The sequence below is a fragment of the Crinia signifera genome, chromosome 4, assembly GCF_055691185.1.
Source record: "Crinia signifera chromosome 4, ASM5569118v1, whole genome shotgun sequence".
Lineage (NCBI taxonomy): Eukaryota > Metazoa > Chordata > Amphibia > Anura > Myobatrachidae > Crinia > Crinia signifera.
The window spans coordinates 55,553,835-55,617,535 of NC_139220.1; the positions used below are offsets into that span (position 1 = coordinate 55,553,835).

The following is a 63,701-nucleotide window of genomic DNA, read 5'->3' on the forward strand; positions in this document are numbered from 1 at the left end:
GGGGGCCGGGCAGCTGCCATGGATATGTGGCAGAATCCGGGAGGATTTCCCAGCTTTCTGGGGGGCCAGGAGGGGGACCCGATTTCTTGGACCCTCCTGGCCAATCCAGGAGGGTAGGCAACCCTGGATAACATGCTCTCTGCCAGGGGGGATAACATGCTCTCTGCCAGGGGGGATAACATGCTCTCTGCCAGGGGGGTTAGCATGCTCACTGCCATGGTAGGTTAAACTGCTCACTGCCAGGGGGGATTAAACTGCTCACTGTTGGGGGGTTAACCTGACCTCTGGCTCCTGGTCCTGGCAGCCCCAGCAGAGGACGGGGTCCAGCAGCAGCATCACAGTATTTCATGCTACCAAAAGCTAGTGCATCTTCTAAGGACACCCTAGGATTTGCAGAGGAAATATCAATCCTGCAATTTGTTTCGCCTCCCCACATGCTGCTGGTTGATGTTAAAGTACTAAATTATTCCTTATCAAATCCCCATCATCCGGCTCCTGCCGACGTCCCCCCTTCTGAATGTGTGCGCTGAATTTGATCATTTTCGCCATCAGGGGCAGCGAGCTCCTGACGAGTTGAATACGGTGAGAGGGAAGGCTGGCGGTGGATAGGGAGGACAGCACAAGCATGGCGTACCTGAGGCGGACGCTGAGCTGCGCTTGCTGTGCACTTGAATACTGCACAATGTATAGGATAAAACTCTGATTCTCAGATCAGAACTGCTGTTAGATGATTGTGGATCGGTGCCATTACAAGCTGTGACCTGTGACCTTGGACCTTTTGGAATAATACTATTTCTTTTTATTCTGGGAGTACATCTTTATTAAGTGTAAAAACACACCTTGCACTTGGACCTTCCTTATTGTAGCAACAACTAAACCAGACTTAACAGCGGCTGGACCATGCCCCTAAATTTTAGAGGGAATTCAAAAGTTGGGAGGTGTGCATTTACAGATTGTGTATAAACGGGTTCGGTATGATTTACCTACAATCAAAATCCCAACAGCAATTGACCGACGGTCAAAATACCTACAAGGTGAAAATACCTACATTTAAAATATAGAAATGCTTTTCATAGTTTTTGGGTCTGTATGTTGACATAGGTCGACATGAACCCCGTGCTTTGGGCACTGTGCCTCGACACACTATTATATTCACCCTCCATGTCCACTGGGATGGTAAAGTATGTACAAGTCGGTATTTTGACCATCGGTCAATGGTTGTCGGTATTTTGACAGTCTGGATTTTTATTGTAGGTAAATTGACAGCATCCCATATAAACAATATCATACTATGGTGCTTTTTTCTTTGTTTTGGGTATGCCCATTGAGAAATAGTGTGGAAAGTTACAGGAGTATACATAAATATTCCACAAATTTAAAGCATCCATGGATTATTTTTAGTGAAACCTTTTGTTCTCCAAGCAGAGCCCCAGAATACACTAGGGTCGCCTACCTGACCCTCTCTTTCAGGTAGCAAATGATCTGTTCCTGGACCTGGCACGGATGGTGTAGTGGTTAGCATGACTGCCTCATAGCGCTGAGGTCATGGGTTCAATTCCCACCATGGCTCTAACTGTGCAGAGTTTGTATATTCTCCCCGTGTTTGCGTGGGTTTACTCCGGGTACTCCGGTTTCCTCCCACAATCCAAAAATATACTGGTAGGTCAATTGGCTTCCAACAAAAAATAACCCTAGAATGTCTCTGTGTGTGTGTACATGTGGTAGGGAATATAGATTGTAAGCTCCACTGGGGCAGGGACTGATGTGAATGAGCAACTATACTCTGTAAAGTGCTGCGGAATATGTATGCGCTATATAATAAACTGTGGTACTTGTTTCCTAGCACGGCGCCACCGATTTTAATTGTATGAAATCGGGACGCAAAAATCGGGTAGATTGCATGTGATGCGATCGACCCGATTTTATATTGGCCCCAATGTTAAATGCCCTCCAGAACCCATTTTTCATTGTATGCCCCCCCCATTGTTAACGCCATGCCACGATCAATGTCAACCCGAAGCGTGACGAGCGCAGCCAGCCCGCGAGGGGCGGCGGTACGCGTCCTCCGACCTTTTCATACCTCCACTATCCACGTCGGCGTGGAGTTGATTTTATATAGTGAGGGGACGCACATTACTTCAGACGTATTACGCGTCCCCTCGCTGGGCACGCTGCGCTCGCCACGCTTCGGGCTCGGTGGCTCGCTACACTATATAAAATGAACTCCACGCCGACGTGGATAGTGGGGGTATGAAAAGGTCGGAGGACGCGTACCGCCACCGCTCGCCACGCTTTGGGCTGACGTGGATCGTGGGGTGGCGGTAACAATGGGGGGGGGGGGGGGCATTTGACATACAAATTACCCATCTGGATTGCTATAAAATAAAAAAGCGGGTATGGGGGTCCATTTATTTATTTATTTAGAGTTTCTTATATAGCGCAGCAGATTCCGTTGCGCTTTACAATAGTAGACAGTGATAAAACAAACTGGGTAACAACAGACAGGATATTGGAGGTAGCAGGGCCATGCTGCAAGCTTACAATCTATAGGGATATGGGAGGGAAACACAAGGACATGCACTAGTAATAGCATAGCAGTCCCACCAAGTTACAGGTCCAGAAGGGAAGCTATATAATGCATAAGTGCCTCAGAGGGTTATGCGTGTAGAACTTAAATATGATAGGCTTGCCTGAAGAGGTGTGTTTTCAGGGAACGCTTGCAAGTTTGGAGGCTAGTGGAGAGTCATTTGGAGAGACATTGGTTCCTATGTAAAATCGGGTCCATCACATTGGTAGCATTGCATGTCATTATAATGGCATGTGATGGACCCGATTTTAAACGGTCATTTAACATCACATACAATGTTAAATCGGGTCGGTCGCATCGCATACCCGATTTTTACATTGTCGGGAAAGCTCTTAAAAAGCCCGAAATCGGGTCGGTCAGGTCCCATCGCATACCTTAAGTTAAGGTATGCGATGGGACCCGACGGGCGCCTTGCTAGGAAACAAGTACCGAAACTGTTAATAAATAAATAATGTATGATTGCCACTACCTGTGGGGAACTAGGTAATTGATAAGAAAGGTGTTTTACCACAATCCTACATTACCAGGGTAGTCCAGGAACAGAGCATTTTCTCCCTGAAGGAGATGGTTAGATAGGCAACCCTAGAATACACACGTTAGCCCAGACATAGCCCAATTACACACATTACGCCAGGCATTCAGAGTACATAACCTAGCTGCCAAATGCAGTAAAGTCATTTTGCTGCAGTCTTAAGTACTAGAGATGAGTAAAAAATTATTTTCTATTTCTCTCCAAGAGGAACGCTGCCCCCTGCATTGCGTCAGGCGCTACAGTTCTAACACTATTAGGAGTATGGGCCTTATTTAGTTCACTCTTTCTGACAAAATCCTTCTTAGATGGACAAAACCATGTGCACTGCAGGTGGGACAGATGTTACTTGTGAAGAATTACATTTCGGTGGGGGTTTACTTCAAAGTGAGATCTATATTGCAGTGTAAAAATAAAGCAGCCAGTATTTGTCCTGCACAGAAACAAAATAACTCACACTAATTCTCTCTGCACGAGTTGAATACGGTGAGAGGGAAGGCTGGCGGTGAGGCGGACGCTGAGCTGCGCTTGCTGTGCACTTGAATACTGCACAATGTATAGGATAAAACTCTGATTCTCAGATCAGAACTGCTGTTAGATGATTGTGGATCGGTGCCATTACAAGCTGTGACCTGTGATTTTGGACCTTTTGGAATAATACTACAGGTTGAGTATCCCGTATCCGAGTATCCGTTATCCGAATTATTCTGAAAACCATACATTCCAGAAAGTGAAAAAAAAATATTTTTTTTGCTAAAAACTCACTGGGGACATTTGTAACAGCACTACTGGTGACATGATATGTAACTGACACTATATATGTACAAGAAAATGAATGCTTGGCATTCAAATTCAATATCTGATATAGTACACAAATTTTGTTTCATGTTTTGAAACCTTGTTTTTTGAACAAATAAAATATATTTGTGTGTATTTTATGTGGTAATAAAATATATTTGTGTGTATTTTAAGTGTTTATACAGCAAACATGCAAGATACTTCAAAATACATAATTGAAATATTAAAATATTCAGAAATACGGAATAATCCGTTATCCAAAATTCTCCTGGTCCCGAGCATTTTGGATACGGGATACTCAACCTGTATTTATTTTTATTCTGGGAGTACATCTTTATTACTTCTAAAAACACACCTTGCACTTGGACATTCCTTATTGTAGCAACAACTAAACCAGACTTAACAGCTGCTGGACCATGCCCCTAAATTTTAGAGGGAATTCAAAAGTTGGGAGGTGTGCATTTACAGATTGTGTATAAACGGGTTCGGTATGATTTACCTACAATCAAAATCCCAACAGCAATTGACCGACGGCCATAATACTGACAAGGTGAAAATAGACACGTTTTTCATATTTTTTCGGGTCTGTATGTTGACATAGGTTGACATGTACCACCAAGTCGGTATTTTGACCGTCGGTCAATGGTTGTCGGTATTTTGACAGTCTGGATTTTGATTGTAGGTAAATTGACCGCATCCCATATAAACAATATCATGCTATGGTGCTTTTTTCTTTGTTTTGGGTATGCCCATTGAGAAATAGTGTGTAAATTTACAGGAGTATACATAAATATTCCACAAATTTAAAGCATCCATGGATTATTTTTAGTGAAACCTTTTTGTTCTCCAAGCAGAGCCCCAGAATACACCAGGGTCGCCTACCTGACCCTCTCTTTCAGGTAGAAAATGATCTGTTCCTGGACTTCCCTGGCATGGATGGTGTAGTGTTTAGCATGACTGCCTCACAGCGTTGAGGTCATGGATTTAATTCCCACCATTGTTCTAACTGTGTGGAGTTTGTATATTCTCCCCGTGTTTGTTTGAATTTACTCCGGGTACTCTGGTTTCCTCCCACAATCCAAAAATATACTGGTAGGTCAATTGGCTTCCAACAAAAAATAACCCTAGAATGTCTATGTGTGTGTGTGTGTGTGTACATGTAGGGAATATAGATTGTAAGCTCCACTGGGGCCGGGACTGATGTGAATGAGCAACTATACTCTGTAAAGTGCTGCGAAATATGTATGCGCTATATAAGAAACTGTGGTACTTGTTTCCTAGCACGGCGCCACCAATTTTAATTGTATGAAATTGGGTCGCAAAAATCGTGTCCATCGCATCGCATGCGATCGACCGGATTTTACATTGGCCCCAATGTTAAATGCCCTCCAGACCCCATTTTTCATTGTATGCCCCCCATTGTTAACGCCATGCCACGATCAACGTCAACCCGAAGCGTGACGAGCGTGCGAGGGGTGGCGGTACGCGTCCTCCGACCTTTTCATACCCCCACTATCCACGTCGGCATGAAGTTGATTTTATATAGTGTGGTGAGCGCAGCGAGCCCGAAGCGTGGCATGGGGGGGGGGGGGGGGGGGCATTTGACATACAAATTACCCATCTGGATGGCTATACAATCAATTCCTATGTAAAATCGGGTCCATCGCATTGGTTGCATCGCATGCCATTATAATGGCATGCAATGGACCCGATTTTAAACGGTCATTTAACATCACATACAATGTTAAATCGGGTTTGTCGCATCGCATTCCATTATAATGGCATGCGATGGACACGATTTTTACATTGTCGGGAAAGCTCTTAAAAAGCCCAAAATCGGGGAGAAAATGCTCTGTTCCTGGACTTCCCTGGTAATGTAGGATTGCCACTACCTGTGGGGAGCTAGGTAATTGATAAGAAAGGTGTTTCACCCCAGGTGCTGGCAATCCTACATTACCAGCGAAGTCCAGGAATAGAGCATTTTCTCCCTGAAGGAGATGGTCAGATAGGCAACCCTAGAATACACACGTTAGCCCAGACATAGCCCAATTACACACATTACGCCAGGCATTCAGAGTACATAATGCTGCTAGCTGCCAAATGCAGTAAAGTCATTTTGCGGCAGTCTTAAGTACTAGAGATGAGTAAAAAATTATTTTCCATTTCTAATGCTTTTTTTTCTATCCAAGAGGAACGCTGCCCCCTGGATTGCGTTCACTCTTTCTGACAAAATCCTTCTTAGATGGACAAAACCATGTGCACTGCAGGGGGGCAGATGTTACTTGTGCAGAGAGAATTAGATTTCGGTGGGGGTTTACTTCAAAGTGAGATCTATATTGCAGTGTAAAAATAAAGCAGCCAGTATTTGTCCTGCACAGAAACAACATAACTCACACTAATTCTCTCTGCACACTTTATATCTGCCCCCCCCCCTCCTCCAGTGCACATGGTTTTGTCCATCTAAGAAGGATTTTGTCAGAAAGAGTGAACTAGAATAAGGCCCTATGTGTATAAGAAGAAGAAGAACGAGCGGGAGTATGTATAGGCGCGTGTGCACTGCGAAACACGCCGCGCGAGCGGCAGTAATGGGGTATGGGTAAAACCCGGAATCGGATAAGACACCGGAATGCCGGACTGGACATCAAACTCTGCTTTCCGGAGCATGTAGTATCCGGTCCGGGGGTGTCCTGTCCGGGGGTGCTCCATCTGATGAGGCTGCTCTCGCACCTGTCACCTGGGAGAGGAGAGGGGGGAGAATACAGCCTCACCGCATGGTCCGGGGGTGTAATAAAAACTGGAACGGTCCAGACCACACGGGGAGGCTGTAATCTCCCCTTCCCCATGTCCCTGGTGTGAGCAATCACAGGCATCCCCCCGGACAAGACACCCCCCGCATGGGACACCCCTCGGACCAGACACTATAAGCTCCGGAATGCAGAGTTTGATGTCTGGTCCGGCGTTCCGGTGTCTTATCCGGGTCCGGTTTTTACTTAGTCCCGCAGTAATGTCACATGGAGGAGCCTGAGGATTCCTTCCCTGAACACACTTTTATATTCCCCCGGCCTCCACCTGGATGTGGACCTGGTGCATCATGGGAAAGGTCCTCTAAGCGAAGAGGACCTAGCTGCTACCCTACTCCACACTCATCTTGCCTATCACTACGTCACTTCCCGTCCCCGATAACCTTCACAAGGCCCCGTAATGGACCCCATTCAGTAGCCTTGTGCTTCGCCTGCTCCCACGGTAGAAGTGCCGGTCTCCCATACACCGCACCCAGGTTATTACGCCGCTCCCCAACACCGTGTCGTGTGCTTGACAATAACCCGACCCCCCCCACAGTCACCGCAGCTTGCCGCAAGTCTCCTTCTCCATCCCCGGCGAACTGACAGGCGTGTTAAGGGCGGGGAGTGTGTGACAGAGAGAGACGTCCTCCCGGCTGATGCCGTGAACTTTCACTAGTCACTCCCACGTGGTTTGGACACTTCTAGAAGCTGCAGCACTGCACCCGGTCTTCTTCAGTTCGCTCCGTGCCTGCTGCCATCCCCGCACTGTGCTAACTGATCCCCGTATCTCCGCCTAGCACAATGCTGAGCGCCGGTAAAATCGTCAGTCACCTGCTGTCATGTGTGCCCCGGAGCGCAGGCCGCCAGGTAGGTCCAGCCGTGTCCTTCACAATGTGTGTGACACTTTGCCGCACACACAGCATAACACATCATAGGTCACGCCGCAGGTCTCATTACTGACATGCGTTACGAAGAAGTAACTGGTTTGGGTACAGGGTTAGTATTCTGACATGTGAAACACCGTTTAATGGTGTAATAACCACAGTTTGGTATATATGTGTGTACTACTGTATGTAGTAACCAGTGATTAGCAGCTCCGGTTCCTAAGTGCCCCCCCCCCATCAGTTTTTTGGACGCAGGCTGGATAATTACTGACCCAAAACTCGTGTGCTTTATAGAAATCCAGAAAATCTGGCCTGTTGTGGGTGAGGGGGAACAGTCGTGCTACTTGAGGATTGAATTTGGGAACCTCCAGTATGAAGCTGATGGCCTGGGTGCAGGGAAAATGATTGGCTGCATGGTTCTGTGATTGCTCTAGACTGCAAGGTTACATAAAACGTCACAGGATTGCACCATCCTGGCATTGTGCATGTGTATTATACAACTCAGCTCACTCTTCTGTAACAAGCTTTTACTACTTAGAGCTAATGCTAAACACATAAAAGCTAAATCATGCTTTTTATTCACAATGATTTTACTTACACTGTAGAGTCTTGAAGGTTATTTAATGTTTATCACTCACACACACATATTTTGCAGTGATTTACAGGCAATATTTGAACACCATCAGTCCCAGTGGAGCCTACAATCTATTTTCCCTACCACTTGTACGTGCATGCACACACATTCATTTTATTTATATAATTTTTTTTTCTTATTTTCTATTATTCCTAATTTAACCCTTTACAAAGGTTGCTCAGGAGTAATCTGTGACCTCCTTAATTTGTAGCCATATTCTTTCTAATGCGGTTCATGCTGGTTCCTTCATCAGTAATTATTTTTTTTGTGTGTGTGTCCAGGGTATGTTTAGACTAAAGATGGGTACGCACTATATGATTTGAATGGATATGCATGATAATATCATGCTCTCTGTAACCAGTATATTGTTATCTATTATCACACTCCTGCGGATCACTAACATTATGTCCAATCTAACGATATAGTCAGTTACTACGTGTTCGTCAGGGGTCCCAATGAATGCGCTCAACAATATAGTTTTAGTGTTTACCCGTGGGTTGTTCTTTTTCATGGCACTGCTGATATAGTTAACTATTTAACCTTTTAAGAGCAAAGTCTTGAATACTATACAAAGCAATATATACCTACTTGTTTTCATAATGTCCCCTTAAACATACCGCGCATCAGTGGGCACTGACAGTTACCCCCACGACTCGCTCATTTGGGCATGTGCACTATCTCGCTACTCTAGCAAGCTCTCCTGTGCAGACCATAGCCAGCAGTGGGGACAGCGCTGTCCCTGCTGTGGGGATATGGCATCGCCACCCTTTAGCTGTTAGTTGATGGCTGCAGGAGGCTGAACGGTCAGTGCTGCTGACGGTTCATACATTTGCCCTGCATATCGGTGTGCTATGTTTATAGACCTCTGCGCCGATATGGACAGGTATGCAGAGCGCCCCTGTCACTTACTGCTCACTTCCCCTTCATTATGTCCCCCATAACGACACTTCATACATCTGCCCTACTGTACATTATGTTAAGAATATAAAGTAGAACAAATAACTGCTTGCCTATGTTTAATAATTTTATCGTTTTAGGGTTTCGTTGGTTTCAGTGAAGATCTAAATGCAGTTTATAAACGAAACTATGCGTAAGTACTCATTTCAATATCATTATTGTGCCTATTTTATTTCTCTTGATCTGTAGATTAGTTTTTCACAGAAGGTTTACTCATGGTGTGTTCCATGCAGGCGTTATGCTTTAAAACCGGGACGCATAACATAACATAGCTGATATTGCACAAGCTTTTTCCCTCCAATTTCACATCTGAATGCTTTCATGGACAGAGCCTTGAGGAATTGCTGTTTATGTTGTACACATGTGCTGTGGGGGAGAAGGGGTATCAGCGCACATCATGTTCACTGGTAACTCTTCTCCCCATGTATGAATGGCCTGGCGCATATCTAAAAGATAGCGATTAAGGGACAGCGCTGTCCCTGCTGGCGGCTCCAGGCTGTGCAGGAGATCTCGCATGAGTAGCCAGAAGAGCCAGCCTCGTTAATAAGGCAAACAGGAAGTGTTATAGCAGTGCTATAAGTGCAGCTATAATAAATCTACACCATGGTACTGCATTAATCATGAAATTTTGAATAACAGTGATAATGAGTCCCCAGTGATTTGCAGACAGCAATACTGATTTTTCTACCTCATTTTGAGTAATACAGATCTGTGTGTATAAAGACTATTTACTCATTTGCAGTTCCCTTTGTCTGTCAGTTTGCAGGCTGTGTTTATAAAAAAAAAATTAAAAAAAATCCAAGGTTTGATACATAAGTTTTAAATGGAGAAAAAAATCAACCTAGGTTGATTTAGGAGCGCTGGTTATGGGCTGTTTCAATATAGAAAAAAGCAGCTGCTGGGAAGGGAGTAGTCAGCTCCCTAATTGGATTTACAAGGAAAAAGAGGATGTTAGCAGCGCTGAAAATAAAAATATTATGTTCTCACAAGTGAATCAATTTAAAAAATAACAATTTAATGGCACAATATTGATAAGAAATGACAATTAATCCGGATATAGTTTAAAAACATGTAAGCAATGACTAGCTGATATTGGACTTATCAATTGTAACCTGCACTGGAACGGGCATATGTCCCTTAGATTCAGTCCTTTAGGGAAAACCACTTGGCTGGAAGGCCGCTGGAGGTGTTCAAATCCTTGGAATTAGGGCAATGTTTACCCAATGCTTGGGAAAGGCCTCGACGATAGATGCGGTTTGAGTCCAAAAAGGTGGTAAAGTTCTCCCAAAGTTTGGGGCTTGGGTCCAGAAAGTGTAGCAGGAATGTCCAACAGCAAGATGGCAAAAGTTAGGTCCAAGTACCTACGCGTTTCGCTGACCCCTTTCAGCTTTATCAAGGTCATTGATAAAGCTTTATCAATGACCTTAATAAAGCTGACGGGTCAGCGAAACACGTAGGTACTTGGACCTAACTTTTGCCATCTTGCTGTTGGACATTCCTGCTACACTTTCTGGACCCAAGCCCCAAACTTTGGGAGAACTTTACCACCTTTTTGGACTCAAACCGCATCTATCGTCGAGGCCTATCCCAAGCATTGGGTAAACATTGCCCTAATTCCAAGGATTTGAACACCTCCAGCGGCCTTCCAGCCTAGTGGTTTTCCCTAAAGGACTGAATCTAAGGGACATATGCCCGTTCCAGTGCAGGTTACAATTGATAAGTCCAATATCAGCTAGTCATTGCTTACATGTTTTTAAACTATATCCGGATTAATTGTCATTTCTTATCTATATTGTGCCATTAAATTGTTATTTTTTTTAAATTGATTCACTTGTGAGAACTTGATACATATGTTTCACTAACTGTAAACTGCGTCTTTTATTTCGTGATGGTATTAAAAGGGTGTCCTAGCTTTTCTGAGGCAGTTTTTTTACACACTTCTGTTTGGGAAGGTATTAGCTGTTATGACCAGTAGGTTAACATTGGCACACGGTCGACATCAGTTTTTCATGATTTTATAAAAAACTGTACTTTTTCATACTTGAATTATACTTGTGGGAATGGTAAAGAGTGCCATGTGGAGCGAGGCAGCTTGGCCGTACACGCTACACTAATTTGGGGCTCAGGTGTCAGTGACGCCAACATTTTTGACTTTGTGTATGTCAACCTTTTTTGATGATTATGTAGTTATAGTGTTCATTCTAGCACCCTCCATCTTTGAAAACTCATGCAGTTCCTCTTCCATGCCTGGGGTGTCGCTGTCTGCTGTGGTGTTTCTAGCACAGGTCTGGTTTGCATATCAGTGCTGATATACACACTGTTCTAGAAGCACTACAGCAGACAGCGACACCCCAGGCAGGGAAGAGGAACTGCATGGGTTTTCAAAGATGGCGGGTGCTAGAATGAACAATAGACCTTTTTATCTGCAACTGTTCGTCAAAGGGGTAATGCATAGCTATGTGTGATAAAACTGTATATTCATTTATAAATGATGAGCTCTACATTTTAATTTTTTATTTATTTTTTCCATCTCCCAGTTCTGAAGCAATTAAAGGAGCAGTAATAGGAATAGATCTGGGAACAACAAATTCCTGTGTTGCTGTTATGGAAGGAAAACAAGCAAAGGTATATAGCTTGACATATACAGACACGGTTTTATTTATTTAACTGTGTCTGTTTATTTATTTAACCGTGTCTGTTTATTTATTTATGTTTAAATCAGAATTGGTTTCAATTAGGTTGCCTTAGCATGTCACTGATTTTCAGACTTAATTCCCACTTTGGGCCATGTAGTTTACAGTTCTGCAGATAAAATATATGATCTACGGTTGGAATGCAGTTAAAATACAGTCAGTTGCGATCCTGACTTTGTGGATTGTGATCTCCAGAATCATGACACATCCTAAAGGGAAGTACCCGGGTTGTAGTTAAGCAGTGGAGGTGGTTAGGCTGCAGGGGTTAGGAAGGTTTCGGTGATGCTGCAAGGGAGAGGGGGTTAGGAGTAGTATTAAAGCACTGGGCTATGGTGTCCTAAATTACCTCGTACTGTAAGTCCTTTTCTTGTTTCTACTCATTTAGGATAACCCTTATGGCTTATTGATCCCACTGTCTGTCTTCTGACTGCCTGAAAATAGTACCCAATTCCTTGCAAAAGAAACAAGAAATAAATTTGGTTTCACGTGAAACCAGCCGTTTTAGCTAAACTGCCTGATTCTATGCTTCTCTGTTTGAGGCAGGGATATGAGTGAGGTGTTGGCAGATCACCTGGTGATGGGCATCACACGGTTTTAAAAACTAAGTTGCATTTTTTTTTTTTTTGTATTGCAAGTGATTACCCTGTACATGATTGCATATTTTATTTTGCAGGTCTTGGAAAACTCTGAAGGAGCTAGAACTACTCCTTCTGTTGTTGCATTTTCAGCAGATGGTGAACGCTTAGTTGGAATGCCTGCTAAGCGTCAGGCTGTTACTAATCCCGACAACACTCTTTATGCAACAAAACGCCTTATTGGCCGTCGATATGATGATGCCGAAGTTCAAAAAGATATGTACGTGTCACTTATAATAATTTTACCTACTGAAGTTATGGGATTTATTCTATAAAAATAATGCAGGGTGAAAAACACTGTAAAAATGGTCATATTTTTATATTCCAGAATAAGCTTTACAAATTTGTTGCTAGAAACGGGTTTTTGTTTAGTGGTACAGTGGGTTTTGACTGTATCTACATCACAACCTTCGTCTCTCCAACTGTTGTTGAACTGCACTTCCCAGCATGCCCTGCTACAGTTTTTCTATTTGGCCATACTAAAACTGTTGCAGGGCATTGTGGGATGTGTTGTTAAACAACAGCTGGAGGGACGAAGGTTCCCCACCCCTGATCTACACAAAGTAAGCTTTTCTAGGCCAAGTCTCAATGGTTTTGATTGAACTGAAAATCTAAATCTCATTCTGAAACTTCCAGGTCAAACAAGAATCGTAAACTACAAACATAGCATTTAGTATGCAGATACAGTCACATGCAGACTATAGGCATCCTTCATGTAACTTTAGTCAGCAAGGTCTGCTTGTATGTCTTTAATGTATAACGATTTGCATAAGACTAATTTTAAAGCAAAGTTGGCCAAAAAGGGGATCGGCATGTCCAAGTCACGCCGCTGCATGTCGTGCTGTTTAACTTGCAAGGAGGCTAGATGTATGTTAACACACCTTTTGTGCGTGCACATGGCATCTACTCACGTTGACAGGGAGCTTGGGGGAAGCCCAACACCCCCGTAGGTGCTGGGCAGGCCCACTTGCATTTATGATGGCGGGCCTGCCAGGCTCAAGCTGCCCTCTTTCCCCTTTCACCCTGCTGTGATCCTAGAGCAGGCATGGCCAAATTATGGCCCTCCAGCTGTTGTGAAACTACATTTCCCATCATGCCTTGCCACAGTTTTTCTATTACGGAATGCTAAAATATGGCAAGGCATGCTGGGATGTGTAGTTTCACAACAGCTGGAGGGCCACAGTTTGGCCATGCTTGTCCTCGAGGTATCACTATGCGTATACAATGCAACAACAATCACCTACATAAATCATGAATGGTGAGTTGCATTTTACAGTAGGCAAAGCGGTATCTCCCGTGTCTGTCATCTGCATACATTCCTGGTGTTCAGTATTGGGATTCAGACTTTCCAAAGCCCCCCACACACGGGCCATTTCAGCCAAAATCGCCGGGTATATGGTCGCTAAGCGGCCATATCTCCTTGCGTACTGGTCTCCGGGAGCACGCTCACGTGACCAGCCCTGCAGTGGCCACTCTTCTGCAACTGGCGGCTTCCCACGGCATCGCTGGTCGCTGATGAAACCGGGACACAACAAATTAGCTGCTTGGCGACCAATAGCTCCGTGTATACAGATTTTAGCTTGACAAGAAGTCAACGCGGAAGAGTGGTCTTGTTTTCTCATTTAGAGTTGTGGTTGTCAATACTCTGAGGCCTCCACTGGGACCTACATGTGGCTACTGCTCTAGTGGTTGTATTCTGCCCTTAGTTAAATTATTGTACCCTGATGACAGTCCTTTGAATAAATAACCTTATCCTAAATTGTGGGAATTACTTATACAAATGGTCGTATGGACTGATTAGGGTAGAGCATTGCTCCACTTCATGTAACTGCTGTTGAAAACATAAGTGTCAAGTGTTTTTTGTGTATGATTTGAAATCTTATCTCTCTTTTTTTTTTTAAATAGAAAAAATGTACCTTTTAAGATTGTGCGTGCATCAAATGGCGATGCTTGGGTGGAATCACATGGGAAGCTGTATTCTCCAAGTCAGATTGGTGCATTTGTACTTATAAAAATGAAAGAGACAGCAGGTGAGTAGGAGATGGTGGCTGTGTTTTTTGCGATGTACTCAAGTAAAAATTTGTAGCATTTATAATAATTATAATATGGATTCCCTATAGATTGTAAGCTTGCGAGCAGGGCCCTCCTACTTTTTGACTGTCTGAATACCCTGTTTGTTGTATTACTGTCTCCTTTGTAAAGCGCAACGGAATATGCTGCGCTATATAAGAAGCTGTTAATAAATAAATAATAAATTAAAATATAATGTACAAAGTAAATAGCTAGCATACAATTTGCGATCGGAAACTGAAGCAAGCACATGGAGAATAAACATACTCTGAACAGTTAGTGACCAAATCGCATGTATATCTCCCTAGTGTATGTGCATCTAAGAACCAGTTTAGTCTTTAAACGCCTTTAATATGTATTAGTGGGCACTTGTTTAAATTGTATTTATTATGTTTCTTATATATCGTATACATATTCCATAGGGCTTTACAGAGAATATATGAAAATTCACATCAGCCCCTGCCCCAGTGGAGCTTACAATCTATACTCCCTACAACTTGTATACACACATTCTAGGGTTTAATTTTTTTGTTGGGAGCCAATTAACCTACCAGTATATTTTTCCGATTGTGGGTGGAAACCCACACAAGCACGGGGAGAATATACAAACTCCGCACAGTTAGGGCCATGGTGGGAATCAAACTCATGACCTCAGCGCTAAGCTAACCATTACAACAACCATGAAAATTACTTTGCCCACTTTACAATGCCCAAGTTTATAACAAATATAGGGGGCAAGGTCATAGTAACTTATTGGAGTCCATGTAAGTTTTTTTTTTTTTAAGTGATCTAAAATGTCACTTTAGCGGGGTTGCTCACAAGTTCTCTAGTGCAGTTGAGAAGGATGATGACTATATGAGTGGCCATTTATGAAAACAAGGGTGGGGCAGAATCATTGATGCCAGATGTTTATAAGGTTGGTAGTTTAGCCATTCTATAAGCAGAAGGCAGACACCAGAGAATTAAAGTAGGCTTAAATTTGGCTGTCTGGCCTTTTTTGGCTACTCCAGTGAGTGTGTTCTATGGACTGCCCTAGACAAAAGCCAGAGTGAAGAGGGCGCTATTAAGGAGTTAAATGTAATGGCCCCAATACACTAGTGCAATTTGGCATGTTTTCACCCGATTTACGACGGATCTGGCCAACAAATCTGGTGACACGGCATGTGTAGGACATAGATGTGTGGCCCCGCATGCATCGGGTCGGAGTCAGAGGTCTGAGCAGATACTTAGTGTAGCAGTCATGTGCACACCGTGTTTTTTGTAATTAATTTTTTTTATATATATATATAATAATCAAGCTATATGTATTGTACACTATTTCACTCCCCTAGCAGCTACATGGGAGTCCTTTTTACTTGTGATAAATAGCATGCTAAAAGTGTCACATCAAGTGCCAAGTCGTATGGAAGCCCTACCGGAGAGCTCCTGTGAAAGTTCAAGGGAAAAACATGTCCGACTTGCCCTTCTGACAAGTCGGACTAGTGTATCAGGGCCTTGAGACCAGTCTTCAAGTCCTGTGTTTCTAAGCTAATGGGAGTAAAGAACAAAGTTGTGTTTTTTATTTGAATTCCGCAATCCGATAATGTATGTATAACATAATATTGGAAATAATTAATTGGCTATAAATCCTTTTTATTTTTCTAAGAAAATTATCTGGGTCATTCTGCCAAGAATGCTGTAATTACTGTCCCTGCATACTTCAATGATTCCCAAAGACAGGTAAGATGTCATTAATTGGTAATACTAGCTGTACAATAATTGTTTGTTTATTATTGTTACTTCATAAGCCACAATTGCATAATGGCGTGTATTCGGCACTTGTGGTAATGTAGAATAGTGAAGAGACATATTGACTTGGCGAATATCCTCTGTTGATATTATTATTATTATACTATTCATATTTTCTTCCTGGCCCATGTATTTTTGTTTGTTTTTATAGACCGTACATAAACATGAAGGCTATTTTTGTCATAGCCTGCAGAGACCTTGGCTGTGGGCAGGATGCTTGCTCCCTTTGCACTGGACCAGGGAGACAATGAACACTACCCCTTCGGGGGGGCCCACAGTGTAAATCTGTACATGAAGTACTTGAGGGGCAGATTTATTAAGCTCGGTGAAGTGATAGTGTCTAGTTTTTATCACCAGCCAATCAGCTCCTACCTGTGAAGTTACAGGCTTGGTTTGAAAAATGACAGGTAGAAGCTGATTGGCCGGTAATAAAAACCAGACACTATCACTTCACAAAGCTTAATAGGTCTACCCCTGAATTAGATCTGCTCTATTTTTGCAATGGCTCTATTTTTTTTTTTTTTTTACAGCCACCTGATGAAGACGTTGTTGCATAGCTCCCAACATGACCCTCTCCAGGAGGGACACATTGCTCTGTTTCTGGACTTCTCCCTTAATTAATGATTGCCATTACCTGGGTTGAAGCGCCTTTAATATCCATTAACCTGTGTGAATAATGTGATGGCAATCATACATTATGAGGGAAGTCCAGAAACAGAGCATTGTGTCATCTCAAATGTTAAAGTTGTATTACCAGGTGACTGATTTCCAGAGGTGGGGTGATATTACCACAGATGAGTTCTGGTCAAATGTCCGGTAAACCTGGGTGTTGGCTTGAATGAATGCCGCTGGTGGGGTCCTTAATCCAGTTTCAGTGGTGGTCAAATAATCCTCAGGAGTATAATGGGTGTCAAGGCGAGAGTATATAGCTCAACGCGTTTCCCTGGGAAAGGTCTCCCAGCTTCATCAGGAGACCTGCATCTGCTCCTGATGAAGCTGGGAGACCTTTCCCATTGAAAACCTGTTGAGCCATTTACTCTCACCTTGACATAAGATAACCAATACCATATACCCCATGGGAATACCTCCTCATTTTTTCCTTTTATTTCTTAATAATTATTTTTTAATTGGTTAATTTCAAATAAAAATATTAAACATCCTATAACTCTATTTTCAAATAATTTGAGAAATTTAGCCAGCGCTGGTTCCTTTTCTTCTTTTTTATAAATACTGGGAAAGGATTGCTATTGTTGCCTCCTATAAAGAAGCCATCAGGGCATTGAAACACATATTCAAAGGCTGTTTGGACTGGATCTGGTGGAGGGCGATTTTAATATAAAAGTTTTGGAACAGAAAAATTTATACTTTAATGTATTTTTTTTTTTTTTTTAAATCTGGGAAGATTTTTAAATAACATTTTATAAAACGGTATAAAATGAATGGGTAAAAATGCTAAATTACAGTGGATTATATGTTAATAACACTGACACTATGTAACGCTACATGAGTAAGGTTTCTAAAATTCCTAAAAGTAAAAACATATGTTGATTACAGTATATTTTTAGATGTGCCATCTTGTTTTTTAGGCAACAAAAGACGCTGGGCAGATCGCAGGACTAAATGTTCTAAGAGTTATTAATGAACCTACTGCTGCTGCCCTTGCATATGGCCTGGATAAATCTGATGATAAAGTGTAAGTAAATTTACAATGGAGCAGTGGGTGCAAAAGGGGCAGACTAGATGTGCCGTAGGGTGTCTTATCTGCTGTCAAATTGTTTCTATCTATTGCAGTGGTACACATTGTGCCGCTATAGCATTTTCTGTTTCTCCTTATTACCCAGGTGAACCAGGAAGCCACACAGACGCTATGTATTAACATTTTGTCTGCCAAAGCTGGGGAGTGAAAACTCCCCCCTGCAGATATCTCCACCAGAGCACACAGCGCATAAGCTTAGTGGAGCCTGTCCCTGAAGTGGAGTTGGGGCAACAATACCTGCAGCTGTTAAAAACCATAGATGCAGGTGTCTGAATGGTCCGTGCTACTAACCATTCAAATTTTGCCCTGATCTTTTTTAAATAGCTGCGCCTATTTAGATGGGCACATATAGACTGTAAGCTTGCACGCAGGGCCTTTCTGCAGTTTTAGCTCTAACTACCCAGTATCTTTATGCCTATTTCCAATTGTAAAGCGCAATGGAACTTGCTGCGCTCTTTAAGAAACTGTAAATAAATAAATGTTTGTGTGCTTGTACCATTTGGTGGTATTATCAGTCAGTTAGAAGAAATATTGTTTTTACTAGTCTATTTGGGTTCACAATAAGTGGGACCATGCACTTCTAAGAAAAAATGTAAATCTTGCAGTGTGAATTACTGCTGTAAATTTGTGCCATATGCCACTTAGTAAACCTACCCACTGCATTGTCAGTTCAGGTAGTACTTGGAAGAGAGAAAATAAATTGGTTTTCTCTTCCATCATCGTTGCTTGCTTTAGTCGTGGGGTGCATTGCAGCTGTCATCTAGGTTCAGTACGGGCAGTGTTATGATTGCATTAATCTCCTTTCCAGCTGGTCAACCTCATAAAGTCACCAAATACATATATTCCCCTGCAGGGATGTCAGTCAGCAATGTATGTGTATCCAGACTTTTTATTTTTTTGTTTTATTTCTATCTACAGCATAGCAGTTTATGATCTTGGAGGTGGTACTTTTGATATTTCAATCCTAGAAATTCAGAAAGGTGTATTTGAAGTGAAATCCACTAATGGTGACACTTTCCTTGGAGGAGAGGACTTTGACCAAGCGCTGTTGCAATATATCGTGAAGCAATTCAAAAGAGAGGTTGGTAGTTTTGGTTTTTTTTTTTTTTTTTTCGTTTCGTTTAAATTCTAGTTATAGGTCTGTGTGTGTTTTTTTTTTTTTTTTTTAACTTTTATTCGGGTTTGCAGCGCTGGGCGCCCTTTGGATGCCTGAGCTGCCACTCCCAACAGCACCATGACTGGGTATGTGACCTTGGCTGGGACCCCCTGCCCACTGGAAGCCCAGCGCAGCCTGGTAGCTTACACCCCCACTAGAACACCAGGGGTTCAGGTATTGGGCAAACAGTGGGCATGCTGGGCAGGGGTCCCTGCCACAAAGCTGGTGCTGCGAGTGGCCATTTTCCTTGGGGGATCTGTGATGAATAGGAGGAGGGGGATCACTAGCTCCTCCCCCGGGCCTGCTGCAATTACAGAAATGGTGTTAGTAGTAGTAAGGCGCCGCAAAGTGTCCACAGCGCCGTACAGAGAAAACAAATTACAAGGTAACGTACAGGGTGTGTTGAAAAATACAGTATAAATAGGGGTATAGCTGGTAGAACTAAAATCAGCATCAGTTCAGAAGTAGGTGTCAAAATTGTCGAGGACACTGAAGATGAAGTAGAGGAAGGGAAGGACAGGAGCACAGGTGAGGTAATGTGAGTACGTGAGGAAGGAGGACCCTACTCATAAGAGTTAACATACTAAAAATAGGTGGGTGGACGAACGAAAAACAATAGGATAAGTAGGAACGGAGGCAGGATAGGAGGATCAAAAGAGGTTAGGAGGAGGGATAGGCTAGTCGAAAAAAGTGGGTTTTGAGGGAGCGCTTGAAGGAGGTAAGGGAATTAGAAAGCCTGATGGGTGGCGGGAGGTTGTTCCAGTGCAGGGGGGCAGCGCGAGAGAAGTCATGGACACAGGAGTGGGAGGAGGTGATTAGGTGAGAGGTCAGTCGGCGGTCAGCGATGGAGCGAAGAGGACGGGAGGGAGTGTGGATAGAGATCAGTGAAGAGAGGTAAGGAGCGGTGTAGGAGAGAGCCTTGTAGGTGGTGGTGAGGAGTTTAAAGAGAACTCGGAAAGGAATGGTAAGTAACTCTTACAGCTTGAAGTGCCTGAATAGATTAGTGACAAAGGTGGTAGTTTGTAGGCTTATTTAGAGAGTGAGCATGTAATCGGAATTGTGGGACGTACAGATATTTCTATGATTTTGGACAGGTACAGTAAGGGTGTGTGCGCGCTGATAATTGCCCCTACCTCCACAATTAGAATAGGGTTGGGTGAATTTCTACATATAGATGCAGTCACACAAAATGGCTGTGAATGACTGACTTTTGCACAGCTTTAACTCTGCTTCAGTCTTGTGATAATAGACTTACTTTTCTTTTGGCGGTGCCATAAATTGGAATGTTGGTACTGCTTACCCCTCTTAAAGTATGTTCAACATTAATGTCTTATTTCTCTGTATTTGAAAGACTGGTGTGGATCTAACAAAAGACAACATGGCTCTACAAAGAGTACGAGAGGCTGCTGAGAAGGCAAAGTGTGAACTATCTTCATCGGTGCAGGTAGGTGTTTTTGTTTTTCGACTAGAAAACCCATGTAAATGGTTTTTAATGTTATGAATCCTACATCTGTTTTGGGTATAGGAGGATTATATAAGTTTTTTAAACTGCTAGGTCATTCCACATCAGATCATTTTATTCATCATCATGACCTCTAATGTTTAAGTTTTTATATAGGAAATCTAATATATTTAGACACCTTTTATTTGAATTTTATATAACCAATATGAACGATGCTTGGAATATTAGCAGATATGTTGAACATCTCAGATGTTGTTATGCAAAGGGTTAAAAGTGGAGAGAAAATAATTATTGATGCTTAATTACTGTTGTACCACTTACATATTAACACAAAAAAACATGAAATTTAGAAACTTTAACATAAATTTAGTCCATATCTAAAGTTGAGTTAACATCACATTTTTCCTTTTGTTTGAGATCTATGTGGTGGTAGTGCTGCTGCAAGAGATGCTTTCTGTGTGTTTGCAAAACTCACCAAACCTTAAAACTATCGGTTGCATCTCTACCACTAAGGGGTGTATTCACTGTTGGTCGTTAGGTCAATTCTGTCTAAAACAGCCTATTTTACGCCTGGAAAAAAAGTCTAGATGAATTGTAGTATTCACTATCATTTTTTCTAGACAGTCTAAAGCATTTCACCTGTCAACTCTTTTCGTTTGCCTCGCCTGTCTAAATGAGTCATTTAGACTTTTTTTTTCACTTTGTCTAAACTCCGTCATGTTAATCTGATTTAGCCTATTCAGTGTGTGATTGTCTAAATGGATTCTACAGTTTTCAGGCAGGCTTTAGACAAAGTGAACTAGACAATTTCTTCTGTCGGGACTGCTCTACAAAACCTTAAATATTATTTTATTTATGTAGTTTTTGACATGAATCGATGTAATTTATTTTCATTTTGTTTGTAAATATATTTTGTATGTTTATTATTGCCCATATGAATATATTTTGATTTTTATAATTATTTTTTTTTACTCTACCCAGTGTAGTGGTCTGGTGCTGGGTGAGTGTAAAACTTTATATTTTTCTACAAACTCCCCTGCTTCGTTCATGTAAATGCAGGGGAGTTAACTGAGCACCAACTGTTTTAATTTTACTGTGTTCCCCCCTCCCTGCTGGGTACAGACCTGTCCCCGGACTCGGAGTGAAACTCCGTCTGCCCTGCATGATTTCTGCTCACACGCTGGCAGCCAGCCCCCCGGCTGCTGACACAGCCCAGAGCAAAGGGGGACCATGGGGAGAGCCTGAGGTGAGATGCATGCCCGGATCAGAGCTCCGGGACAGGGTCCCGCTGTGTCAGCAGCCGGGGGGCTGGCTGCCAGCGTGTGCGCAGAAATCATGCAGGGCAGACGGAGTCTGTACCCAGCAGGGAGGGGGGACACAGCAGAGCCCAGTAATAGCCGCTGGGTGTCTGGGGTGAGCCGCATCAGAGCTCCGGGACCGGGTCACGCTGTGTCAGCAGCCGGGGGGCTGGCTGCCAGCGTGTGCGCAGAAATCATGCAGGGCAGACGGAGTCTGTACCCAGCAGGGAGGGGGGACACAGCAGAGCGCAGTAATAGCCTCTGGGTGTCTGGGGTGAGCCACATCAGAGCTCCGGGACCGGGTCACGCTGTGTCAGCAGCCGGGGGGCTGGCTGCCAGCGTGTGCGCAGAAATCAGGCAGGGCAGACGGAGTCTGTACCCAGCAGGGAGGGGGGACACAGCAGAGCCCAGTAATAGCCGCTGGGTTTCTGGGGTGAGCCACATCAGAGCTCCAGGACCGGGTCACGCTGTGTCAGCAGCCGGGGGGCTGGCTGCCAGCGTGTGCGCAGAAATCAGGCAGGGCAGACGGAGTCTGTACCCAGCAGGGAGGGGGGACACAGCAGAGCCCAGTAATAGCCGCTGGGTTTCTGGGGTGAGCCACATCAGAGCTCCAGGACCGGGTCACGCTGTGTCAGCAGCCGGGGGGCTGGCTGCCAGCGTGTGCGCAGAAATCATGCAGGGCAGACGGAGTCTGTACCCAGCAGGGAGGGGGGACACAGCAGAGCGCAGTAATAGCCTCTGGGTGTCTGGGGTGAGCCGCATCAGAGCTCCGGGACCGGGTCACGCTGTGTCAGCAGCCGGGGGGCTGGCTGCCAGCGTGTGCGCAGAAATCATGCAGGGCAGACGGAGTCTGTACCCAGCAGGGAGGGGGGACACAGCAGAGCGCAGTAATAGCCTCTGGGTGTCTGGGGTGAGCCACATCAGAGCTCCGGGACCGGGTCACGCTGTGTCAGCAGCCGGGGGGCTGGCTGCCAGCGTGCGCAGAAATCAGGCAGGGCAGACGGAGTCTGTACCCAGCAGGGAGGGGGGACACAGCAGAGCCCAGTAATAGCCGCTGGGTTTCTGGGGTGAGCCACATCAGAGCTCCAGGACCGGGTCACGCTGTGTCAGCAGCCGGGGGGCTGGCTGCCAGCGTGTGCGCAGAAATCATGCAGGGCAGACGGAGTCTGTACCCAGCAGGGAGGGGGGACACAGCAGAGCGCAGTAATAGCCTCTGGGTGTCTGGGGTGAGCCACATCAGAGCTCCGGGACCGGGTCACGCTGTCAGCAGCCGGGGGGCTGGCTGCCAGCGTGTGCGCAGAAATCATGCAGGGCAGACGGAGTCTGTACCCAGCAGGGAGGGGGGACACAGCAGAGCCCAGTAATAGCCGCTGGGTTTCTGGGGTGAGCCACATCAGAGCTCCGGGACCGGGTCACGCTGTGTCAGCAGCCGGGGGGCTGGCTGCCAGCGTGTGAGCAGAAATCATGCAGGGCAGACGGAGTTTCACTCCGGGGACAGGTCTGTACCCAGCAGGGAGGGGGGAACACAGTAAAATTAAAACAGTTGGTGCTCAGTTAACTCCCCTGCATTTACATGAACGAAGCAGGGGAGTTTGAAGAAAAATATAAAGTTTTACACTCACCCAGCACCAGAACACTACACAGCATCTCTCCATAAAGATAATGGCAGAGGAGTGTGGGTGTGACTGGCCTGCAGGCGAATTGGACATGCCCCCTTTCGCCTCATAGGTGTTTTAACGCCTGGAGGTGTTCCGCCCTGTATTCATTGTGAATACACTAAATGGTGAAAAGCTGAAACCAAATACGCCTGTCTAGCTGATGTAAAAGCTAGAACAGGCGGAACTACATCAGCTAACGACGGACCCTGAATATGCCCCTAAAGGTGGATTACAGAGACTTAATTGAAATCCTTATTCGTTCTTCAGTCTCAATAACTTGTATACTTAATCGATGTGACCAATGCCCAGGTCTGGAAGGCCCTCAGAAAATAGTTTAAACTTTTTCATGATGGTGACTCAATTGTGTCACCATCACATATTTTTTTTTTTTTTTTATAAACAATGGGCCACACTGACCAAAATAAATTGGTTACAATCACTAGTACTGAGACACAATTCTGTGAAGTTATTTGTAGTGCTGTTGATAAATAAATTCTGTGACTGGTTGGTAAAGAAATTCAAAAATACATAACTGATATCAGGGAACAAAATGTTCATCAATGGTTAATCTGAATTGCCTGAAATGACAGAGTAGACACCTCCTAAACCAAATTGTGGGTTTCACATAAGGGGTGAATAACAAAGTCATAGTGTAGTAGTTAAAACAATGGAACATATGCTTTTAAACGTCCATTTATTGTGAGTTTTATAATAGCTCCAAATGCAAAACTGCTACAGGGTTGATCCCTCTGGGTCCAGGCCACCTCGCTGATGTTATGCCACAAGTTAATGGAGGACTCACTGAACCGGTATGGGGTCCTCACATCAGGCACAAGGAGCAGATGGAATCAGCAGTTAGGTCCGGATAAATGCAGGTGGATACCAACACTTTACGGGTTTCGGACACACTAGTCCTTCAGAAGTTTGGCATTCCAGAAAAGAAGTCCACTTTTTATCCCTTAAAGATCATTGACAAACAAATTTCCTCCATGTGGAGGCAGATGCAGTGAAAATGGCCACCGGCAGTCTCCAAAGAGCCATAACCGGAAGTCCGAAATGCCCCACTTACGCTGTTGATGATGCGACAACCCATCCGTATATAGCAAAGTTGCAGGCTGAATACCTACGCCAGGTGACTTAAATAATTTGCCCAGAAGGGTGTGGTTTATTAGGTAGACAGTCAATAGTTGACACATGAAATGGTCACTATTGACAAAGATAGACAAATTTCACTTTTTTTATATCTGTCAAGACTGACACCGTATTAGTGTACTGCGCCCACTTGCCATGCTTCAGGCACGGTGCTACGCTGTGCTCTTCACACTATTATATTTTTCCTCAGTAATCACTTGGAGTTTGCCATCATAAGTTACAACACCTAGTGAAACTATTACTAAAAGTGGGGTATGTTCACTACTTAAGTGACTGCTAGTGCACAATAAAAGACCTGAAAAAACGAGAGATGTGCAGGCTCTGATTTACTCTGATTTCAAAGCAGGATCTTATTGGCTATCAACTGTCATGTGATTTGGGATAGCCAATAAGATTCTGCTTTGAAATCTGAGTAAATCAGAACCTGCACATCTCTAGAAAAAACTCTTAATATACGCATCCATAAGGATGTCTTATACGTTCGACGTGATGGCATTGGAGGGACAGTTAAATGTCTAGCCACCTGCACCAGTCTGCAAACAGTGGAAACCTTTTGCATCTGGACACCTTTGAAGCTGTTTAGCTGGGCAAATTTTGGATTAGGTCCACCAATTACCAAGTGGCCACCAGGTTTTAATGGCTGACAAAGTGGCTATTGGAGGATGGGCAATGTCAAATCAGAAAACATGATTTATAATAACCAGCATTACCTGTAACAGTGTACAGGGTGTAATTCTCTGCAACCAATACTGAGTGCAACAATGCATAGGCTGGAATACAAACAGCCAATGTCGTATGCAACAATGCACAGGGTGGTGTACTAAATCACATACTATATGCAGGCAGATGCAACAATGCACGGAATAGTGTGCTAAATAGTCACAGTATATACAGATGCACAGTGTGTTGTACTAAATTACACACTATATGTAGATGACTGCAACATTGCACAGGATGAAATGCTAGATGACCACACAGAATATGCAGGTGTGTGCAACAATGCACAGGATGGTATTTACCAATAAAGCAGTAATCATCAGCTACTTAGCTGATGCTGGATGCCAGGAACATAGGGCACTGCAAGAGCATTGGACCGTGGGCTACCAACAGAGACCAAAGACTAGCTGAAATAACCTATGGTATAACCGTTCCTGGGATCTTGGCATAAGCGGAGAGCCAGGACCAGGTAACAAGTCCCTATAACAGGGATTGAGTCCGGGGCAGACTGGGCAATATAGGGAGCAACTCCCAATGAGAACAACCAGAAAAGACAATCCCCCCTAATCACTGCAGCTGGACAGCCAGGCATAGTGCTGATGGTTTAATTATGTGACAGGTGAGTGGATACACAGCTGCAGCTAACACCTTACAGGCACTGCAGCCCAGAGGTAATCAGCTAATTATGTAGTAGCTGAGACTGCGCACAGAACAGACAGGAGTCAGGCTGCAGTAACCCAGACCCGCCAGAGGCAGATTGTAACAACATTGTAATTAAATTTCTATTTTTACTTTGTTGTATCATTCTAGACCGACATCAATTTGCCATACCTTACCATGGATGCTTCTGGGCCCAAACATTTGAATATGAAGTTTACTCGTTCTCAGTTTGAGGGCATTGTGGCTGACCTAATTAAGAGGACTGTTTCACCAAGCCAAAAAGCTATGCAAGATGCTGAAGTCAGTAAGAGTGATATTGGAGAAGTTCTCCTAGTTGGTGGAATGACTAGAATGCCAAAGGTAAATGTATTTCATTTTATAAGACTTGCTTTATGTATTCAATTTGACAGATTTACCCCATCTTATAACAGTGAGTGTTCAGTGCTGTTATACAGTTCACAGAATATTCCTCCCAGCTGGCAAACTGGTCGGCTTACCACCAAATCATTCCAGTTGGGATTTGTATGCATAAGACCCTCTTACGTGCTGTATAAAGTTCTTTTTTTTGATCATGGTATTTGTGTGATTTTTATTTTTTTTAGGTCCAGCAAACTGTTCAGGATTTGTTTGGTCGTGCTCCAAGCAAAGCCGTCAATCCCGATGAGGCTGTTGCTATTGGAGCAGCTATACAAGGTGGCGTGTTGGCTGGGGATGTTACAGATGTTCTGCTGTTAGATGTCACTCCTCTGTCTCTTGGAATTGAAACTCTTGGTGGAGTTTTTACGAAATTAATTGGCCGAAACACAACTATTCCTACCAAAAAGAGTCAGGTAATGTTTTGTGATTGTATTAAAGGGACATCTTGAATGTACAAAGTGACCAAGTTTGGGGTTTCATATGTATGTTTTTAGTATCCCACTCATAATTTTAAAGACCACAAAGGTTGTGTTGTGAATTATTTCTGTAACCTGGTTGTGCACAAAAGCCGTATAAACATCTGTCTGTTTGCCTTCATTATAGACCAGTTAAGGGGTGTAATTATCACAGCTCAGAGAAATTGTCGCACAATGTTCTTTCTCCAAGCATTGCTAACTACCTCCCTCCCCTCTGAGATTTTCAGTAATTATCTTTTAGTTTTTTTGCTGTATTGTTTGGCCTACAAAGCCTTTCTTTGACTGGCCACCTTTATGTAAACAAGTTGTATACCAATAATTGTTACATTATACAACTGTTATTCATTTATATAACCTGATAGAATTGACCATATGTCTTCTGTATTTAAATGAAGGTAAAAAGTATCTCAGCAAGGTTGCTAGGACACTGGGCCATGTGTCTGTAGGTTGGGCTGGAGTTTAGCATTTAAACTACTATATATATTTAAAATGTAATCTATATAATACTCTCGCTGTAGTCCGGCACTACCCATGAGTAAGGAAAGTATTTCTGTGGATCCCAGTACGCCCCGGCAATCGTATATATCACTTTGTCCTTTTTTCAAAGGGGGAAAAAAAAATAATAGTCCATGCTTCAAATTCATTTAAAGAACAATATTGTATATATTCGATTTATTTTGTTCTCTCTTTCCTAGAAGTCTCGTGTATCGATTCATGCAAACTAGATGAAAGATTTTGCATGACATAATGGTTTTTAATGAAGAAAAGGAATATTCCATTAAATTCCATAGGCAGATACACTGCAATTTTATGACTGTATTGCGCTATGTAAGTCTTCATCTCATTTGCATGAATCTATACATCTGAGACTTGTATTAAAAGGAGAACAAGGTAATCAAACATATCCAGTATTGTTGTTGTTTTCTGAATTTGAAGCATGGAATATTTGTGTGTTTTATTTTTTATTAAAGTGTTCTATGGAACTTGTTTTCTACTTAAGTAGGATAATTGATTGCATTCCCATGCGCTTCCTGGGGATTAAATATGTATTTGAAAAATATGCTTTGGTGTAAAGTAACTGCAAGAATTGTTGGACATTTGCTGCTGCTACCTTCTTGGTTACAGAAGTATTTCATTGGTTTAGATGTCTTATTCTAATGTAATATTGCTCACTGTGAGGAGCATCCTATTGTCAGGATTCGCCCAGTGAATCCATCCAACATTGCTCCACCTTTTTGAACAAATCTGGCTGGATGAAGTAGGCGAATCGGGCTGGTGTTGAAGCACCACAGCAGTGGCTGATTTGCCTCTAATTGTATCAACCCCCTATAAGTATCTTTAAGACTTAAGCAACCAGCTATGTAAAAGATTAATCACTTTTTTTTTTTTTTTTTTCATTGTAAGGTCTTCTCTACTGCAGCTGATGGGCAGACCCAGGTGGAAATCAAAGTGTGTCAAGGAGAGCGAGAGATGGCCAGCGATAATAAAATTCTAGGCCAGTTCACATTGGTCAGTGAATGACTTCTTGATCGCTTCTAAAATCTGTGTGAAATAAATGCTTAAAGCTAAATATTTCCATTCATAGGGCCTAATTCAGACCTGACAAATTTCCAAATGGACTAAACCCTGTGCGCTGCAGGTGGGGTAAATGTAACGTTTGCAGAGTTAGATTTGGGTGTGCAGGGTTAATACTGGCTTTGTTTTTACACTGCAATTTAGATTTCGGCTTAAACCCACCACACCCGAATCTACATTTCTCTGCACAATTTAGGTCCGCCCCACCTGTAGTGCACATGGTTTTGTCTATTGCCCTTCAAACACATCTGAATTAGGCCCATAATCCTTATCCATGGGTGTCAATGCCCCAGAGGATACCGATGTACAGTATCGTGGATTGTTGAGTAATAATGAAAACCATTTAGCAATGTGAAGAAAAATTAGTTAAACATTGAGAGACCTAATAATGTTGTTTGTGTAGACATAGGCACAAAGAGTTAAGGAGCCCATACACAGTACAATTATTGTATGCAATTTGGACTAGATCGCATCGCATAAGTTTTGCAATGAGATGCAATATAGTACAAAAAGTATCTGCTTTTTGTGTAATGTGATGCGCATCTTTTCACACCCGGCAGTTGTACAGTGTATGGGCACCTTAAGCAGTATTTGGTTTCGGAGTTTGGATCAGCTTAGGAAGAAACTGTGTTTAAAGTTAACCCCTTCACGACATTTGACGTATATATACGTCATGGTCGGAAAGTACTTCCCGACACATGACGTATATATACGTCATGACTTCTAACTGTCACTGCGTCTAGAGACGCAGTGACAGTTAGGTGATGTCTGCTGTCCCTGACAGCAGACATCCCCCCTCGCCGCCCAAATCTGAACAGCCATTCACAGCGTTTCCTGTGTTACCGGTGGCTAAGCCGCTCGGTAACACAGGGATCGGTGGTGATCGGTGCTGTCAAGTACAGCACCGATCACCTCCGATGTGCAGCCCCCCCTCCAACCCGCCGGGTTTTTTACACAAAAATGCAGATCTGGCTCAAAATGTTTCATTTTCACAAGGAATGAAGGAGACAAAGCACCCCAAAATCTGTGCCCCAATTTCTCCCGAGTACGGCAATGCCTCATGTGTGACCAAAAAATACCAGTTGGGTGCATGGCAGGACTCAGAAGGGAAGGAGTGATTTTTGGATTTTGCAGCACAGATTCTGGTTGAATGACCCCCGAAACACCCATACAGTGGAACCCCCCCACAAGTGACCCCATTTTGCAAACTACACCCTTCAGGGAATTCATCAAGGGGTATAGTGTACATTTCAAACCCCCCGGGGTTTCACCAATTTTGATACAACTGAGCTGTGAAAATGAAAAATTAATTTTTTTTCATTTTCACTGCCCAGTTGTACCACAATTGGTGAAACCCCTGGGGGTTTGAAATGTACACTATACCCCTAGATGAATTCCCTGAAGGGTGTAGTTTGCAAAATGGGGGTCACTTGTGGGGGGGTACCTAACTTTTAGCATCTTATGGTGCCTAGAAACCTACATTGTGCCTAAAAAATAATCTCATAAAAAGGAGGCTCCAAAATCAAGTAGGTGCTCCTTCTATTATGAAGCCTGTGGTTTGGTCACCGTGCACACTAGGGCCACATATAGGATATTTATGAAAACCAAAGAATTGGGGGAATCAATTTTTAGTCACATTTCTCTAGTAAAATCTACTGTGTTCCTTAGAAAAATGTATTAAAATTGCAAATCTGCAAAAAAAATGAAATTTTGAAATTTCACCTACACTTTCTTTTAATTCCTGTGAAACACCTAAAGGGTTAACAAACTTCCAAAATGCTGTTTTGAATACTGTGAGGGGTGCAGTTTTTGAAATGGCATCATTTATGGGGGTGTCTCACATACAAGTCCCTCAAAGTCACATCATAACTGACCTGGTCCCTAAAAAAATCAGAGTTTGAAATTTTCTTGAAAATTTGAGAATTTGCTATTCATATTTTAAGCCTCCTAGTGTCCAAAAAAATGAAAATGAGGTTGAAATAATGATGGCAACATAAAGTAGACATATGGTCTATGTTAGTTATTCACTATTTTGAGTGGTAAGATTATTTGTCTCACAAGCAGAAAATTTAACATTTTGCAAATCGCAAAATTTTCCATTTTTTTACGACATTTTGGTATTTTTCACAAAAAAACACAGACTGTATCGACGAAAATTTACCACTAACTTGAAGTACAATGTGTCACGAGAAAACAATCTCAAAATCACTGGGATAAGTAAAAGCAAAAAAAAGTTATCCCCATGCCAGGTGATACATGCCAGATTTGAAAAAAAGGGCTCTGTCAGGAAGGCAAAAACTGGCTCTGTCATGAAGGGGTTAATGAGGATCTTTGTATTGCTACAGTTTTTAAGATCGTTACCCAGGCAAGTGACTTGAAACGACCACATAAACCAAAGATGATCTGATTTTGCATAAGGAGGGGAAGGTTTATGTTTTTTTTTCTGAGCAGCACAGATGATTAAGTACTTTTTTAGATGAGCATAAAATTTTTAGAGTTGTGTAATATATGGCTAATGTAAAACCTTAGGAAAAAGGCATTTCTAGGTACAGTATGTGATCTTTAGAAGGGTTGCATTGTACATGTTGTTTTTTTATTATTATACAAAATTGTAAAATGAATTATTTATTTTTTACATTTAAATCCTTTTAGGTTGGAATACCACCAGCACCTCGTGGTGTGCCTCAAATAGAAGTTACTTTTGACATAGATGCTAATGGAATTGTTCATGTATCTGCAAAAGATAAAGGCACTGGACGTGAACAGCAGAGTAGGTCCAGATTCTTATTGTAGCTTGGAAACTTTGTATTGCTGCTTTATTGCCAGTGGTTTTCCTTTTTTTTATTTTTTTTAATGGTACTTCTTTCCTAGCACGGCGCCCGTCTCATTGATTGTATGCCTTAAGTTTAAGGTACTTAAGGCATACAATCAACGCGATGGACCCGATTTTTTTTTTTTTTAAATCTCATGGATCTTATGCATACATAAGATGCATGAGATAAAAAAATCGTGAGCCCCCAATAACCATTGTTAACGCCACCAGCACTATCAACACCAACCCGAAGCGTGGCGAGCGCCGGCGGTACGCGTCCTCCGACCTTTTCATACCCCCACTATCCACGTCGGCGTGGAGTTTATTTTATATAGTGTGTCGAGCGGACGCGGACTACTTTACATGTATTCCGCGTCCCCTCGCGGGGCTCGCCGCGCTTCGGGCTCGCTCCGCTCGCCACACTATATAAAATCAACTCCATAGTGGGGGTATGAAAAGGTCGGAGGACGCGTACCGCCGCCCCTCGCAGGCTCGCTGCGCTCGCCACGCTTCGGGGTGGCGTTAAAAATGGGGGGCCATTTCACCCATGAGGGGGGGTTAGCAATTAAAATTGGGGTTTGGGGGGCTTTTTACAATGATTCCAATGTAAAAATCTTGTTGATCGCATCTCGTGCATCTTATGCCGCACAAACACATAAGATGCATGAGATGCTTGAGATATCAGCCCCACACATACAATCTAGATCGTGGGCGCCGTGCTAGGAAAGCAGTACCTTTTTTCATTTTTTTTTTCTTCCTTACAAAACTTTAAAGAACCTAAAGGTGCCCAAATATGGTGCGAGTCGACAGGGCAGTGCGATGAGATATGCGCTCCCGTGCACATACCATCGCACAGCACATAAAGTATGTGCTGCCAGTGCTTTTAGTACTAGATTGCATCGTATCTAGTACCAAAAACCACGCTGCTGTAGCAAATTGTATGCTTTTTGTACTAGATATAATGCAATCTACTACTAAAAGCACAGAGTTCATCGAATCGTGTATGGGCACTTTACATTTTTGTAATGACTAAAGTACATATGGTAGTTTCTTGACTTGGTGTGTGTGTGTGTTTTAATATAGGGTATCAGCAGTACCTTCCTGCAGGATTTTTGTTAAATGTAAGCTGTATTTAACGTTACTGTTCTCTAAGTGAATGCTTCTTCTTGTAGTTGTCATACAATCTTCTGGTGGACTCAGTAAAGATGATATTGAAAATATGGTAAAAAATGCTGAAAAGTATGCAGAAGAAGATAGAAGAAGAAAGGCAAGTACTAAATACCACCTATTGTGAGAGATTGACTGACTAAAGGTCAAATAAAATGTAATTGCTGCATTATGCTAGAATGGGACATTAAGGACGATCTATGTATATTTTAGATATTAAGATAGTGTAAGCAGAGTACAGTCATCATAGGAAAGGTGAGGTATTTCATTAATTGTCTACAGAGTCTTTTCAGTGGTCGTGCAAGTGTGTGTGTGTTTGGGCAGGCTTGTCAGTTGTGCATGATCTTTTTTACACTCATGCACACACTGAATTAATCTCCTTAAGCTAATTTTGAAGATGGTATCACAGAAGGCGTCTGTATTATATATTATACTTAAATGTAATGCAGAAAGATAGTTTGCAGGATGTTTTTGTCTGTTGTGAATACAGCAGTCAGAGCTTCCTACTTGGTTGACAACAATGAAAAGATGCAGCCATTTTTTTATTTGTCCATAGACAAAAGATGGTTTTGAATAAATTACTCAAAGGAGTGTTTCAGAATTTGCCTTTGTTAAACTATATTATGTTCTAAATTGTGGCCATTTTATATTGTCAGCCGGTAATGTGTAGACTGATGGACCAACTTATATCCCTTTCACACCAAGCTTCTGAAACCGCATATTGTTGAGGCAACCTGGCTTGGTGTGAAAAGGTCTGTTTGATACCAGGGTATATTTTTTTAATTCTCTTTGAAGGACGTGCTAGTAAAGTTAGCTACTTAACTGCAATGTCCCTTTTTTGAATTATGTATGGGTTACATTGTTTACTTGTGTTTCTTCTCTATCTCTTCTAGGAACTTGTTGAAGCTGTAAACAACGCAGAAGGAATTATTCATGATACTGAATCAAAGATGGAGGAATTTAAGAGCCAACTGCCAGAAGATGAGGTTTTACATTTTATTTTATTTTTATCTTAATGCTTTATGGTCCTAGCTAGACAAATTTAGGGATCCTATATGCACATGTCCTCATACATTTTTGCCTCAATATGCCATGCAGCAAGAGATGCCTGGCATGAGTGAACTGCCACGTCCAGTGCAACACTACTAATGTTGGGCATCTTTTGTTGCTAAAAGTGGTTTACTTGCATTGATTAGGATGCACAAGGAGATTGTGCTCAATAATTTGATACATGCCTGTAACACTTTTGTGTGAGACTGTGTATGGATAAGAACAGGAATCTTATTGGGGAGGAAGCTGTGTCTGCAGCATTGTAGCACTTTGTGCCGATTCACATACAGATATATGTGTTGTATATCAAAGTAATCTGTCACCTTGTTTGTCCTAGTCACCTTGTTTTTGTCCTAGTCACCTTGTTTTTGTCCTAGTCACCTTGTTTTTGTCCTAGTCACCTTGTTTTTGTCCTAGTCACCTTGTTTTTGTCCTAGTCACCTTGTTTTTGTCCTAGTCACCTTGTTTTTGTCCTAGTCACCTTGTTTTTGTCCTAGTCACCTTGTTTTTGTCCTAGTCACCTTGTTTTTGTCCTAGTCACCTTGTTTGTCCTAGTCACCTTGTTTGTCCTAGTCACCTTGTTTGTCCTAGTCACCTTGTTTGTCCTAGTCACCTTGTTTGTCCTAGTCACCTTGCATTGTGACTAATATCACTTTCAGACCTAAAATTTTGTCAGACCAGGGACACAGCGTGAGTTGAAGCCAAGGTTACCCGTTTCACCCATGGCTGACATGGTCTTTCGGCATTCAGTGGGGGCTTGAAGGTTTTCTCCCCTCTAGGCAATATGATCTTTGATAACACCATTATATTTTCATTGGGTTTACCTGGACTATCAAGGCTGTAACATTCAGACCTATCTGAGTTGTGAGTCTTGAGTGAAACTTTGTTAGTGAGTCGGACCCGGGACTCTCAACCCAGGTAGACTCTTTAAGGCTTAAGTCGGACCGGGCTTAATGCACGTTCACTCACAAAATTTCTGGCTATAGGCTTGTTGCACAGGTTTGATGCATTAATATGCTGTGCTATATAAGTAACTGTAAATAAAAATTATTACCAAAAAAAGCAAAAGAACCTGATGCTCAAAGATTCTCACGATACCTGGTTTGCCAAGTGCTGTATGTATATTTCATGGTCTGATGTAGTCATAGCAAATAAGTCTTGTGAGGTTTATTCTACAGTAGAAGTGATATTTCAAATAAGGGTGTGGTGTGTGTTTTTTTTTTTCTATAACCTAAATAATGCAGTGTAAAGGGGTAGTTATTGAAAGTTAACTGATATATTTTTTAATGTGTTGCTGTATTTTGAAAAGCCTAGTTTTAGTGGTAGCATGTTAAAACGCCCAGCGATCATGATTGGGTGTCTGACTCATTGGTTCTCAAAAGGACATAGACGGGAGTACTCTAAGAAAGTTAGTTATTGGAACTGTAAAGGGAAAGATTTCTAACTCTTGAGTGGTTTATAAACTGACCGTTTGAGTTTTTACTACCTCAAGTATTTATTTTTTAAGTAGTATTCTGTTGTCAATTGGTATTAAGCACACTAGTGGATAAATTCTGCATAAACCATAATTGTTCTGTTTGCACAGTGATTTTATCAGATTGGTATGCACCACTTACACTTTATCAGTCTATTAGCTGTCTTCAGCAGGATCTGGAGGTCAGAACAATATAGCATATGCATTGCATCGAAACCTGACCTCCCAATGATGTACACCCTGTATACAGACTATGCAGTTATTGCCTGGTTGGCCTAATAATTGCGTTCCTGGCCATGGTTAGGATGTAAACAATACATTAAAGGCCAAAACATGTTTTATCTTATTGCCTATTTTCTCATTGACTTAGTGCAACAAGCTGAAGGAGGAGATCAGCAAAATGAAGGAGCTTTTGGCTCGGAAAGACTCAGAAACTGGAGAGAGCATTAAACAAGCTGCTTCATCGCTTCAACAAGCTTCACTGAAGCTTTTTGAAATCGCATATAAAAAGGTAAGAGGGACGTCTCCGTTGCTTAATTTTGGCATTGGGAAATGTAACAGCAGAGATGTTCTCGGTTTCAAGTCAGCTGCACAGCAGAAGTTGCCCAGACTATTTTTACAAGTCTCTCCCTTCAAATCCCAAATGAGAAGCAATACTCTGAGGGTTGCTGCAAATCCATGTTTCTCATAGTGCTGATTAATTTGTCTATTAAAAATGGTCGCTACAGAGCTAAAGACCATTTTTTTTGGCTGGGGAACTCTTGTAGATATGTTATTAAAATATAATTTTTTCCTTCATTCACCAGGGGACACTGCAGTCTTCTTACATTGGTGATAGGAGTCGGCACTTCGAAATTCTTAGTTTGGTGGCAGCCCCCTACCCCTCTATCCCCCTCATAGTTTTCTTTATATTTATTTACATTTTACATTGATGACCGGCATATAGAGGAAGCCAAGTGTCTGCCTGTGACATGGCAACCCTTGGAGTGGGTCAGGTTGTCCACGCCTGCGGTGTGCCTTTGACCTGGCCACTGGTGTATCTGCAGAGGGGAACAGTGTCTTCTGCATGCATTATGGGTCTGTGGCCCATAACACACTGCCATGTATCCAGGTTCAGTTAAGGGCACACATGCACTATGTGGTATCATGACCAGTTTAGCACACTGGATAGGTAGAGGAGTCTGTAAGGCTACTGTACATGCTACAACCCAGCCGCTTCCTCCCTGCAGAGCTGGTGTCCTCGTGCGAAGAGGCACCATTGCCCACACTACAGACACTATTTACGACGGGGAAATAGTGGTGAACGCCTATTCAATGCTGTCTCTCCCGACAGCATTGAAGAGGCAGATCGACCGAATGGACCAGACTTTAAAAGCAAAATGGATATCCATCTTGGTAGGCAATATCCATGTCGATTTTTATATTGGAACTCCGATTAATCACACATGTTCTGTGGCTGGCTGGATGACTTTGAGCCTGCTTTTTACTTCGCTTTAATCAGCCACAGAACCTGTAGTAATTCATGAATGTCTTGGTTTAAAGGGATACTATCGTAAGCCTACATATTGGTCTAAAGCTTTTTTTGTGATCCTTCTCATTTCAGATGGCATCAGAAAGGGATAACTCTGGAACAGGAGAGCACAAAGAAGAGCCAAAGGAAGAGCAGAAGGGAGACAAGCAGTAAATGTTAAGAGCATCAAAATACTGAATAGAGGCTTGGGCTCAAAGTAACGTGGATGTCCTGAGCAGGAGTGTTCAATCCAATGTTCTACTGTGTTTTGGCAGTACTTTATATTTCTTTACTATATTGATTTAAGTGTATATCTAGTGTTTTTTTTTTTTTTTCTTCTTCCTATCCTCTTTTCACTTTAGCTATCAAAAACCCTCTGGACAATGTAAGCTTTTTTTTTTTTTTTTTTTTTTTTAAGGAGTAATTTTTTTTTATTAAAGTTCTCATTTGTTTCCATCACTCACCTTTAATTCTCTTTTAGACTTATTACGATCTTGGAGTTTGTTGTACATTGCATACTAATGCCTCATATTTGAGGCACTATAAATTGAAAAGCAGAGTTAATGTACTTGTCTTTAAAATAAATTATTACAGCTAAACTACATGTACAATGTCTAGGGGTTGTTTTCTCTCTGTATGGCAAAGCAGATGACTACTGTGTTGCTTATAAAGGAAAATATATTCTGTTACAAATTAAAAGCATTCAGTGTCTGCTCTGTAGCATGACTAAACTTTCAGGTACATGTTGGGAGGGGGTTCATTTATTTTTTTATTTTTTTTATGATATGAAGGCAATTTTATGTGAAATCCTTCATATTAGATTTATATTGTTTTTAAATTGCATCTTCCTTGTACTTCACACATTATATGGCAAAAGATGCATTAAAAGAAATTTTATTTACTGACCTCTTGTCGCTTATGCAGGCATCTATCCTGTTATTTTTAGTTTTTCTCCTTCATATAAGAAGATACACCATGCTTAGAAGGGTTTTCTTTTTTTTCTTTTTTCGCGGCGAGGGGGGGGCTGTTGGGAGTCCCCCTGTAGGCTGCTGAGCAGCGGTGAATAAACGCTGTGCGCATTCCCGCAGCCAGGGGGCTGGGGGCATGGATAGAGACTCACAGGGCCTCTAGGTCATGACCCATAGCGTCAATTTTTGACTCGTAACACTCTGTCCCTCCTCCTTCTCCCTGAAAGTTGGGAGGTATGAGAAATCTGAATATTAACAGTTAGGGCATGCCTAAGAAAGGTACGAAAAGGCAGCACTTAATACTACCAGTATCACCTAGTATGTATTTTTACATGTAGCTGACCTAATACTGTTTTGTTTTTATTATAATTATTATGTTATTGGTCTGTGCTTCGCATGCATGGAAATTATTTATCTGCATATTGGTTTACATTTATAGTGGTAAATTTCCTGGAACCAACATACTTTTTAGTTCTTAGAAAAATGAAGACCTTTTAAAATTGTCTGAAGAACCCATTTTCAAATCGAAAGCATCTTGTTTTTGCTAATGCCGCTCCTGTCACCTGGTAGCCTAACAGTAAATTTTTTCCATGTCACCTGTGGATTTTTTTCTTTGAAATGACAGTTTCGGATATTACAGTTCACTGGCTCTGTAACATGAAAAACTTTGACCGGTTAGGTGAACTTGAGGGCCAGGGTTGGGAACCACAATTCTCAGATGGATCAGCAGAAAAGTAGGTTTGTCTGTTCAGATGAGACCCAATAACCTGGAGGCGGTAGGTCTGACTGTACCTTCCAGTGTATCTTGCCCCTGGGAGGTGGTGCTACTCAGGCATGCCCTGCAACCTTCCCTGTTTGGTGCACTTCCTTCACGAGATTTCTAGCCAACAACATTTCTGCCAAGACAGCACAACCTTCACACAGCAGCTGAGACATCAGTGGCACGTGCAAATGGGGTTTACATAGACCATTACCAGATTGTCTACATCAGGACTACTCATGCACAATCCCAGCCAGAAATCCTGAAATAAGGACTTTTGAAACAGGACTTCTCAAATCATGTAATTTTATAGTCCTTGCTTTGGGCACTGGCGCATAGTCATGTTGGAATAGAAAAAAAAAAACCTTCCCCCCAAACTTTTTCCACAAAGTTGAAAGCATAGAATTGTTCTGAATGTATTGGTATGCTGTAACATTGAGATTGCTATTAATTGGAGGTAAGGGGCTTAGGGGCAGATTTATTAAGCTTGGAGAAGAGATAAAGCGGAGAAAAGGTAAAAGGAGATAAAGCACCAGCCAATCAGCTGTGCTTGAAAAAGACAGTTGGGAGTTGATTGGCTGGTGCTTTATCTCCTTTTACCTTTTCTCCGCTTTATCTCCAGTTTATCTCTTCTCCAAGCTTAATAAATCTGCCCCTGAGTTCCAAACCCTGAAAAAAACCTCCACACTTTACTGTTATCCCCACCACGTAATTTCACAGATGGCATAATGCAGTCAGACTGATAACTTTTTCTCTCTGAACCAAATAAGCATACTCTCCCATCCGCTTGTCAAACAGAGAAATGTGATTTGTGACTGCCTAGGATTGGCATTAGACTTGGTGATGTGAGGCTTGCATACAGCTGCTCAGCCATGGAACCCTATTCCATAGGCTCCTGCTGCACCTTTCATGTGCTATAGTAAGTCCTTGACCCTTCTCTGTGACTTTGTTGACAGGCTGGAAAGGTTCCTAGTTATTTCTGGGCTACTAAGGGCACATACTGCAACAGTGGCACCATTACAGAGCAGCGGATCCATGCAATTGGCCAGATGGGGTTGGAGTTAACTGTCCTCTCCTCCACCATGCTATGTTGCGAACACTATCTCAAGAAACCCATTGCAAGCTCCTCTCTCCAAAGTGGAGTGGCCATTTAGCTTATAAGGTGCCCATACACATTCCGATCCTGGCGTGCGTTTTGAGCTTAAATAGCATTGCATGCCTTGTGCATGCAATGCGATAAAGACAGTACAAAAAGTATGTGCAGCACTTACTTTTTGTACTGTGCGATGAGATGCCGCGGGAGCGGGTATCTCATAGCACACATCGCAGCGGCAGGATCGGAACGTGTATGGGCACCTATAGCACTACCTGCTGTCCTGCAGAGAGGATCTCCTGCACCCCAACACTTGTCAGGCTATATACCCTATCCCATTCACCTCTGGTTGCTGAGATTTAGGGGGTTCTTGAGACCTGATCCCCAGGCTGCACATTTGCACCCTGTCCGACTTATTGTCCAACTGCGTATGGTATGGCAGTTGGACGTAGGGCTTGTGCTTGGGGGTGGTGAAGGTCTATTTTCTGGGAGTGTCAGCGGTGTTATGTCTGCTCCTGCCCGATCCGCCTATTTATCTCACCAGCCAAGTAAGTCCTGGGTTACTCACATACTGCGCATAGTGTGGGGGGGGGGGGGGTATTTATTTGATAGTTGCAAATGGATTTGCAGCTTTTCACCAACCTGAAATATTTTCACAGCCTTGCACAGGGTGTGATTTCACTATAACAGGGTAGTGGATATCTGGTTGTAGGTCTCTGCAAATGAGCAAAGAACAGATCATTGAATAACCCTTTAGTGTGTGGTTCTCTGAGCATTTGAATGTTTGTGTATCTGTTTTCTCTCAGCTCACCTCTCCTGCTGGAAGCCTGATCCAAATAGGTGGACAAGAAAAAGGTGGTAACCTCCACATTCCATGAGTGCAAGCTTGGCTAAATCCTTGCCTCTTTGCATGCTTCATTAAATCTGCAATGCCTCATTCATAATTGGCCCAATGAACAGTAAAGTGCAAATCTTCTGAAGTCAATCTTCATTAATTCAGGCGCAGCCTTGCATCCTGCACTGGCTTTTGTAGGTAGACCATCTTTCAAAGTGCTGATTTTGTAGATGACTGCGTCTGCTCAGGTACCCGCAGAACTGACCTTTTTTTTCCTATGTTGAGCCATGTTCTTAAAGTAAACTTTTACATCGATGAGGCTAATATAGAATGCTGGGATACTTTTCTCCGAAGCGTCTGCATTGTCTTTAGCTGCCAGGCAAGCCCTCTGGCTTTGTACCTGGCGCAGAGTCCTAGAGGGACCTGAGGGCCTTACCTTTTTCAAGGAAGATACTCTTTGGACAGGTACTGGATAAGATCATGGCTATGGTTGTGGCTTCTTAACCCCTTCCCGACATTTGACGTATATATACGTCATGGCCGGGATGTACTTCCCGACACATGACGTATATATACGTCATGACTTTAAACTGTCCCCGCGTCTATAGACGCGGGGACAGAGGGACGATGTCTGCTGTCCCTGCATGCCCAGGGGGGGCTGCGATGCCGCCCCCCCGTCGGTGATCGCTGTGATTGGCTGTTCAGTGTGAACAGCCATTCACAGCGTTTTCCTGTGTTACCGGCGAATCAGACGCTCGGTAACACAGGTGTCAATCACCGCCGGGCGTCAGGGGGCATGAGGGGGTCATCGGTGATGACGACACCTCACCCCACCTGCCCCCAAGGCTGTGATTGGTCCGTGGGACCCACGGACCAATCACAGCCAAGGCGCGTGATTTAAACTAACGGTGACTGCACTGCAGACGCCATTCCGGTCTGGAATTGCGTGCAGAGCGGTCACCGTGCCAATCTGTCGTGATACATACCTGATCCTTGCCTGAAACTTACCTGATCACCGCTGGTAGCGTGCTTCCAGCAGCTGGATACTTCCTGGATCTTGTGACTTCTGTGTGTGCTGCTGCTGCAGTGTCATAGTCACAGATCGTGAGAGATAGGGACAGATAGTGACAGAGAGTGATAGAGAGTGCTATATTTTGTGTCTGCTGCACCCCCTTTTGTGCTGATCACTATATCTGAGGTGATCAGCAACTTTTTGGGGGTGCAGAGGTTTTTTTTTTATATATATACCTGTCAGTTGCAGCAAAGGTTGTGCTGCCTGTGCAACTGACTGCTGCCCCCCCTTTTGTGCTGATTGTGCTGATTAATTAACTGATCAGCAACTTTTTGGGGGTCCAGGGTTTTTTTTTTTATATATATATATATATACCTGTCAGTTGCACCAAAGGTTGTACTGCGTGTGCAACTGACTGCTGCCCCCCCTTTTGTGCTGGTCAGTTTAAATTAATTAATCAGCAACTTTTTGGGGGTCCAGGGTTTTTTTTTTTATATATATACCCTGTCAGGTTGTGTGTCTGCTGCCCCTTACTGCTAATCAGTGTTGCATCACTGCATCACTGATCTGCAGTTTTTTTTTTTTTTGGAGAGTGCAGTGGGGTTTTGTTTTTACACCCACGTTGCTTGTGTGGGTGTCCTGTGGCCGCTGAGCGCTGATCAGTGACGTACAATCACTGAACAGCATTTTTGGCACAGGGTTGATATCATTTTTTTTTCTGCAGTTTTTTTTAAATTGTTTTTTTTTGTTTTTACACCCACGTTGTTTTTGTGGGTGTCCTGTTGCCTTTGAGCGCTGTTCAGTGACGGACGTTACTGACCAACATCTGTGCTCAATTTTTGGCGCAGGACCTTTTTTTTTTTTTTTTTAACCCCTTCAATTTTTTTTTTTTTTTTATTGGGATCAAATTCCTGTATAAAGTATTTTTTTTTTCTGCACTACATACACACTACACACTACATACCCCCCGTGTTGAAATAAAGTTTGTACCCCCCCTACATTACACTTACAGAAACACAAAAATAAAAATGGCATCCCAAATGTCATCCCAAATGTCATCCCAGTCATCCAGAAGAATGTATTCAGCGGAGGAGGCATATGCCATGCTTGCCTCTGACTCTGACACAGCCAGTGATGCAAGCGGGGAATTTAAAGGATTCGCCTTAAGCTCCTCTTCCTCCTCTGCTGATGAGGGACCCCCTCAAAGACGCCCCTGTAGAGCAGCTGAGACCCCCCCCAAATGATTGATCCCGTATGGACCCCACCACCAGACAATTTTGAGCCCCAGGTTCCTGAGTTTTTGGCCATCCCAGGAATCCAATTTGATTCAGCAGGTCTCAGAGAAATTGACTTTTTCAAATTATTTTTCTCTGATGATTTTATAAATTTAATGGTGGACCAAAGTAATTTATATGCCCAGCAGTTTATTGCTCAAAACCCCACGTCATCATTTGCTAGGTGGACCCCTGTAGATGCAGTAGAGATGATGACGTTTTGGGGTCTGGTGTTACATATGGGCATAGTAAAAAAGCCAGAAATTAGGCAATATTGGAGTACAGATGTTCTGTACAGCACCCCATTTTACCGTATGGCCATGACTCGGGCTCGTTTTGAGATAATCCTTAAATTTTTACATTACACCGATAATACACTGTGCCCACCCAGAGATGATCCCACCTTTGACCGGCTATTCAAAGTCAGGCCGGTCATTGATCATTTCAGTGCCAAATTTGCAGAGATGTACATCCCTGAAAAATGTATTTGTATTGACGAGTCCCTTATACATTTTAAAGGAAGGGTTAAATTCCGCCAGTACCTTCCCAGTAAGAGGGCAAGGTATGGCATAAAAATGTATAAGCTGTGTGAAAGCACCTCAGGGTACACCCACAGGTTTAGGGTATATGAAGGGAAGGATTCAAGAATTGAACCGCCAGAATGCCCCCCCTCCCTCGTAGGTGTTAGTGGAAAAATTGTCTGGGATTTAGTGCACCCCTTCCTGGATAAAGGTTATCACCTCTATGTGGATAACTTTTACACTAGCATCCCCCTGTTTAAGGCCCTTGGTTCAAGAGGTACAGCAGCTTGCGGTACTGTGCGTAAGAACCAAAGAGGCCTCCCAAAAACGCACATTGCCCAAGTAATGAGAAGGGGTGAAAGCAGGGGAATATGCACCAAAAATATGTTGTTGGTCAAATATAAGGACAAGAGGGATGTCCTTATACTGACAACAATTCATGGAGACAGTACCACCTCCATCCCTGTACGAGGTACCAGTACCCACACCTCAAAACCTAATTGTATCCTAGATTACAATAGGTACATGGGCGGAGTGGATCTTTCAGATCAGGTACTGAAGCCGTACAGTGCCCTGCGGAAAACAAAAATCTGGTACAAGAAGCTGGCCGTGTATATCATCCAGATGGCACTGTATAACGCTTACGTGCTATTCCGTTCTACAAGCCAGAGGGGGACATTTATGCACTTTCAAGAGGAAGTCATAAAGGGCCTAATATTTGGGAACCAGCAGGCAGAGGGCCCCAGTACTTCTAGTACTGGCCCCCGTATTGTACCAGGGCAGCATTTTCCTAACGAAATCCCCTCCACTGCAAGAAAGGGCAGGACACAAAAAAGGTGCAAAGTTTGCTATAAAAAGGGAATAAGAAAGGAAACTATTTTCCACTGTGAAACTTGCCCCGACAAACCCGGCCTATGTATAAAGGAGTGTTTTAAAATATACCACACATCTATGGATTATTAGGTTCATCATTTCACCGTGCTTCGGGGGTCTTGCTAATGCCACATAGCACCCACCATTCATTCCACCAGAATCTGAGCTGCAAAATCCAAAAATCACTCCTTCCCTTCTGAGTCCTGCCATGCACCCAACTGGTATTTTTTGGTCACATATGAGGCATTGCCATACTCGGGAGAAATTGGGGCACAGATTTTGGGTTGCTTTTTCTCCTTCATACCTTCTGAAAATGAAAAATTTTGAGCCAGAACTGCATTTTTGTGTAAAAAAATGTAATTTTTCATTTTCACTGCCCAGTTGTATCAAAATTGGTGAAACCCCTGGGGGTTTGAGATGTACACTATACCCCTAGATGAATTCCCTGAGGGGTGTAGTTTGCAAAATGGGGTCACTTGTGAGGGGGTTCCTAAATTTTAGCATCTTATGGTGCCTAGAAACCTACATGGTGCCTAAAAAATAATCTCATAAAAAGGAGGCTCCAAAATCAAGTAGGTGCTCCTTCTATTATGAAGCCTGTGGTTTGGTCAACGTGCACACTAGGGCCACATATAGGATATTTATGAAAACAAAAGAATTGGGGGAATCAATTTTTAGTCACATTTCTCTAGTAAAATCTACTGTGTTCCTTAGAAAAATGTATTAAAATTGCAAATCTGCAAAAAAAAATGAAATTTTGAAATTTCACCTACACTTTGTTTTAATTCCTGTGAAACACCTAAAGGGTTAACAAACTTCCAAAATGCTGTTTTGAATACTGTGAGGGGTGCAGTTTTTGAAATGGCATCATTTATGGGGGTGTCTCACATACAAGTCCCTCAAAGTCACATCAGAACTGAACTGGTCCCTAAAAAAATCAGTGTTTGAAATTTTCTTGAAAATTTGAGAATTTGCTATTCATATTGTAAGCCTCCTAGTGTCCAAAAAAATTAAAAGGAAGTTGAAATAATGATGGAAACATAAAGTAGACATATGGTCTATGTTAGTTATTAACTATTTTGAGTGGTATGATTATTTGTCTCACAAGCAGAAAATTTAACATTTTGCAAATTGCTAAATTTTCCATTTTTTTACGACATTTTGGTATTTTTCACAAAAAACCACAGACTGTATCGACCCAAATTTACCACTAATTTGCAGTACAATGTGTCACGAGAAAACAATCTCAAAATCACTGGAATAAGTAAAAGCAAAAAAAAGTTATCCCCACTTAAGTGATACATGTCAGATTTGAAAAAAAGGGCTCTGTCAGGAAGGCAAAAACTGGCTGTGTCAGGAAGGGGTTAAACCGCATTTTTCCATCATCCGCTAGGTGTCACTGGAGTTACACTTGTGAATAGAAGGCGACCACAGGGAGCATGGGCACTTCAAAAATAAAATTAGTGTGACCAACTCCTCCCCTTCTACTTCCCCTCCCATGCAGTCTTAGATTGTGCCCGAAAGGGAGCAGGTCACACGTGGCTGATCTCCTGGGCTTTTTTGTAATTAGGGCATAAAGCAGCAAGAATTGCCATTGAGGACAGGCAGATAGTTGCTGCTACTATCTGCCTGCGACGTGGGATTCTGCCGGAAGGAGCCGGCTGCTGCCACGGTTTGCGCCCAGCTCACTGGCTGACAGAGACCACCGTCTCTGGAGATGCATCGGGTGCCCGATCCTTCCCCAGTCGAACAGCCAACACAGTGCCGCAGCAACTGTGAGTATTACCCTGCCTCCCTGGTAGAAGGAGGTCAGGGACACAAACGGCGGTGCAGCAGAGGGTTTATTTAAACCTGGTGTCATTATAGGAGATTGAGCTGCCGGGCGGGGGGCGGAGTTACCGTGCGGTGCTCCCAGCAAACCCTGGCGTTTCCTGCATGTCACAGTGGCCATTTTCTCTACATTCGTGCCACTGGACACGCTGCTGTAGATCCCTGCCTAAGACTACAGCTGGTGATTCCTTGTCTCCTGGTGACTGTCCTGCCGAAAGCTCTACCTGGTCTGTGAGTTACAGTGGGGTTTAGAGCGGGGTGAAGACAGTTGGGCTGTGTTTTAAATAGGGCTATAGCACTCCAGTATTATATACCATAGCACTGTTTAGGCTCTGTGACGGCTCCTTTTCTTTTACTGTCTCCCTTCCAGTACATCTGACTGACTATCCTATACCTACTCTCTGTTAAGTGTGGTAGTGTGTGGTGATTACTGGGTACTTGTTACAATGGCAGGGGGTAACTCCAAGAGGGTTACTTGCAAGAAGTGTAATGCAAAATTTACACCTCCTAAAGAGGGCATCTCAATGTGTGATAAATGCACTGTTATCCCCCCATTACCACAGTCTCCTGTGCAGACCCCTGTCTGGGCATCACAGCTTGCTGATGTCATGTCTCAGTTGTCTTCTGAGCTCTCAGCAGCTCAAAAAGCTAGAGAGACTGCCAGAAGCCAGCAGGCCTCTTTGGCTTCTGCTGTACAGGGCTTAACAAAAGCTCTGGCCCCTGCCCCAGCAGAGGACGCTGGGGCTTCATCTTCAAGGGCATTAAACCCCCCTCTTTTACAAAGAAAGAGACTGTGGATTCAGGTGATTATGATGATATGCCTGATCTGGAGGAGGGCGAATTTGCCCTCCCAGATTATGATGATGATGCTCAAGTTTTTGATATGCAGGAGCCTGCTCAAGCCTTTCAGGGCTTGGAAGATTTAATTCATATGGTTAAGATTGCCTGTAATGTAACGGAGGATACTGACATTCCGATCCGACCCTCTCTTTTTGGGAAAAAGCAAAAGCAATTGCCCACCTTTCCTACAGCTGAGGAATTCGATGACCATCTGCTGCAAGCTTGGTGTCATCCTGACAAGAAATTTCAAGTACCCCGCAGGTTTCTGTCAAATTACCCTCTTCCGCCGGATGGTAGGAGGCAGGTGGAGATCCCACCAATGGTGGACTCATCGGTCTCGCGACTGTCCAGGAAGACAGTTCTCCCAGTACCAGGAGCTACCACTCTTAAGGACACCTCAGACCGTAAATTAGAGGTAACCCTTAAGAACATTTTTGTTACGGTGTTATACAGCGTTCGGCTCAAGTGGGATGCTGGGTCAATATGGCCATGGAGGTATGGGCCTCTCAGATTTTAACAGAAGTCCGTGAGGGTTCTGACCCCCTCTCCATTGTTCAGCTTGCTGAACAAATTCAGGAGGCCTCCATGTTTTTAATGGAAGCCTTATCTGATGTCTGTATGGTCGCAGCCAGAATTTCTGCTTTATCCATTTCTTCATGCAGGGCTCTCTGGTTACGCCAATGGCAGGTGGACACAGAGTCCAAACGAGTGGTGCAGGCTTTGGCATTCAATGGGGATGTCCTGTTCGGGCCTGAGCCCGATAAGTGGATATCCCAGGCAACAGGAGGTAAGTCTCACTTCCTTCCTTCAGCAGCCCCACCATCGACTCGCAGGACACCACAAAGGTCTTCCTTTCAGTCCTTTAATCCCACTAGCAGATTCAGAGGCTGTTCCAGAGGACGTGGCAGAGTTGCCTGGGCAACCACCCAGGAACCCAAGTCCACCAAACCATCTGTCACGTCTGGCTGCAGTCTTTTCAGGACTCATGGGTAAGGGATCTGGTAGCCCAGGGTTACAAGATTAATTTTGCTTGTCTCCACAAACAGGTTCTTCAAGACCGGTCTACCGGCATGACATCTGTTGTCAGAGGTCACCAAGCTGCAGACAACGGGAGTTGTGGTGCCGGTACCCAAGGATCAGCGTACTCAGGGATACTACTCCAGTCTTTTTCTCGAACCAAAGCCGGACGGCTCGGTACAGCCTATACTAAACCTAAAGGATTTGAACCCGTATTTACAGGCGGTCAAATTCAAGATGGAGTCCCTGCACTCGGTGATACAGGGTCTGGAACAGGGAGAATTCCTGGAATCTCTAGATATCAGGGATGCGTACCTACACATTCCCATTTGGCCTCCTCACCAAGCTTTCCTTCGCTTCACGGTTTATACTGTGGATACAGTGTATGTTCAAGAACAATGCATTAGAAGATAGCTATACTAAATCATCTAGAATGCCTGCGTGGAAAAATATACTGTACATAGGTAGAACATCACAACCCTTCAAATTACAAATACTAGAGCAGTGGTCTCCAACCTTTTTTGGGTCAGGAGCTACTCGCGACAAAATAAACCGCCCGAAGAGCTACTATAGTAAAAAAAAATTAAAAATCTGCATAATATCCCAAAAAATGCCCTTTACACATAATGCCACAAACTGTAATGCCCCTGACACATTATGCCACACACTGCAATGCCCCAAAACATACCTCCCAACACTGGAGGCAGAGGAGAAGAGTTGCTGTCAGGGGTTCATTTTTGTTGCCAGGGGTTAATGCTCATTGACAAGGGGGTCACTGCTTGCCCCCTCCACTATGCCCGTCTTCACATGGGCATAATAAATTAGTCATTGCTGCTGGCTCCTGCGAGGCTACATCCCCCATTTTTTCCACACACACACACGATGCCCATTATACATATGCCCAACAACGTGATACTCCGTTATACAAATGCCCCACACCGTGATGCACCATTATACATATCCCACAGTGATACTCCATTATACATATGCCACACACCGTGATGCTCCATTATACATATGTCCCACACCGTGATACTCCATTATACATATGCCACACACCGTGATGCTCCATTATACATATGCCACACACTGTGATGCCCATTATACATATGCCACACACCGTGATACTCCATTATACATATGCCACACCGTGATACTCCATTATACATATGCCACACACCGTGATGCTCCATTATACATATGCCACACACTGTGATGCCCATTATACATATGCCACACACCGTGATGCTCCATTATACATATGCCACACACCGTGATGCTCCATTATACATATGCCCCACACCGTGATGCTCCATTATACATATGCCACACACTGTGATGCACCATTATACATATGCCACACACCGTGATACTCCATTATACATATGCCACACACCGTGATGCTCCATTATACATATGCCACACACTGTGATGCCCATTATACATATGCCACACACCGTGATGCTCCATTATACATATGCCCCACACCGTGATGCTCCATTATACATATGCCACACCGTGATGCTCCATTATACATATGCCACACACCGTGATGCACCATTATACATATGACACACACCGTGATGCACTATTATACATATGCCACACACCGTGATGCCGATTATGCCTATGACCCACAACGTGAAGCTCCTTTATACATATGCCCCACACCTTGATGCTCATTAAACATGTGCCACACAAATGATGCCCATTACACATATTGCACACAATGTCCCACAGTAAGGCTTCTAATAAAAAAATGTAAATTACCTGCTTGCTGTCAGGGGTTCATTTTTGTTGCCAGGGGTTAATGCTCATTGACAAGGGGGTCACTGCTTGCCCCCTCCACTATGCCCGTCTTCACATGGGCATAATAAATTAGTCATTGCTGCTGGCTGCTGGTGCGTTCGGAGCTCAGCTCCATCATCACCCTGCTGGCAATTGCCGTTCCTCCCCCCACAGCCCACACCATGCTAGAAGTCATATTTGAAGGTTCAGCTACTACCGTGGAACTCCTGTGAGGCTACATCCCCCATTTTTTCCACACACACACACGATGCCCATTATACATATGCCCAACAACGTGATACTCCGTTATACAAATGCCCCACACCGTGATGCACCATTATACATATCCCACAGTGATACTCCATTATACATATGCCACACACCGTGATGCTCCATTATACATATGTCCCACACCGTGATACTCCATTATACATATGCCACACACCGTGATGCTCCATTATACATATGCCACACACCGTGATGCCCATTATACATATGCCACACACTGTGATGCCCATTATACATATGTCACACACCGTGATGCTCCATTATACATATGCCACACACCGTGATGCTCCATTATACATATGCCACACACCGTGATGCTCCATTATACATATGCCACACACTGTGATGCCCATTATACATATGCCACACACCGTGATGCTCCATTATACATATGCCACACACCGTGATGCTCCATTATACATATGCCACACACTGTGATGCCCATTATACATATGCCACACACCGTGATGCTCCATTATACATATGCCCCACACCGTGATGCTCCATTATACATATGCCACACACCGTGATGCACCATTATACATATGACACACACCGTGATGCACTATTATACATATGCCACACACCGTGATGCCGATTATGCCTATGACCCACAACGTGAAGCTCCTTTATACATATGCCCCACACCTTGATGCTCATTAAACATGTGCCACACAAATGATGCCCATTACACATATTGCACACAATGTCCCACAGTAAGGCTTCTAATAAAAAAATGTAAATTACCTGCTTGCTGTCAGGGGTTCATTTTTGTTGCCAGGGGTTAATGCTCATTGACAAGGGGGTCACTGCTTGCCCCCTCCACTATGCCCGTCTTCACATGGGCATAATAAATTAGTCATTGCTGCTGGCTGCTGGTGCGTTCGGAGCTCAGCTCCATCATCACCCTGCTGGCAATTGCCATTCCTCCCCCCACAGCCCACACCATGCTAGAAGTCATATTTGACTTCTAGCCTATGATCGGGAACACAGAGCTGCGCTGCTGCAGCGTTACCCGGAAGTGCCGGGAGCGCTTAGCGCGGTGCTCCCTGTCAGACGCTAGAGGTCAAATATGACTTCTAGCGCCTGTGTGCTGTCTCCTCTGGTCCCCGCGTACTACAGCGGGGCAAGGCGGCGGCTATAGCAGCGGCTATAAACGGGCGGGCGGACCGGGCAGGGCAGGCAGCAGTGGTCGAGCCACCCGTTTCGCTCAGGCGAGCTACCGGTAGCTCGCGAGCGACGGGTTGGCGACCACTGTACTAGAGCATGCGGGAACAATCCAAAATGCCAACAAAGATCTAGCCAACTTGAAAACACTCACACCAGTGGCTAGACATTTTCACAGATTACACACAAATAAACCAAATTTCATAAAAAATCTTTGGGATGGAACATATAAAATTAGGAATTAGAGGAGATGACTTGGACCAAGAGCTGTTCAGAAATGAGAACAACATTATGTTCTTAATGGATAGTTTATATCCCAAGGGCCTAATTGAAGCCAACAGCTATTCCGTCTTCTTATAACTATGATATTTTTCCCTCTTTTTTTGTTAGGGGCCCTTTCCCTCTATTTGACTTTCATTTAACCCATATACCAATTAACAATAGATACTCAGAACAACTCATTCCTCTTCTCCTCCTCTACCCTTTCCCTTCCTTCTTTTCCCTTCATCTATTCTTATGGCTGATTCATTGTATGTACCTTATTCCATTCTACTATTACAAAAATATGGGAAAGAAACTTCAATTTAGCTATGTGCGTATAGACCATGAGTCAAAGAATATTATTTTTGTGAATATGTGAACCTTTTATGTAGTTCTCTATATTCCAATTTAATCTATTCTCTATCACGAAACCAAACATACAGTACTGATTTGGCCAGTATTACTTTAGTCACACCATTAATTCTCACTTACATTTGTTTGATTTTACAACCTAATCACAAAAACAAGATTTATTTATTTCTGTACAATATTTTCTATGCACCCTCACATTTTGCCACTTTGGTTCCTCTTTCATGTTTATTCACACTCACCTACATGTAAAACAAAGAAAATATAATCTATCTAATCACTATACATATTTACCTGGAACTAGTTCCTCCTTTTTCAAACAATATCACTTGCATCTCACTGATTTTGTCCACTTTTTAGGTCACTTTACAGTTAACTATATTATATGCTTATTAACTTTTAAGATCACCATAACTATATTAAGAGATATCTATATTAATATTCAGTTTTGGATATTACTGAAGATACCCTAAGAATTCGCTTTTGTGTGAATCAGGATATAAGTAAAAATGCTCATGGGAATTATCAGATATTAATCCTAGAATCCAAGAATCTGAATAATTATGTGAATCCTCGGCAAATGCTTAGAAAGCTAAGTGTAGTTTCACTTGCTGAACACAGATGGCACTGTTTTGTGACACACGGACGGACACTAGACATATATATAGATGATTAATTAAACTTAAATACACAAATACTGCTATAGAGGCTCCTGGACTTAAGTCCCCAACACAACAACCTGTTTAAGGTATATCTACCTACACTGAAAATACGTAATCCTCAGGAATTCAAATAAAATCAGTAAGATGATGTAAACATACTGAATTTATTTCATAATGAAAACAAATCTATGAAAGGCGACAAAATAATAAAAAAAAACGAACACTTTTAAAGGAAATAAGATTATGGAGACACAGAGTCCAGGGCGCCTATACAGAATTAGAGAGAACTGACTTCCTGCTTTCCAGAGCAAAGAATGACGCTATTGGTCAGAAGAGTTCACGTGACTTAGTGCGTGATGTCACGTGCAAGCGCACGATGCAGTGATTGGTTGGTAAATATCATGTGATATCACGTCTGATCAACTGAAATATAAGTCAATACACATCCCATGACTGCTGGATTGTATTGCCTCACAGATATGAGACACTGATGAGGACTGCTTTCTGAAAGCCAGGGCACAAAAGTTCTCAGGCCTGGAGGCAGGGCTGGAAACTCTGAACCCCCTCCTTGGGCTGGAAACTCTGAACCCCCTCCTGGGGCTGGATATCCTTAACCCCCCTCTTGTGGCTGGAAACTCTGAACCTCCACATGGGACTGGATATTCTGAACCCCCACCTGGGGCTGGATACTCAGGACCCCACCTGGGGCTAGATACTCTGAACTCCCTCCTGGGCTGGACACTTGGAACCCTTCCTGGGAAAGGATACTCTGGAGTCTCTCCGTGGTTTGGAAACTCTGAAGCCTCTCCTGGGGTTGTATACTCAACCCCAACCTGGGGCTGGATACTCTGAACCCCCGCCTTGGGCTGGATACCCTGACCCCCACCTAGGGCTGGACACTCTGAACCCCCTCCTGGGGCTTGACACTATGAACCCCTTCCTGGGGCTGGAAACTCTGAAGCCCCCATTTTTCCTGGATACCTTAAACCTTCTCCTGTGGCTGGATACTCTGAATCCCCCCCTGGGGCTGGATACTGTGATCCCTGAGCTGGGGCTGGATACTCAACCCCTCCTGTGGCTGGATACTCTGAGCCCCCTCCTGGGACTTGAAACACTGTGGTTGAAGTACCCCTCCTGGGGCTGAGGCACTATACACCTCTCCCGCGGCAGAGGCACCAGACACACCTCCTGAGAATAAGGCATCAAACACCTCTCCTGAGGCTGATTCACTATAGACACCCCTCCTGGAGATGGCAACTCAAATGCCCCACATGGGATTGTCGAGACAGATGCCTCTCTGTGGACAATTGAACCAGACTTTCTGATAACATCATATATGGATACACAGGGTTTGTTTGTAATCTGCAAGACCAATGACTCCATTGACACAGAGACCTCTCCTGCGTTTGTCTGGATGGCGGCAGTTCTATGTTTAGTGGGATAATTCTTGTTCTGGGACCCCAATTGTGGACTTGGGTCTCCCTCTGATTGGAAGTGATAGAGGACATACTATTCCTGGTCTTACAAAGGAAACAAACTGATGACGTGATCAGGATTCCCATAGTAAAAACAGAGAACAAGCAGTCTGCATCATTGGTGTTCCTCATCAGATAGCTTGGATCGCCGTCTGCTCTGGGGCTTGTCCTTACATTGCACATGAGAGGGCATCTTGGAGCAATATGGAATTGTAACTGAAGCTATGGAATCAAAAGCATCATCATGAATATTGGAGACCACCAGAAATATTCTGAAGAAAAGTTCTAGTAATTGTTCAAGCAATTGGTAAAATATCTTTTTTTTCTTTTCCAAATGTATTTTATTGAAGCTTAAAAGATGGAACAGTATGCAGTAAAAGTACACGTATATACAAGGCATAAAAGTGGCCAAACAATAAATTGTATACGTATATCTTATAGTAATCTAGGGTACTGAAGAGCTTCAAAAAACTTTTTCTAACTTTAAATAACGGTTCTAATCACGAGAACAATATACACATATCCAGACTAGAAGTTTGTCTTGCACGAGATAGGTTGTGCAGGCTACAACAGATTAGTTTATACATATATAGTGCAAGGTTCTTTATATCAATAAAATGCAATAATCTGTGTCTCATATAGAAAGGTGTGTGTATAGCAAAACAAAATTTTGTCCAAAACAGAGGACAAAATACTATAGACAACATTAATAAAACAAACCTTTGGTGCCCGCCCAGTCCCCACGGCCGCCGATCCATCCATAGGGCAGTCCATCCATGGGAGAGGCTCAAGTAAGAAGAGGAATGGAGAGGGAGAGTGAAGAGGGGCAAAGGAGAAAGGTGTTCTTATATGGGTATAGGGTCTTTATTGCCAAGGAGTTGGTAGGAGTACCAGGTTGTAGAATGGAAACATTGTCTAAGAGCAAGCTTAGTTGCAGGGGGTAGGGTCTGGATAAATTTATTCCAGCATCGAAATAAAGCAGGTGTCAAGGTTTCTTTGTCCTGGGAGGTCTCAAATCAATCCATCATAAACAAGAATATTAAACGGAAGGTAGCCATGGGTAATGTGGGTTTAACATCATGAATCCATTGCTGTAGGATTGCCTTACGGCCGACGGCCGATAGGATCATTATTAATTTTTCATCATCTCTAGGTATGCCTGATTGATCTGCTAGGTAGCCAAAGATTGCCCAAGGAGCCGTGCAGCTAAATGGGATGCCCAAGACTGTGGTGCCATATATGTGTAGCTCAGACCAAAATTGACGAATATTAGGGCATTCCCAAAAACAATGCATTATATCGGCCTCTGGCAAGACACTTGGCATAGCCTGCAGTGTCAGATATACCCATTAGATGTCTCCTTTTGGGTGATAGATATGCCCTGTGGAACATTTTATATGTCATTTCCTGGTAGGAGCCTCAAAGATGAACAAAAGGTCTCAACTATCTGCTCAGAGGAAATGGAAGCAATTTGGGAAGCCCATTTATCGAATTTGTGGTAGGTCAGTTTCGGGATCAATCTCGACACGGATTCGCGAATAGATTAAAGATGTAGAGTAGGTGCCTATACGTACAAGCGAGTCTATAGGATTGACATAATCAGCATCTTGTAGTTTAGGCAGTATTTTCTGTAAGTAGTGAACAGCTTGGGCATAGAAAAATCTATGGGCAGGGTTAATGTTAAATGTTAAATTTTTTCCCTCGCCTCGTCAAATGAAAGTGGTGTGTTTGAATTTAAGAGGTCACGAATATTCAATATGCCATGTGAGCGCCAAGCAGTAAAAGGTAGTGCAGCGGTTCCTAGTTGAAATTCTAAATTGCCAATTAGCGGGAGAAAGAGGTAGTGTGAAAATTGGAGACCCAGAGATTTTCTAGGAAGCTTCCAGGCCTGGGCGGTAGAGCGCAACAAAATATTATCAGAGTGAGGGATTTTTAAAATGGAAGGGGTGGCATGTAATAAGTAACTAAGAGAAAGGGGGGTGCATAGTTGGGATTCTAAAGCCACGTCTGTATATATACTTGTGTCCCTGATCCAGTCCATGGCAAAACGGAGGAGACAAGCCACGTTATACTGTCTAATGTCAGGTAGGTTTACTCCCCCTTTAAACGTTGTTTGGGAGAGTTTTTTGGCACTAATCCTGGGTCTTTTATTATTCCAAATAAATCTAGTAATTGCAGAGTTGAGGGCAGTGAGGTCCGATTTAGATATTAAAAGTGGGGTCATTTGAAGCACATAGAGCAGTTTAGGAAAGCTGGCCATCTTGATTAAGTTACACCTGCCTAGGATATTAAGCGGTAGGGTAATCCAGAGACTGAGTTCAGTTTTAATTTTGTGGATAATCGGTTGTAAATTATTGGAATATAGGTGTATGGGGTTAGCGGGCAATTGAATATCTAGGTAGGTAATATAGGAATTAGTCCAACGAAAGGGGAATGGGGTAGCTCAACCCAATCTCGCCTGACCATGTATAGCAAGCACCTTCGATTTTTCAAAATTAACTGAGAAGCCTGCAAATGTTGAAAATGTATTTATAGTCTCAATGAGTAAGGGGACAGTGTGATGAGGTTCGGAAATAAATAGTAAAATATCATCCGCAAATGCAGTAATACGGAGTTCCCTATTACCAATCTGGATTCCCTTGAATCCGGGGAGTAACAGAATGTAGCGTAAAAGGGGCTCCAAGGCTAGGTTAAAGAGGAGAGGGGACAGGGGGCACCCCTGCCTAGTGCCTCTCTCTAAAATAAATGGCAGAGAGGTGACATTATTAGATGTTACTTGTGCCGTGGGTGTATCATAGAGGGTATGTATAAGATCGCAGAAAGATGGACCAAAGTGTTGAAAGTGCAGTACCCTATCCAAGTGCGACCAGGCTATTTTATCGAATGCTTTTTCTGCATCCAAATTGATAAGTATGTTTGTAAGTTTTTTCTGGATATGGGAATGTGTTATGGCAGCAAAGGCAGCTATAATTCCCTGTACGGATTGCCTACTTTTAACAAAGCCAAGTTGTGCGGGCGAAATTAAACTAGAAAGGCAAGTCTGGAGTCGGTTGGCCATCAATTTAGTCAGGATTTTGAAATCCTGGTTGAGGAGTGAAATGGGTCTGTAAGAGCTGACAAGTGAGGGGTCTTTGCCAGGTTTTGCAAGTACTATTATTTTGGCTTCGTTAAAACGGAGGTAAAATATCTTTTAACCATTCTAATTCCAGCACTGAAAGAGACTGAGAGGAACTATAGCAGGAAGAGGAAGAGGTTTACACTCAGCAACCTTTTCCCACAGAAAATCCTCTTCTCAATTACTAGGGATAAACTGGATAAATGAATGCTTTAGCAGGATGCTATTGGAGGAAGTTTTAACTAGCCTGAGAACATCAGGAGTCAAGGTCTGCTGCAAACTTCAGGAACAGGCGGACAAGTCTTGCAGTAGTTTCTTGACTTGTGATGGAAGATAATTTTGGCACTCCATCTTAATTTCACAATCTTGAATAGCCACTGACCTCACACTGGTCACTGTTTACGTTCATATGCCTTGGGTAAACTGTCACATCTGTGGGATATTGTGAACTGGTGACCGTAGTGATCAGTGGTGGATACTGAGTGATTTGCATTAAGAGGTATTAAACACAGGAATGTGTAAAGAGTGACAGGATAACTGTTGACGCTACTGTAGTGGAATGACTGGAACCAATGAGACTTGCATATGAGTAACAGGGCCAGATGGCACAGAGTACTGGATTATGAGTAGTACAGGTAACTAGGATTGCTGGTAAGTCTCTGAAGGATGATAACAGGAGAAAACAGAAAATGTGAACAGGCCTCCTTGGCAATAACAGCAACTGGTAACTTAGATATGCCTTCTTGGCAATAACAGGATTGAAAGAAACTTAAATATGCCTCCTTGACAATAATGGCACACTGAGAGGGAATAACAGATCATGAGTACTGGACAGATACTGACTACCAGAGGATGGCTAAATGGAAAAGTAACTTACCGGTAGACAACAGGTAGAATAGAAACAGAGTACGGAGTTGGAGGTGATAGTGTGGCTGAAGCAACTCCGTAGCAAGTAGTGGGTGGATTCGCTAATAGCTGGCTGTGGCAAATGGCAGGTAGTGTAACAGCCTCTAAGAGAATAAATTGTATATATGTATATTCCGGTGCCTATCAAAACTGAATGGTCAGCATTGTTAGACTGTGTGCCGCTTACAGGCACCTTGCAAAGATATTGCTATTAAGCACCAGGGCAGGACTGCAGCCTTGTGCTCGGAGTAAGTTGTGAGCTCCAGAGAGACAGTTAATAAAGTTGCCTGGCACGGGAGCTGCATGGAGAGAGTGCGGCGCGCGGGACTTGATATAAAAGGGCAGCCGTTAACGGCTGTGTCGCAGTTGTCACCGGAGTAAGGAGAGGGAAGCAAGGTGCTGCTGCAATTAAGGATCAACCTACATGAAAGGTTCTGGACGGTCCGAGGGCCTCGGGTGGTCAGCGTCATCCGGTGGCGGGGATCTGGCAGATACTTCCGTGGGAGACTGAACACGGAGATCCAGGAGGTGGGCAGCAGCGTCATCCAGAAGGCGGAGAGAAGGCGGTGACAGAGGCAGAGAGTGATCGGGCCCAGCAGCATACCCGGAGATGGACGAGGGGAGTGGTGAGTGCTTGACCCAGCCCCATCCAGCTGGAAGCCGTCCTCCGCCCGCCTCTAGGCCTGTCACATCACCACAGGCCAGCCCCTGATCCTTAACCAAGACAGTGCTGTGAGTCTATTGAAGGGCTAAACCCGACTAAGGTCTGGGGACGCCCCTTGTGGTTCTATGGAGTAATTTCACTACTCGCTAGCATTAAGCAAAAAAACGCTGTTATCTCAGGCTAGAAACGGAGGAGCTGATATTGAAGGGCTAAACCCGACTAAGGTCAGGGGACGCCCGCTGAAGTGTTGCTAATCCCTACAGGCAGAACTGACCAGCAAGAGCAGTACAGAAAGTAAAGTATATAATAATTCACCGTCAGTCAGGACAGCAAGGCAGGATCATTAAGTCAGTCTGTGCACAGTGAATATTAGGATGCTACCTTGGGAAATACCTGCGGCAGTATATAACTTTATATAGACTAAGACTTACAGGTAGTGGGAATAGAGACTGGAGTTTAGATTGTAAGAACTGTTTAAGAAAGAGATGTTTATATTGTAATGGGGGACAAGTAGATTCTTAAGTAACATTTCTGTAATAGTATTAGAGTGAGAGATAAACTTACCTGTTTCTGTAAAGTTATATGTGCTCAAAATCTGTAGAGGTTTAAAGTAAAAAGAAACACCATTAATAGGGGTGATATTGATAGCCACCATTGGAGCATTATTGCGCAATAATACATTAGGCCTATGTACAGGCAGCTAAGTACTAATTGCACATTAACATTTTGTCAAAATTCTGAATAAGTGATTAGTTATATATTGCTACTGTTATTTGGTTAAAGTTGAGCAGGGTCAACCAAGGTAAGATTGCCTAATCCTTGTACACCGGAGCGTAAGAGAAAAGCAAGTCGCAGAATCTTAGGATCACGTTCCGGTGTTATAAAATTTGTTCGGCAATCCAGAATTCATCAGAGTTGTCCCTGAATGTTTCTCAGTTGTGCATGATATTTATTGGAAGTATTGTTACACTTGTTATATTGTTTAAATAAAATCTTGTTACACTATACCTACGTGGATTTCTCTGAAAGGAAGTATCGTGGATTTCTCTGAAAGGAAGTATCGAAATTAGTTCATCTACTCCACATCCTATACTTACCCATCCGAGGAGAAGGTGACAGTAGCATCTGGAGACTGGATGGTGACTGAGGACCAGATAGCAGCTTGGAAGCTGATGGCACCTGGATATGAGTTGAAGCGACTGGTACCAGATAGCTGCTTGAATCCTGGTATTGGCTAAGGGCTGGCTAAGGGCTGGTTTGTGGTTTAAAAGCCGAGAATTATCTAGGAAGCGGATAATAGCTATAGGTAGATGGTATCAGCAAGAGTACATATCAGGAGCCAGGTAACAGAACGTGGACAGCGACATTGCTTAAGGCAGTGACTATTTGTTTCAGAAGGGTATTTGACCCCCTTGTCTTGTACTGGTTAGTTGGCTGGTCAGATGGAAACTGTAATACCTAAAATGGAGTTTGAATGAAACAATGGCAGAAGAATTGCAGGCAACCGAAAAGTTAATAGCTGACCACAGTTCTCAGCAGCAGACATAGTTGAGCAATCAGTAGGAAACAGACTCTCATTGAAGGTATGACAGCAGGGGTGCAGGCGGGATGTACTATGAGAATACAGCAACTGAAGGTATCATGCTGAACAGATACAGAAATAATCAGGTTTGTGACATTCTCCTGTTCTGATTTTCCATCAGAATCAAGCAGTTCTTTGGACTAAACCTTCCAAAAGTTCTCTCTAAATTCCATCTCAATGAGATCCTCTGGCATCTCAGATGGAGATACTTCGTCTAGTGTTGTAGGGCCCTTCAGAGCTATATGGACCGCAATAATTCTGTTAGACATACAGATTTCCTCTTTGTACTTATGAATTCTATAAGCGTGGATGGTCAGCCACTAAAAACACCCTGGTCAGATGGCTATACCTGACGAAATCCAAGGCCTATATGAGGGCGAATCTTGCAGTCTTGGATTCTGTTTCTACCCATTCTACTCGATCTGTAGGTCATTGATGGGCAGTACACCGTGACACATCTGCAGAACAACTGTGCAAAGCTGCCACTTGGTCCTTTATCTATAAATTTCTCAGGTTTTATGTCTTTTGATGCCTTTGCTTCTTTTGGATGCAGAGTTCGCCTTTCTGCTCAGGAGCATTCTATCCCTTAAATTACTGCTTTGGGACATCCCAATGTGAATCTTGTGGATTCCTGTGGACCCTGCTGAGGAAAAACTGAGATATATTAGACTTACCATGGTTAATTCCTTTTCTTAAAGGTTCCTCACTGTATGCTACAAAGAAGGCTGCATCGAATCGGGTGCCGGATGGCTCCCCGACAGTCGGGATTCCGACAGTCGGGATTCCGACAGTCAGTACTCCGACGTCGGAATCCCGACTGCTCCCTCGTGGGGGTCCACGACCCCCATAGAGGGAGAATAAAATAGGTGGCGAGCGCAGCTCGACACCGTGCCCACAGCGTGGTGAGCGCAGCGAGCCCACAAGGGGCTTCATTGCCCTCCCCCTGCTGTGCAGTCAGGATTCCGACGTCGGAGAAATGATTGTCGGAATCCCGACTGTCGGTCTATTATACTACACCCCATCGAATCTATGTAGTTGAATGTAAATATTATGTAGTATACAACATGCATTCTCAATATGTGTTACTTTTTAAGGAGCATAGAAGAGCTTCTATCTGGATTTAGCAAGGCATAACACCTCTAGTATAATAGGCATATCTATAATGGGTGTAGGATGTAGAGTGCCCATGAGTCCATAGCCTATAGACTTTCCTTTCTGCCCATGCTCTTGTAATAATGGAGAAGGAGATATTCTCCCAAAGATTTACACATGCACAGTAGATAAATCACCAGGAAAATTGTATCAGTGAATCCCAAAGAAGTCTACTATGTATATGCACTGGCAAGGGAAGGGTGGGCTTGCATGAAGACTGCAAATAGACTTCCCTCTCTTCAATCAACTGTGCCTATTATATGTGCTTATTATTTCACCTGAAATAATAGCGACCAAAGATGTTTACATTAGTTGAACTATGTCGCATTTATTATATGCCATAAAAAAGTGCCTCTATTTTTTAATAATGTTTGCTGGTTATTACATCTGCAGATACAAAATTTTCGTATATGCTGTTGAGCATCTTTTTCGCACTCCACATCTCACTCACTTCTGGAGATTCGGAATAGCAATTTAAGTTGCTTCTACTGGTGACTTCCTACATTGAAAAGCAAGACAACAGGTTACAGAGGGCCATCCCGGCTGAGGAGAGAGTGGTGGCAACTTTTTGCCTCCTTGCTACTGGCAAGTTCCTGGCTGACCTCAAGTTGGATCCCTCAACTCTCCACAAGGTTTGTCTCTGTATCCTGCAAAGCCGTCATGTGTGCAAGAACAAATAAGGCTTTTTTTTTTTTAAATGTGTTTATTTAATTATTTATTTATAGTTAGGTACATAAAAATGCAATAATCAAATAACAAAAATTACACAGATAATATTTATTTATTTAATATTAAAAAGGAGACACTGGCCCTTATTCAGATCGGTGCGGATATTCCCGCATTCTTACGGAGCGGTCCGCACGCCACGGTGTTTTGCCGCATGCGGCCATCGTCCGTAGAAACGCCCACGTGTCCTCCGCATTCGGACGGACTCACTCTTTAAGAACAGGGCGTGTTTACGGACGACATACAAACCATGCGTGTGCGGGAGAAACACTCCGATTCTGCACGGTATTACAGAGTATTACAGAGTATGCTTGGAAATACCGCATCCGACCGGGAGCCAAGCGGTGCTACCGCCCGTAAGCGGAGTATTTACGCCAAACAACCCACTATGAAGTATCTTCTGCAATACATCACATGACCCACTTATTCAATTACCTATCCTCATAAAAAACAGCTTATTTGGAATTGGAATCAATTAGATGCCAATATATCCTTACAAGCATGCCTAACACATGCATTGCACACATTAACCCTTACAGCAATGTAAGTGCAATGGTTTGTATTACACCCTGTGTAAAAGATTATAAACAATCTACACATATACTGTTTCAAGTGCAAATAAAACCAACAACTGTGAACTTGCATAAAGAATTTATTTAAAAACAGCATTAACATAGAAAAAAAAAAATATAAAATAATAAATTAAAGCAGCAGATCGCGGATGTCCTGCAGGTCTGCTAGAAGGAGCCTCAAGTGGTGCTCCGCTCGCAGGACGGCCCCACGCACCCCCTCATCTGCTGGTGTGGTGTCATCTGTGGGCATGTCAAAGGGGCAAAAATTAGTCATGTTATTCATGCATACATTTCACATACTGCGACATAAATGGCACAAATGCTAGGTGACATGTGTGTATATATATATATATATATATATATATATATCTATCTATGTAGAGAGATAGAGACACACATAGATAAATAGATATGACACATACATATATACATACATGCAAACTTATTTACTACATACTGTCTTTTTTGGCCTCTACCCTTTACTCTGCAGAAGACATAACAGTCATAGTGTTTCTTCTCAGTCACAACCCACCCATGACTAACCAATGACAAGCATGTCATGGCCTCCGTCAATAAGAACTTGTCACAATCTGCTCAGTCTAAGTTCAGTGATGGTTCGTGGCATGGGAGTTATGCAAATGTCAGGAATGCACAGTACACATCCTCAAAATCTTAATTCTGTCTAAACCAACCTACAATTCTGTGAGGTCAAAAAAACAATCTGAACTACAGGGAGTGTTTAGGTAGAGGAGGCTCCTGGGACACTGGCAACTTGTGACTCCATTCCAAGGTAGGCCGGCCCCTACTCCATTTATAGCATACATCCTAGAGTTTATAAATAACATTCAGCAACCATATAGATTCCACTATTTGATGGGTCATAATCTACGCTTGCAGCAGGTGATTTTAATCCACAAATGATCCACTCATCCCTTTACTCCTGGATCCTGTTTAACTACAACGGTTATGTGGCAGTCAAAATGGACCTCCAACCCATCCCACAAACCTGTGTAATTGAGAGGTGTCCTGGATGAAAGGGATGCCTTGGACACCCCATCTAACCCGTACCTGTATCTGTAGCTACCCACTTTGGGGTCTATATGAATAGGATGGGCCCAAAATTTATTATCACCAGTGCTACATAAGAAATACCAGTACAACTACTTCATGAATGATGCATTATGTTAACATACCGATCTGCTGGTACTCCGGGGCCTGGCACGCCTCCTCCCCCTCGTCATCCGAATTCTCCG

General features: G+C 43.2%; 1 protein-coding gene across 1 annotated transcript; it reads left to right on the forward strand.

Annotated features, from left to right (window-relative positions):
* Positions 1-7,086: 7,086 nt before the first annotated feature.
* On the forward strand, positions 7,087-37,603 carry HSPA9 (heat shock protein family A (Hsp70) member 9). Its single transcript, XM_083181788.1, has 17 exons — positions 7,087-7,564; positions 9,253-9,305; positions 11,710-11,797; positions 12,539-12,720; positions 14,406-14,530; positions 16,216-16,289; positions 17,945-18,051; positions 19,033-19,195; positions 20,622-20,714; positions 26,368-26,577; positions 26,820-27,047; positions 28,515-28,619; positions 31,338-31,455; positions 32,670-32,764; positions 33,558-33,650; positions 35,559-35,699; positions 36,792-37,603. Exons 1-17 carry the CDS (start codon positions 7,499-7,501, stop codon positions 36,870-36,872), a joined length of 2,022 nt encoding a protein of 673 aa, XP_083037914.1. The 5' UTR covers positions 7,087-7,498; the 3' UTR covers positions 36,873-37,603.
* Positions 37,604-63,701: the final 26,098 nt, after the last annotated feature.

What these genes read in the sequence shown, in the direction of transcription:
- HSPA9 (XM_083181788.1), top strand. Translation starts at nt 7,499, where the DNA reads ATGCTGAGCGCCGGTAAAATCGTCAGTCACCTGCTGTCATGTGTGCCC. An exon ending in CCCGGAGCGCAGGCCGCCAG is followed by an intron (nt 7,565 to 9,252) that starts GTAGGTCCAGCC and finishes TTATCGTTTTAG; the next exon opens with GGTTTCGTTGGTTTCAGTGA. An exon ending in CACTGGACGTGAACAGCAGA is followed by an intron (nt 31,456 to 32,669) that starts GTAGGTCCAGAT and finishes TTCTTCTTGTAG; the next exon opens with TTGTCATACAATCTTCTGGT.